The sequence below is a fragment of the Azolla caroliniana genome, unplaced genomic scaffold (genome assembly GCF_043228905.1).
Source record: "Azolla caroliniana isolate FFs.n. ecotype wild unplaced genomic scaffold, voAzoCaro1.0.p SCAF_22, whole genome shotgun sequence".
Lineage (NCBI taxonomy): Eukaryota > Viridiplantae > Streptophyta > Polypodiopsida > Salviniales > Salviniaceae > Azolla > Azolla caroliniana.
Genome location: NW_028230457.1, coordinates 3,036,527 through 3,108,180, shown reverse-complemented (window position 1 = coordinate 3,108,180; position 71,654 = coordinate 3,036,527). Strand labels below are relative to the sequence as shown.

The window sequence follows — 71,654 nt, the reverse complement described above, 5'->3', positions numbered from 1 at the left end:
CAACACAAGATTCCTTATTTTAATCGTTACTTCTCGCACAGACCACCAAATTTAACTTGCTATATCTCATTACGAAGCTCTAATCGAGGGTTTTCCAACACATGTCTTTCTGCTTGATTCCTCTCTCTCTCTCTCTCTCTCTATCACACACACACACACACACATTCTCTCTCTCTCTCTCTCTCTCTCTCTCTCTCTCTAAACGAAGGAAACACACAAATAAATTATAAGGAAGAATTTTTAGATGTCCTTAACCGTTTAGTTAAAATAGAAAAATGGGCAAAAGAGATTGAAGCTAAAAAACAAAAAGATAAGGAAGAAAAAGAAGTGATTATTGCTGAAATAACGAAAGTTAAAGTAGACAACACGAACCTTCAAAAACAAGTTAAGGACCTTGAGACATCTAGGGAAGATGGTGAAATATCTTCCCTAGAGGATATTAATGACGAGATCAAAAAGGTTAAGGAAGAGGTTAAAAGCGACATGGAATTAGCAAAAACTGGGTGGGTTTATGTAGTAAAACATAATATTAAAAAGGAACTAAAGGATGAAAATATTGTAAACACTACCCTTGAGGAGGAAAAAATGCGTCGAGCTCGATGCCTAAATGTACGAGTTACTGGGTTCAAGGAAGGGGCATCTCCCGACGAAGATGCACAAACATTAGGGAAAATGTTGGGGTACGAAGCCCTACCAATCACTAAAACTTGGAGGGTAGGACATGACACAACTAGGAAAAGAGCTTTGATCCTTTAGTTTAAGGACTAAGAATCTAGAATCACATTTTTTAAAAAGAGACCAATTATTCGAGGATTGGGTGGGAACCCTATCTACCTCGATGAAGACCTGACCAAGATGCAAATTGAGCATCGTAAAACTTGTAGTCATACAAGCTCGTAAAGAGGGGCATCATGCTTTTTACCGAGACAGGCGTGTGATAATAAATGATCGTGTTGCCAATTGACAACGTGTGGCCCATGTGATAGACAATAAACTTAGGATGACTTTATGGAACTGTAACAGTGCACTTTGGACACACCCTGACCGTCTAGAGGAGATTTTGAAGGTATTTGACATACTTTTTTAGTAGAAACACATCAGAGTCCAAATCAAGGCCTGCCACAAGTTGACGGTTTTCGTTGGGAATCTGTCTTTAGACAAACCTCTTGTCAACACACTACTAGAGGGTCTGGAGGGGTTGTGATACAATTTCGGAGAGAGATACATAATAGGATAGAAATACTAAAGACAGACCCAGAAGCCCGTTTTATGTGGGTGAAAGTCCTCACTAGCAAGGATCATGCGATATTTATCGTTGTTTGTTACTTCCCCCTGAAAGGATCCCGGTATAATATGGCTGGAGAGGCGAGTATAGTTGATGAAGGAACGCCACATGGGCCTTCTCCATACAAACCTGTATCGGATGACATAATCCGATATTCTTCTCAAGGTGAAGTCTTCCTTGTAGGAGATTTCAATACGAGAACCCAATCCCGACAATGCACAATATTTCAGATGGATAGAAACCTAGAAATGGTGAATGTTGACCCTTTAGACTTAGACATAACATGTACATCAAAGGATCAAGGTGCGGATGCCACAAGCTTTGGCCATCAGCTGCTTGAACTTGGAAGCCGACACCAGATGATCATATATAATGGCTTAGCCAAGTGGCCGGGCTCGGAAGAGCTCACATGTTTCCCACATGGAGGAGGGGAAAGCATAGTTGATTACCTAATAGGACGTCCTGAAGCTACCCACATGGTTAACTCCTTCCGGGTGGCCCCATGCCCCATTGGTGCAGACCATAGCTTCCTATACTTTGAGCTAAAATGCAACACCTCCAATCATAGTCACCAACTCTAGTCAAACAAACCATCACACCATAATACATTTCATGCATGAGCTTGCTGACATCTACTCCCAACATGTTCAAGCCCATCTCTCATCTTTTGATTCTTCATTGCCTTTAGAGAACCTCACTACAGAACTCGCACACATCCTTCACTGAGCAGCAATTTGTAGCTTCCCATACGCGAAACACTCCAATCATAGTAGAATAGGGTCTATGCCACAGAAGAAGTGGTATGATGAGGATTGTAGAGAGTTGTATAGACAACTTAAAGTGTCACGACTTAGTGGTACTATTTATACTCAGTACAGGCTCGCAAAGAGATGCGCAAGATGACACGTCGTAAAAAACGAGCTTGGGAAGCATCTCAATATTGGGAACTCTACCATATGCTCATGAGTAGGAACTCTACCATATGCCAAATTTGGCCTTAGAAGATGTTAATATATCTTTCTTTCTCTCTCTCTCTCTCTCTCTCACACACACACACACACACACTTTCTCTCACACACACGTCGTAAAAGACGAGCTTGGGAAACATCTCAATATTGGGAACTCTACCATATGCCAAATTTGGCCTTAGAAGACGTTAATATATATTTCTTTCTCTCTCTCTCTCTCTCACACACACACATTCTCTCTCTACCATATGCCAATTTTGGCCTTAGAAGACGTTTCTCTCTCACACACACACATTCTCTCTCTCTCTCTCTCTCTCTCTCACACACACACACACACACACACACACACACACTTTCTCTCATACACACACGTCGTAAAAGACGAGCTTGGGAAACATCTCAATATTGGGAACTCTACCATATCCTCATGAGTAGGGACTCTACCATATGCCAAATTTGGCCTTAGAAGACGTTAATATATCTTTCTCTCTCTCTCTCTCACACACACACACATTCTCTCTCTACTATATGCCAATTTTGGCCTTAGAAGACGTTTCTCTCTCTCACACACACACATTCTCTCTCTCTCTCTCACACACACACACACACACACACACACACACTCTCTCTCTCTCTCTCTCTTTCACACACACACACACACGTACACACACACACATTCTCTCTCTCTCTCTCTCTCTCATACACACACACACACACACTTTCTTCCCCTGTTCTTCTTCTTCTTCTTCTTCTTCTTCTCTGCAGCAGTAGCGTCTAGGGTTCCCGCCAACAAGCGCTCTGCACACGCAGGGGAGAGGCAGACGCAGACAGAGACAGAGACAGAGGCACAGAGACAGCTCTCGTGTTGTCGCTACATCGCAATGGTGAGCCTTCCTCTCCCCCCCCCCCCCACCCCCACCCCCAAACCCTTCTCTACCTCTATTCTTCATGCTTTGTCTAGATTACTACCGTTTTCTTGTGTTTTTTTTTCTTCTCCCCTTCGTTTTAATTCCAGTCGTTGTACGAAGGGTTTAGCTTTTGGTGGAGAACCTAATCCCGATTCCGAACGGAGCCTGTCGAAAATTGAAAGAACCATTTCTGCGTGGTTTTCTTGCAATAATTTATTTTTTTCCTTTTTCTTTTTGGGACCGACGAAGTCTAAATCTGTTGAAAACCATAGCTGTAGTGATAGATAGGTTTAGTGCATGTGATGAGATATTCCTGAATAGAGATGTGAATGTGAAGGCATGTATGTTAAGGATAGTATGTTTGCAGATAAAGAGCAGAAGGAAACTGAGGTTAATCTTTAGATAGATTCGGCACAAATCATATGCTGGGTAACAAGAATGTTGCTTGAATAGAGATTCGGCACGTGAATTTGTGCGAGTATTTATCTATCTATCCATCTATGTATATACATACATACGTACATACATACGTACATACATACATACATACATAATAGGATGATGAACCATGACATTCTTGTAAATTTAGTGCAGAAGGAAACATACGTTAATCATAAATAGATTTGGCCATATTATGTGATGGGTAAATCTCTTTTTGACCAAAGTGAATTTGAATTTTTCCCAATGTATATATATATATATATATATATTGGATGACGAAGCATTAGATGAAGTTATAGCTAACCAATATACCTGAACAGAGATGTAAATGTTAATTTCTGCTATATGTAATGATGAAGAAGTATCATGCGCTTGCATATTTAATGTAGAAGGGCATCATATGCCTTTTTGAAGTTTTATTACGTTATTTAAACTTTGTAAACCTTCTTCATCTTCTACATCCAGATGCAAAAAAAATTCACCCTATGCTAATTGCTCCTCTGGAATTATGTCTTAGAATTACTTAAGTTCTATTTGCTTCGTATGTATTTTTACATTCAGCTCCATATCATTGAATGCAATAATCTCCTTTTCTTTTAAATTTATGTTGGGATGTGCACATAGTTAAAATACAGATAGGGATATACACATAGTTAAAATAATCCATGTGACATGGGCAATGCATCTTATGTATAATCAGTTCAGTACTTATTTATTTGTGCCTACGAAGCATGTCAGAGAGGCAAATTTTCTTTTTGTTTTGTTCAACTCAGTTAGATACTGAAAAAGAGTTCATGGCTTGACATGATAGAATATGTCATACTAATGTATCTGTATTTTTTTTGATGCAGCTTCCACTAACACTACTTAAGACTGCACAAGGTCATCCTATGGTAAGTGATGTGAAATCAAAGTGCAAATATTTTACGTCGTAAGACGATTTGTGACCGGTTATTCCTATTTGCAGCTGGTGGAACTAAAGAACGGTGAGACATACAATGGCCATCTTGTCAATTGTGACACTTGGATGAACATACATTTACGAGAGGTCATATGCACATCCAAGGTGATCATTGGATGCCTGTTACTAGAACTTGTTTTTCTCTTTGATTCATGCTCTTATCTGATGTAGTATTGGCCTGAAATGAAGGTTTCTTCTGCAGGATGGAGATCGTTTCTGGAGGATGCCTGAATGCTATATTCGCGGTAATACTATAAAGTATTTGAGAGTGCCTGATGAGGTTTGTTCTTTCCACATCGTACTTAAGTTACACCGATTCAGTTCATGTGATCTTTTTGAAGTTTCTTATGTAGTTTTGGAATTGTTTGAAAGCATCATATTTAACCTAATAAATAAATAGGTTTCTTTGTAATTTTGTGTCATAAAATATATTCAAGAATGTTGATGTTTTTCAGTTAGACCACTTCATTCACTTCAGATTTTGCATCATGTGTTTCCAAATTACTTAGATTTGTGCTTGTTTTTCACTAAAAATAAATTGTTATCTTTCTTGTATTTTGTGATACTCGAGATTCAAGTCAACGCAAGTTTTATTTTTATAACTTTTTGATGGAATATGTTCTTTCTTATTTTCCCCCATAGGATTTTGTAAGGATTTGTTGCTTCTTTGCTTTTGAATTAACTTATATTTTGTATTTTAATGACAACTTGATAAATTATTCTTCATCTTATATTTATGCATTTGTGTTTGTGCATGCATTTTCTCTTTCAAATTGCGTTGTTCATACTTCTATAGTTCAAAAAAGAGTTGTATGCATATCCTAGAATGTCCAATCACAATAATAAAGAAGCTTATTGGACATAGTACTCTGTTCTTCCAAACAATAGAGGTTTGTTTGGGCTAGGAATGAGTAAATGTAAATAGGTAGACGAAAGAGGCTACTACCTTAGTGGATAAAGTCCTGAATGATGGCCTTCCACATCACAGAAATTTACCTAAATAAACAGCAGAAGAGAAGAGATTGATACAATTTTATAACATTGGAGAAGATACAAATGACAGCCAATTTGCTAGGGGGATACAGGATAACATGAGATGCTATGACATTCTCTTTCAATATCCTGCAAGGCATAGTAATAATGTGAGGCCATCTCTCCACCATTTAAAACCATGGGATTGAATTTGTCCATCTCATCACCCCTTCTCTACTGGGATGACGATTGGAAACTATATGAATTACCGAAGGAAAATGTGTTTGCTCGTTTGATACTAATTCATTCGTTAAGGAAGATATTGTGCCTTGGTTGCATGCAAAAGCACTTTTAACCCTTCTTTGGATGAATTTTCATGTGGTTATGCTGGAGTTAGATAAAGTTCTTCATCCTTGCAAACATTGGGTTTGTATGCTATGGGAATTTTTGACCAAGCTTGCAGTGTGTCCAATCCAGTCATATGTGACTCTTGATTTTATTCTTTAAACTACATCTACCATGCGTGGATGACATTAATTCTATGTTTGATGACTATTCTATTTGTATTATGTGTGCAAGGTCATGATATTATATGTGAAACATATTTTTGAGCCATTTCCACTTCCATTTTAGGTCATCGACAAGGTTCAAGAAGAGCCTGTGAGGAGAGCTGGTAAGTACGAGTTATAATGAAAGAAATGCAAGTATTGTTATTTATGTGTTTGGATGGATGATGAAAAGAGTTTGTGATATGGCATGTAAATGACTGTCAGATAGGAAACCACCTGTGGGAGGTCGTGGGCGTGGGAGAGGCAGAGGTGAAGAAGAAGGTGGGAGAGGTGGTGGTTTTCGCAATGAAACTGGAAGGGGTGGTGGTGGCAGAGGTGGCCGAGGTGCTGCAAGGGGTGGAGGAAGAGGTTTCTCTCTCTTTCTTTTGTATTTTTATATGCACTTTTTTGTCAAAATTGCCCTAAATATAAATGTATGAATTTGCTAACTTGAATGTATATATACGTTGTTCTGGTAGGTGGTGGAGGCAGAGGATTCGGGTAAATGTAATAATATATTCGGGTGGATTATTATATACACTTTGTATATCAAATGAGATGTAGTATGGAGTGGATTTTGAAGTAAAAGCTTTCATTCCTTGGAGAAAACAAAATGATAAGAGAGAGAAACAATCCCTATCTAGAGATGATTTTTCGAAGTTTTTTTCACAACTTTGTGGAATGGAAGGTAACATTTTTAATCAGCAATTTGAGCCATTGAAAAAGGCTGGAATGTATAATGACGACAGTTTCTTAGTTAAAATGTTAAGGAACAAGTTAATCATTGTTTTCTTTCTCCAGACCAAATGCTATCTGTCCTCCACACGTAGAACTGTTAAGGGATTAAGAAAAAATATATAGCGAAAAGAAAGGGTTGTTTTTCAGCATGGGTGTAATGTAAATATATTTTTGACTATGTTATTGCTTCAATTTATTTCCAGTGTGTAAGTTTTTTGTTATATTGCCCATAGAATGATTTAGAAGCTTGTTGTAGATTATATGGTGTCCCAACGAGAGGCTCTTGATCTTGAGGGTTCAATAGTTTGTACAAACCATTAGGTTTATGTATACTACGTCTGTATGTGCAAAAATTTTAGTTAAAAGAAATCTTAAAAGGCTTTGAAAAGAGAAGGGTGATGCCTCAGGGATGTTGATTGTGTGATGGAGTGGATATTATTATTATTATTTTCCCCCCTTGTCATTATTATTTGGCCTATTTGCCAAATCTCTTTCTTTCCAAATTAAACCAAAATCAAACATACTTGTACCCGAAAATAAATGTGGAAATCTGAGTAGTGGATAACAAAGAAATAGATAAAACCCATAGTTTGGACAGTGGAGAAAAAGGAAACCAATGATGGGTGAGGAATGATTCCCTCATGATTACATGGAAAGAGTTTTCTCTACAGGTTCCAGAAGGACACAACCATGTCTACTTAGTTGGAGACTAGAACCTAATCGAAAAGTCATGTATGAAGAGCCTTCTATCAAAACCTTCATTTCCATAACATTGAGGATGAGGTTTATACTGCACTCTAGATAAATGGATTTCCATCTATCTCATGGATTAAAGAGGCACTATTTAGTTGATATACACCTCAATGAGAGGAGATAGTAGGTATGGGAAGGTACATCTTGAGCAAAGAAAATGCATGTTTTGCCATACAGAGCCGCAGTTTGATGAGTATGTCATATGTTCCAGATCGATATTTTTCATGGATTTAGATGCACCATTTGGTTGATCCATGCAACTCAATAGGGGATGGCATCACCAATGTGTGAACTGTAGTGGACAATGAGTGGCCCACTTGGCATACACACAAAAGTGCATATCACAAGTTCCACAAGGAAACAAATGTTCTCCCTCCTAGTGAGCCATGCCAAAATACCTCATCAAGCTGAATGGTTCAACCTGGTGGAAATTTGTCTTTCCCTCCCCCCCTTGTTTCTTTCATCGAGCAAAAGACCACCCATGAATTAAAAGCCACCTTTGGAAATGATTTTGGCAAATAGATTATAGGGGAATGATGGTTATAAATCCCTTCATATTTACATTAGGTTTTGACAAAATGAGTCAAAATAGCCCATTGTGATATATGACCTCCGTTATAAGGATAAATCATAAAATAATACAGGGGGGATATCCTTAAGTTTTGGTGGGGCGAGTCTATAAATTGATGTCAATATCACCTTAGTCATTGTAGACCTCCCACATGTCCTCTTGATACGCGACCCTAAGATTTTGTTTGTTGTCTAATTGTTATTGATGACAATAAGGTTGTCTTACTTGGCGGCTACTGTTGGAGAGCCAACTAGTTGCAGGAAGCAAGTAGGATCTGTTAATGAGTTAGACAAACAACAACAAGAAGCAATAGGAGAAAAAGATCAGTTCATTATGCAACAAAGTGGAGAATAAGTTGAAGATTGTTACACAGAGATAGATAGATAGATAGATTATATTATATTATCGTCTTCGGAGGTCAAATATGACCTATGAGACCAAAAATGTTACATTTCACGTGATACGTGAAAGTTGTTACCGGCCGGCAAAGGAGTCCAGAGTGGGAAACGGAGAGCTAATTAAGTAGTAGGAATGTGGTTGTAATTAAGCTATGAGTGTGGACGGACGGACCGGAATCGGTATGCCGTTCCAGATCCGGACCGATCCCGAACAGGTGCGGATGGCACCGTTTTGTAAACCCTAAACCTATTTAAAGGCCCAAATACAATGTAATAGTTAGCGGTTAATTAATGAAAGCTTAAGCGTTGTTATATCTCTGTGTTAATTGTCGTTTTGTCTTAATTGTTATATCTTACGCGTGTTATGAAATACGATCCTAATAAGTAACTTAACTAAGTCGGATTAAGCGTTGAAGTCTAATCCGGTGGCCGTAACACCCTTTGGTGAAGTGTCTCCCGTAGACACCCTGTGTTAGGCCATTGTCCGGCCCGAAGAGTTAACACAGTTTTTGGCGACCACGATTCCTGTTTTTGCAGCGAACGACGGCACGGATGGATGTCTAGATCAACGCACGACCTGGTTACAGATCGAACTCGACGCCTTGCCGAAAGGCAAAGGAGACGCGAGGCTTTCCAGCAAGCGGTGCAGGAAATTAGAGCGGATCGCTCGTTTTCCAACGTAATCCGGAGAGTAGCGGAGGACTCCCACTGGTTACAACAAACATCGCACCCGGACGACGGCAGCAGCCTAAGCAGCCTCCGGGAAACCGAATCCCTTCTCCACGCGTTGGCAAACGGGGAAGGCGAAGCAGAGGCCTTTTCAGCATATGAATCAGACTCCGAAGGGGAATACAGCATGCACACGAACTACCGTAGCAGTAACGAAACCCCGGGCGAACCGGAGGACGAAGGATCGGATACCTTACCGACACCGGAACCGGAACCGGAAGTGCTAACGCTGGAACCCCCGGAACCAGCAGAGGAAGAACGACCTCCAACGCCGGAAGTCAAAGAGGAGAGGCCTCCGTCACCAAAGGAAGAGAAACAACTGACACCGGAGAAAATTCCGGAACGAGCACCAACACTACCAGCCCGCGCACCGTTACCGGACGACGACATGCCGTTCCAGTACTCCAAGTATAGAGATGATCTGGACGCGGAAGCTCATGTGCACGCCTTTGAACAGACATGGGAAGCCAACCATGTGTCCCAGCGACTGACACCGGAGGAAGAAGAACGCTCTAAGATAGCAGAGTTTGGCGTCAACGGCAAAGTTTCTATATGAGTACATCTGGTGCCGTTACGGATGCCCCATTGAATTGATAAGTGACCAAGGGGGGCACTTTCTCGGACAAGTAGTGGAAAGCCTAACGACCTTCTATGCCGTGGTCCACAAACGAAGCACACCTTACTATCCACAGGCGAACGGATTAGCGGAATCAACAAACAAGACGCTCCAGAACATCCTTCGGAAGATTGTCAACGAGAACCGAACGGATTGGGACACAAAGCTACATAGCGCGCTTTGGGCTTACCGGACGGCATACAAAACGAGCATCCGAACAACACCGTTCCGGTTGGCGTTCGGACTCGAGGCGGTCATGCCGGTAGAATTTCAAGTACCGAGCTTACGGATCCAACTACGAGAAGGAGTCGGAGACAATAAAGTTGACAGCACTGTGTGAGCTGGAGGAACAACGGTTGGCCAGCATCCTACATTTAGAATTGGAGCAACGACGACGGAAAGCATTCGTCGACCGGCACAGGAAAGGTAACGAAAAAATGTTCGCAATCGGCAAACCAGTGTTAGTATTCCAAACCCGGATGGGCAAAATGTCGGGTAAACTAAGGTTTAGATGGACCGGACCATATTGGCTAACACGGGAGTATAATGGGTCCTACCAATTGGGGACACTTGCCGGCGAAGTGCTGGGCAAATGGGTCAACGGATTCCGGTTACAGGCATATAGAGGACCGATGCCTAAGAACCCGTTTGAGCAAAGGACCGACGGCAACCACCAAGACGGCAGAGACGGCAAGCCGGGAACCGGAGAAAATGAGGCCGGTAAGGGTCCGGGAGGACCAACGGACATGTGACGTCACACTAATAATAATACTAACTGAAAAAAAAAAAAAAAAAAAACAATCATGCAAAAGCGAGGAATGAATGGATGAAAGAGCGTGGAGCGAAAAGGTACGTAGTGGGCATTTAAAGCGCCACCACAGGACATAATGCTATTTTAAGTACGCGACATGCACAAACTCAAAAAAGGCGCCAGAATGCACAGACAAAAACCATTGCGCGTAGAGACCCTCTATTTTCGCGAACCCAGGAGCACAGAAGCGCCGAAACGCTGCAAGATCATCAGACGAGAACCTACGCACAGAGAACCCCCGCCTTCTGAACTCTCTCTTTCTCAACCCCGCTCTCATCACCATCCATCCTCGCCACCGCAGTCCGACCCCGACACAGAAATGGACCCGCAAACGCTGTCGGAAGCCGCCAAGACATGGTTGAAGCAACACGGGCTCGAGGGCTTCCTGATGATGATGGAGGTACCGCCACACAAAGAAGCCGACAAAGTGATCAAGGAAATCGATACAGAGGTCATAACGGCAAAGGCGATTCGAGCATTAACAGGCCTTCCGGAGGGAGGCATACTCACGATCGACAATCCAACCCCGGAGCAACTCATCAGGTATTTTGGTGAGTACTCTCTAGCCAGCAAGGGCTACCGGACACAGGGCAGCGGAGATATGCTGTTCCGCGAAATTGCTTGTGTGCTCCATGAATACGGCCACGTATACCCTAGACCCCCTGTCATGCCGCAGAACCGGGCAGGGATGATCATCGCCACCTATGAAGGGATCAAGGTGGATTGGCCAGTATTGATTGCAGACGGGTTGTGTGCGGCGATCGAGATCGTCAGAGGCAAAGACGGCAAAGAAGGTCGAGACGGACGAAGGATATGGCATGTCGTAACGCAGTGGCTCACCTTGCTGGTGCCACCCGTTCAGACCGTCCAGCCCAAGAAGCGAGGAAGAGTGTCGGACAGCACCCCAAGGACGGCTTCCCAACGGCAACAACTGTTGGCCTCTAAGGCCAGTAAGGGAAAGGCGGTGGATGCAGAACAGGCGGTAGCAGGAAGCGGAAGCCGGAAGCGCCCAACGGAGGCGTAGGAGGAACCACCGGCACGGCCCGTAAAGGTCACACTCCGCCGACCGGTGAATCGAGAAGTGGACCCCTTGGCGGCAAAACTCAATGCCGGAGCTCAGGAGGAGGAAATAGAGGAGGAGCCTACGGAGCACCTCCAGCGACGGTCGTCGGCAAGGACCGTTGAGACCGCCGGGAAACGTTCGGACCCTCAGACGGAGGGAACACCGGCTCCCCATACTGAGACTCCTACGCCAAGGAAGGAACCGGAACCGGTGCAGATGGCACCGGAAGCAAAAGCCCCGACACCACCGGCAACACCGGCAAGTCCCATCCCGCCAGAGCCGGAAAGGTCACTGCAGCCTCCCTCGGTCAGCCAAGAAGTAGCGCAAGGGGACCAAGGACAGCAGGATGGTCCACGGGCAGAAACGGAACTGCAACTCGGCGCAACCAGGCGGGACCACCCCTCTACAAGTGAGCCCATCTATCAAACCTCCGTGCAAGCACAACAAGGCACCGGTAGCCTGTGGCTCCGGTGGATAGGCGAACAGATAGGCGGAGCAGTGGGGTATATAGAGGCGGAAGAAAGAGCACAAAGCGAACGGTTGCTCGTCACAACCGAACAACTAGAGACGGCTCGGTCCAGAATCCGGTGCCTTGAAAAAGATTTGGATCAGGTCACGACAGAGATGACCAAAATACGGATCCAATCACCGGTGACTCCGGTAAGTGTACAGAATAATGAAACGGAACGACCTGTACATAGGAATAAGACCCCGACAACGGAAACCGTTCCGGTGAGAGATGCAGCGCAAGCTCAGGAGCTTGCGGAATTGAGAGAGGAACTTGCCGCACAAGAAGCGCTAAGGAGCCGGGAACGAGAATTGAAGACGGCGGCCGAAGCCGAATTAAAGAAGACTGCTGAGAACCTCTGCCGGGCAGAGGAGAGCCTTCGGAAAGGCCATCAAGCGTACGACCGGCTAAAGAAGGAGAAAGACAAAGTGCTGCAGGAAAAGGACAAGCTGCGGAAAACGGCGGAAATAGAGATTGAACGGCTAAAGGAAGAGCTCCGCCAGCAAAAGGACCGCGAGGACCGGGCCCGTCGTCAGATCAACGCACAACTCAAACAAAAGATGGATGATTTTGAGCACCTGCACCGGGACTACAAACGGCTGGAAATAGAGCATAAAGAACGGATGGCCGAGCTCCAGCAGGCAGTTGATCGGGCCGCAGCGGCGATCGCCGACGAACGGGCGGAAAATACAAGACGCTTGGAAGAGGCGGAGAAGGTCCGGATGGAGCTCCAGAGGCAGCAGCAGGAAGACAAAGAGAGAGCGTCAACAGTATTGCAGAAATTACAAAGTACATATCAAAGGCAATTGACGCATTACAAGGCCCAGGCGGAGGACAACGCAAAAATCATCAAACAACTGAAGGAGGAACGACAAGCGGCAGAAACCAAATCGCAATTGGGAACGAGCCGGATTCAGTCCATCCTCCGGGCATGGCTGAATCAGACGAAGCACTTGATTGATGAAAGCTCCGTAAAATGGTGGACAAAGTGGGCACAAAACGCGGCGGAACTCCAGTTGCTACGGGCAGATGTGGCAAACCGGCGGAAGGAAGGAGATGACTGTTATACGTTGACTTCCGAGGACTTCACCGCCATACGGGACGAGCTGGCCGACGACTTCCAAGTCCTGGCAGATGAACAGCTGGCGCAGGTCAGGCAGCTCGTAGCTCAGCTGGACGATGATAGGTTGGACGCTCAAATCCAGTTTGAAAGCTACGAGCGGTCCCGGGTACAGGAAGAAAAAGCACGGGAAGCGACAACGGTTAACCTTAGTGATGAGGAACCGTCGCCGGCTGAGGGCCAGCCGGGAACCAGTCAACCGGAGACCACCACGACGCAGGGAGCAACGACGGAGACGCCGGTATCAGAGCCACAACCGGAGGAGCAGCCGCAACAACCAGCAACGGACCCGCTGCAGCAGACAGCAACAACAACAACCACTTCCAGATGAACCATTGGAGCCTCTCGAACAAAGCATTCTAGACATTTTGGACGAAGAATAGCAAGGGTCGATTGTGGATTCGACGTACAAGGTACTGTCCCACGGGCGTGCCATGTGTTACCGGCCGGCAAAGGAGTCCAGAGTGGGAAACGGAGAGCTAATTAAGTAGTAGGAATGTGGTTGTAATTAAGCTATGAGTGTGGACGGACGGACCGGAATCGGTATGCCGTTCCGGATCCGGACCGATCCCGAACAGGTGCGGATGGCACCGTTTTGTAAACCCTAAACCTATTTAAAGGCTCGGATACAATGTAATAGTTAGCGGTTAATTAATGAAAGCTTAAGCGTTGTTATATCTCTGTGTTAATTGCCGTTCTGTCTTAATTGTTATATCTTATGCGTGTTATGAAATACGATCCTAATAAGTAACTTAACTAAGTCGGATTAAGCGTTGAAGTCTAATCCGGTGGCCGTAACACCCTTTGGTGAAGTGTCTCCCGTAGACACCCTGTGTTAGGCCATTGTCCGGCCCGAAGAGTTAACAAAAGTGAGTAGCGACTCTTGATGTTCAAGAACTTTACCAATGAATGTTGCAATCAATAATGCACATTGTGGTTGTGAGAAATTCGTGCAAGGATTGGGCTTGGTCAAAGATGTGTGGAAAGCATGGTCGAATATGATCACAGGCCGAACATTGCATCAAAGTGTGATACTCGGACTCTTGAACTTGTTTAGGGCAAAGTGTACATAGTGGACCACTCTCATCACTTGTGCCCCAACACCCTGTCTCACATCACAATGCATGTGAGCTTAGTCGCATGGAAGCAATAGTTCGAATGGAAGCCAACAGAATGGGCGCTAACATGTATCGATGTGTACAATTTCATGGTTTCGGGAAGAATATGGTTTTGTAGTTAGGTGCAGCATGTGTAGTATAATGTATGAAGCGTGAGCTTCTACATTTTTCCCATGTCATGATACATTGGTGTTGCAAAAAGGCCTCGTTCATAGAGGAATCTAATGATGCCATGCTTCATGAAGCAAATATGTTGCATCCCATCTACCAAACCACTTTTTCATATCTTGCATCCAACCGGAACACAAAATTTTGCTTTTATGCATCTTTTGGATTTTTTTGCTTGCTTCCCATATGATCCTAGGAAGTCGATGTGAGGGACTTTTTTGAACCTTAGGCATGTATTCAACAACCCTTTCCATGGTTATGATCTCAATGGGAAGTAATCCCATCTCAAGGAGGAGGATGTATGGCGTTTGTTTTTGAACTTATAGAAACTTTTTAAGAAAATGTTTTTCGATATCTTCAAACTCTTTCCGAGTAGATTTAGGGATGCTATCACCCCATACTTCTACTCCATAAAGAAGCACTAGTGTCACCAAAGTGTTGAAAATGAATTTCTTGAGGACCCAACATTTCATATCTCCACGATTGCATGTGTTCTCAAATGCATAATATGCTCGCTCTCCCGCCTCTAAGCGGTGTGTAACACATTCCTTCCATCTATGATTTGAAGGAACTTCAAGGCCAAGATATTTGAAGCTTTGCACACATTCAAGTGGCTCATTATTGTACATAATGGATGACTTATCTCTTTTTTGGCTCTTTAGAAGTATAATCTTTGTTTTAGAGCTTTTAACACTTAATTCGTATGCATGCAAATTTTTTCCAATGCCTTCATAAGCTTTTGCGCATCTCCTAAAATATTTGCAAAAAGCACTACATCGTTCGCACATAGCAAAAGCTTAATGACAACATTTCCACTTAGAGGGACGTCTTCAATGTCATCGATGGTTTCGACGACCCCAGGTTGTTCTACTTCTCAAGATAGGAGAACCATTCTTCATGGGTCTTCATGTGGTTGGAAGCGCTGGAATCCACATCCTACACCTCCTTTGGTTTCGAGGTGGTCGTCACCATCGATTGGCCTTGTGCTTCATGACGAAGGAATGGCCCATTCCGGCTTGCCCCAAGTCTTTAGTGTAAAGTGATCACAACCGCTTTTTGTGTTGGCTCTGCTTGATTCGCCTTTGCTCGAATCGGCCTTCTTCTTCCATCTCACTTTCCTTGTGACCTTTCCGACCACAATACCAATAGTCGATGGCTTTGTTTTGTCGGCTTCCGGCTCCACCTTGACTCCTCCTGCTTGTGGAGGGTGTTAGGATTTTTTGTCCCTCATAATGGAAGAAGTCGGCAACCGAATTTTGGTTGGTTGGCCGGATCGATTAGCGAGTCGACGTGGGGGTCGACGGAATTGAGGGTCGGGTGAAGTAAAGATCTTTGGGATCGAAGAGTCGGATCGACCAGTTAGCCGACTTGAGAAGAGGTCAAAGATAGAGTCGACTTATCGGACTGACTGAGTGGTCGAAGACAAAGCCAACCAACCGGATCGACTGAATAGTCGACAATAGGAGTCAACTAGTCGGACCGACTAGACTGTTGACTTGTGGGTCGGACAATCTTGTCAAGTCGCCTAATTAATTATTATTATTATATTATAATAATATCTTATTCACACACACACATATGGAGCTAGGGCAAGGTTATTGTTGAGAGACAAGCTCAACATCGGCCAGATCGGCTGAAGAAGCCGAGGATCGGATCGGCTGGGACCGATCGGTTAGGCCGAGTGTGTAAACCGGGAGGTCGTTGGGAAAGATATTCCGTGAGGAATATATTTGGGAGTTAGTGTAGGAGCTCTTAATGAGCATTGAAGTACTGTCAGTACTTCGGTCAGTCCTTCCAGGACTTGTATAAAAGTGTTCACTGAGCACGTCTTATGTACAGACTGAGTATTATTGTTGAATAGAGTTGTTTCTGTGTTTCTCTCTTTGTCTCTCCCGCGTATACCGTGTAAGCCGAAGCTCTCCATTGAACCTTAGTTTCCTTCCTCTGTTCTGTCTTCATACCTGCTTCCGCACGCTATTCTTTACATGGTATCAGAGCGCGAGGGTTGAGAACCTCTCTGCAGCCGACACAACTTGACGAAGAAGAACAAGAAGAACGATGGATAGAGGCATGGCAAGCTCGCTTCCAACAGAGAAGCTCGACAGAACCAACTACGCGTCTTGGTCCTACAAGATGCACCAATACCTGCTCAGGCATGGCTACTGGAGTTATGTCGAAGGAGCTAATGACGCGGCACCCGAATCAACACACAGAGACTTCCCGTCGTGGGAGCAATCGGCAAGCAGGGTGTTGTACTGCTTCGCGTCGTGTGTGGGTGAACAACTATTGAGCTATGTTCGGGATGCAAAGACGCCGAAGGGTGCGTGGGAAAATCTGAAGAAGATTTTCGCCGCGAGCACCACAGCCAAGAAGCTTCAGCTCCGACAGGAGTTGAGCAACCTACGACAACGCGACTTGTCGGTGGCGGACTATACCTCGAAGATTAAGGATATCTGCGACTCCCTCGCCTCCATAGAGGTGAACATCGAGGAGAGCGAGATGGTCCAAATCTGTCTCGGAGGTTTGGCGTCGAAGTTCAGAGCGTTCCGAACGGCTGTGTGTACCCGGGAGAATACGCCATCCTTTTTCGACTTACAGTCGATGCTCCTGGTAGAGGAGAACCACGCGGGTGCGTCGACGAGCACGCACACCGACAACAGAATGTTGTACACGGAGGGAGATAGGCCTCATGGACGTGGAGGACGAGGCGAGCCGGCGCGCAATGGAGGTGGCTGACGAGATCAAGGAAGATGGCACCGAAGTGATGCCGACAGCAACTCTGGACCCTCCGGAAACAGGGGGAGTCGAAGCGATGAGAACCGGCAAGGGAAGGCCATCGCGGAGTGCTGGTACTGTGGCAAGAAAGGCCACAAGGAAAGCGAGTGCTGGAAGAAGTGCGCCGATTTGGAGAGAATCGGTTTCGAAAATAGCTCCAGACATACCGACAAGGGAAATCGGCAACGATCACACTACAGTAAAGACTCCGGGAGAGCTGGAGAAGGGTCTGTCTTCGTGACGAGACACGAAGCAAACTCAATGAAACAGAGCACCCCGAGATCGGACGAGGTGTGGTACGTAGACTCCGGCGCGTCAAACCACATGACGAGCCATAAAGAGTGGTTCTCGTACCTTGAAAAACCGATACAACCGGGAGTAGTCACAACAGGAGACGACACTCCGCATCCGATCGCGAATGTCGGAGAAGTTCCCCTTAGCCATGTCGGGCAGAAAGGGAAACTCAAGAACGTGATGCACGTTCCGACAATCACGAAGAACTTGGTCTCGGTCGGACAGATCGTCGACCAAGGGATGGAGGTTCGGTTTACACACCTCGGGTGCTTCATTGAGGAAGAAGGCCGTGTGATTGCGCAAGGGCGGAGAGACAGGAGGATGTTCATCCTCGATTCCACTGACGGCGGCACCGCAATGTTCGCAAAGGGACAAAAGACCGAGTTGGACATCGACTTGTGGCACAAGTGGATAGGCCACATCAACTACCAACGGCTTCAAGATCTGCAAACAAAACAAGTAGTGTTCGGATTGCCCAAGTTTAGTGGCCGAAAGGCACAAATTTGTGAAGCCTGCCAGCTCAGGAAGCAACACCGACTTCCTTTCCCCAACGAGCGAAACCGTAGCCGGAACAAGCTCGACCTTATACACTCGGATGTGTGGGGGCCGGCACAAAACGTTAGTCTTGGCGGGAGCCGATATTTCGTCTCCTTCATCGACGACCACACGCGGCACACGTGGATCTACCTCATTGAGAGGAAGAGCGAAGTCTTCGATTGTTTCCGTGACCTCAAAGGGTTCGTGGAAACAGAAACAGGATGGAAGATCAAGTGCCTGCGGTCGGATGGCGGGAAAGAGTACTTTTCCGGTCAATTCAACGGTTATCTACAACAAATGGGAATTTGGCGCAAATTTAGTTGTAGATACACGCCAGAGCAGAACGACGTGGCCGAGAGGAAGAATCGGTCGATTGTGGAAGCGGCACGAGCAATGCTAGAGGAGAAGAGCTTGCCCAAGTTCTACTGGGCCGAGGCGGTAAGGACCGCAATATACATCCAGAACCGGATCGGAGACAAAGTGTCGGCGCACGAGCTATATTTCAGAACGAAGCTGAACTTGCGAGACTTGAGGGTGTTCGGTAGCATTGCGTATGTGCATGTACCGAAGGAGAAAAGGAGGAAGCTGGACGCAAAGGCCGAGAAGTGCATCTTGGTCGGTTACTTGGACGAGCAGAAGGGTTATAAGTGCTATAACCCTCGCACCAAACAAGCGCGTGTCAGTCGTGACGTTGTGTTTGACGAGTCCGCGTCCTGGTACCTGTCCCCGACTCAGAACCCCGACTCCAATACGAGCTCTGACGATGAGGTCAGCGAGGCCGAGATGCCTCCGGATGAGCCCGAAATCGAGACCCGCGAAGAGAGTCCGATTTCACTCTGGTTAAGTGGACCAATTGGACGACTGAGTCGGTATGACCAGTCCGACGAAGAGCCGGCGAGTAGTGGAGACTCGGCCGTGCATTCCCCACGCAGGAAGCCGAGGAGACGGCTTACACGCAAAGAGAAAGGGAAGAAGAAGGTGTCGGATTCTGGCACGGAAAGGAACGAGTCAGACCGACGCGAGTCCGACTCCAAGGGAACCGGTGACAGGTCTTTAAAGGTGAAGACCGCGTCGACCGAGAAGGCCTCGACATCGGCTAATGTGAGATTACGCTGATCTACCCGCCAAAAGAACCCAGTTGTGCGGTTCGGATACAATGAGTACATGGCGCATCATTATGCGTACATGACCCGTGTAGCGGAAGTGCGTGAGCCAGAGAGCTACGCAGAAGCGGCGAAGGACGCGAATTGGCATGCCACGATGGAGGAAGAGATGCACGCATTGGCGGAGAACGAGACCTGGGACCTGGTTGACGCACCGAAGGGTGTGAAGCCAATCGGGTGTAGGTGGGTGTACAAGGTCAAGTACAACACCGATGGCTCAGTCAACCGATACAAGGCTCGGCTAGTGGCAAAGGGCTACGCGCAAAAACACGGCATCGACTACGATGAGACGTTTGCGCCAGTCGCGAAAATGACGACCGTCCGTGTTTTGCTCGCAGTAGCCGCGGCCAAGGGGTGGCACTTACATCAGATGGATGTAAAGAATGCGTTCCTGCAAGGTGACCTTGAGGAACAGGTGTACATGGTACAACCCCCCAGATTTTACTCCGGAACGAACTCCTCGGTAGTCTGTCGATTGAAGAAGTCCCTTTACGGACTGAAGCAAGCCCCGCGTGCCTGGAACGCGAAGATCACGCAACAACTGCGTCGGATGGGTTTCGTCACATCAAAATCGGACTCTTCCCTATTCATCCGGAAAGGTCGACTTGGACCGGTTAGTATTTTACTATATGTTGATGACTTGGTCATCACCGACGCCGACCTAAGTGAAATCGACCGTGTGAAGCTCCAGCTTGCGGCATCGTTCGACATGAAGGATCTGGGGGACCTTCATTACTTCCTCAGCATCGAAGTGATCCGTACCCCCGAAGGCATATTGATCAGCTAACGTCACTATGTGTTGAGTATGCTCTTCAAATTCGGGATGGCCGACTGTAAAACCGTCTCGACTCCTCTGGACAGAACCGTCAAGCTTCGTCCCGATACGGGAAAGGTATGCGACCCGATTCGGTTCCGACAAATTGTCGGAAGCCTCATATACTTGACCATCACCCGACCCGACCTCAGTTACCCGGTCGGGGTGATTAGTCAGTTCATGGCGTGACCTACTGAGGAGCACCTTCAATGTGCGCAACACGTACTGCGGTACATAAGTGGCACTAAGGACCGAGGACTGCTATATCGGACCGGTGCAGCCGTGCAGCTAGTCGACTACACCGATGTTGATTGGGCTGGCAACGCCGCCGATCGCCGATCCACGTCTGGATACGTGTTCTCCTTCGGGAGTGCCGCGATCGCGTGGACAATAAGAAGCAGCCGACAGTTGCACTATCGAGCACCGAAGCGGAGTACCGAGGAGCGGCTGTCGCGACATGCGAAGCCATATGGTTGAAGCGGCTACTTAAGGACCTGCAAGAGGAGGTGTCCGATCCAACGACGATCTACTGCGACAACCTCAGCAGCATCCAACTCGCGAAGAACCCCGTCTTTCCACGCACGGACCAAGCACATTGAGGTGCACTACCATTTCGTCCGTGAGCGTGTCCTTTCCGGTGAAGTCGAACTTCAGTACGTTCTGACGGATCGGCAGGCTGCCGACATCTTCACCAAGCCTCTTGGTCTGGACAAGTTGCGGCAATTCTCAGGTGCGCTCGTATTGCGTCACCTTGACGTGCCAAACTTGAGGGGGAGAACAGTCCCGAACGACCAAGCAAGGCAGCAGGAAAGGAGCGGAGACCGCGACACCGAGTCGGTTGACAAGTTCGACTTCGGATCGGCTGAAGAAGCCGAGGGCGGACCCGCGGAAAAGTTCGGAAGCGGACAAAAGGGGAGCAGCCGAAGGAGAGAGCCGAAGCCAACCACGCATAGGGGAGATGACGCCATCGAGGGCGAGAAGACCGAAGACGAGTTGGAGACAGCCAACTCGGACGAGAGCGAAAACCGATCGGAGGTAGCCGAGTCGGTTCGGATGTTTGACTCAGACACGCTGAATCAACCGAGGCCTAAGCGGAAGAAAAGGCAACAGGAGAAGCGTCAACACCGCAATAGCAGAAGAGCTGATAAGGGCCGCATGAGCAGACAAGCCGACCGGAAGGGTCGAAGCGCGCGGAGTCGAACAGGTCAAGGAGCGCGAGCGAGGCATGAAGCCAAGAGGAACCGAAGCCGTGAGCCCGAGTATCCCAAAGAGCCCCGAGTTGAGCTTGAGGGGGAATGTGGAGAGACAAGCTCAACATCGGCCAGATCGGCTGGGACCGATCGGTTAGGCCGAGTGCGTAAACCGGGAGGTCATTAGGAAAGATATTCCGTGAGGAATATATTTGGGAGTTAGTGTAGGAGCTCTTAATGAGCATTGAAGTACTGTCAGTACTTCGGTCAGTCCTTCCAGGACTTGTATAAAAGTGTTCACTGAGCACGTCTTATGTACAGACTGAGTATTATTGTTGAATAGAGTTGTTTCTGTGTTTCTCTCTCTGTCTCTCCCGCGTATACCGTGTAAGCCGAAGCTCTCCATTGAACCTGAGTTTCCTTCCTCTATTTTGTCTTCATACCTGCTTCCGCACGACATTCTTTACAGTTATTAAGTAGTTGTAGCAGTAGTATTAAGTGAGATAAGAGATACATAGAGTAGGAGAGAAGAAAAAGAGTGTGAGGTTGAGGGAATGAAGTTTTTTAGTGAACTTGCCCAAACCCTAAGAAGTAGTTATTCTGTAATTTGTGTCTTTATTCTTTGAAAAGCTTTGTAACCTATCTTTGAAATCTTGTCTCATAGTGAAATCTGTTGCCCCGTGGTTTTCCCAGTTTTAGGGTTTCCACGTATATCTTGTGCATCGTGTACTTTAAGTTTCTATTTTGTGTGTTTCAACCAATCTTTCTTGTTCATCTTTGGTCCTAAGTGCAACAAACTGGTATCAGAGCTTGAGGTGCTAGATGGAAGGAGGTGTGAGGGGCTTTCCAGGAATGATAGTCCTGAATTCACATAACTGTTAGACGACAGTGCTCGGCCACAACCGAGAAATGGGATCAACTCACAGAAAAACCAGGAAATAGGAAATGCACAAAACAATAGAGAGAGAAAGGTACACTGGATGTTTTACGTGGAAAACCCTAACTGGGAAAAACCACGGGAGTTCTCAAACTCCAACTATCACTATGAACAGAGATGTACAATGGTGAAGCTTCAAGGCAACAACCTTGAGCTCATGTCTTCGCCACAGGCGGCGGTAATACACAGAGGCAACGACCTCTTCGTCTCTCTCTCTCTCTCACTCTCGGCTGCTCTCACTTCTCATGAAAAATTGAGCAACAACATAAAACTGTTTGCCCTAAGTCATATTTATACATATATGACTTTCGGGCTATTTACAAATATAGCCTCAAGGGCTCTTAGCAAACATATTCACAAATATGTCCCTGCATCCGGATCTCTCTCCGGGTACATTCGTCATCCGGCTCCGTAGCCGGGGTCTTCATCATCCGGATCCGTATCCGGGTACTCTTCATCCGGCTTCATGCCGGGTACTCTTCATCATCCGGATCCGCATCCGGGTACTCTTCATCCGGCTTCGTGCCGGGTACTCTTCATCATCCGGTTCCGTAACCGCAACCGGGCTTGCCGTCATTCATCTCCGGACATCCCATCCGGAGGGACCGTAATCCCAACAAACTCCCCCTTCACTTCGGCATGGGATGTCTCTCCAATCCGATCCTCTTCCGGCATGCTTCCAGCTTGTCGGGTGTAAGCACCTTGGTCAGCATATCCGACCCGTTCTCGTCCGTGTGGACCTTCGTCAGCACGAACTCCTTGTCTTCTATCCTTTCCCGGATCCAGTGGTATCTTCGTTGGATGTGCTTCGTCCGGGAGTGATAGGCCGCGTTCTTCGCAAGGTGGATGGCACTCTGACTGTCGCAGTAGAGTCGGTACTCCTCCTGCCGGATACCGAGCTCTCTAATGAAGTCCTTCATCCATATTATTTCCTTGCCGGCTTCAACAGCCGCCATGTACTCCGCCTCCGTGGTTGACAACGCAACCGTCTTCTGCAGCCTCGACTGCCACGAAACGGCTCCCCCTGCATAGGTCATCACATACCCTGATGTGGACCGGCTGGTATCTGCATCAGCCGACATATCCGAATCGGTGAAGCCGTCGAGCTCGGGCTTACCGGAGCCGAATCGGAGGCACACGTTTGCAGTGCCCTTCAGGTATCGGAGTATCCACTTGACCGCGTTCCAGTGCTCTTTGCCAGGGTTGCTCATGTACCGACTCACCACTCCGACTGCATATCCTATGTCCGGTCTCGTACACACCATGGCGTACATCAAGCTCCCGACGGCTGAGGCATATGGCACTTTCATCATATCCTCCTTTTCAGCCTTTGTCTTGGGACTTTGCTTGTTGGACAGCTTGCAGTTTGCCGGGAGGGTCGATCCGACCGGTCTTGCTTCCGACATGTTGAACCGGTGAAGCACCTTTGTCACGTACTTCTCCTGTGACAACCACAACTGCTTCTTCTTCCGGTCCCGGATGATATGCATCCCTAGTATTTGCCTCGCCGGACCCAGGTCCTTCATTGAGAAGGTTCGGTGAAGCGCTTTCTTCAGCATCCGTATCTTGACCTGATCCCGTCCGACGATCAACATGTCGTCCACGTACAGGAGGAGTATTAGAGAGTCTCCTCCTTCGAACTTCTTCACAAACACGCAGTGATCAGACTGCGTTTTGTGGTACCCTTCGTCGGTCATGAAGGAGTCGAACTTCCGGTACCATTGCCGGGGAGCCTGCTTCAGTCCGTAAAGGCTCTTCTTCAACCGGCATACCAGGTGCTCCTTCCCTTTCTTCTCGAATCCTTCCGGCTGCTGCATGTAGATCTCTTCTTCGAGGTCACCGTGAAGGAATGCCGTCTTCACGTCCATCTGTTCTACCTCGAGGTCCATGCTTGCCGCAATGCTCAGCACCGTCCGGATGGAGGTCATCTTCACTACCGGGGCAAATATCTCGTCGAAGTCGACGCCCTTCTTCTGCTGGAACCCCTTCACCACGATCCTGGCTTTGTATCTCGGGGGGTTTCCGGCATCTCCCGGTTTCAGCTTGAACACCCACTTGTTACGGAGTGCCCGTTTTCCTTTCGGCAACTCCACAAGTTCATATGTGTGGTTCTCATGCAGGGAATCCATCTCGTCCTGCATGGCACTTAACCACCTGCGGCTCTGGGTGTCATGTTTTGCTTCTTCAAAGCTCTCCGGCTCCCCCTCGTCGGTTAGCAGCACGTGCTCTGGTTCCGGAAATCTCCGGGGGGCCCTTCTCTCTCTTAGAGGATATCTCCGTTCCGGAGCTTCGGTAACCGGTTCTTCCGATTCTTCTTCATCCGAATCCATTTCGGGATCGGGGCCGGTTCCGGTATCATTTTCATCTTCTTCGGCCGGTTCTGTTTCTTCACCATCTTCGGCCGGGTCCTCGAGTGCTAACCGGTCCCTTGCCGGTTGGGACTGCTCCTCGTAGAGTTGATCCTCACCGGTCGACTTGGAGCTCTTCATCTTCTTCTCCGACTCCCAGTCGGCGAGTGTCTTGTTCTCCATGAAGATGATATCTCGACTCCTGAATATCTTCTTGTCGACCGGGTCCCATACTCGGTAGCCGAACTCGTCGTCGCCGTAACCGAGGAATATGCATGGCCGGGTCTTTGGATCTAACTTTCCTCTCTGGTCCTTTGCCACATGCACGTATGCGAGACACCCGAACACCTTCAGATGCCGGTAGGACACTTCCCTACCGGTCCACACTCTCTGCGGCGTGTCTCCGTCCAAAGGTACTGAGGGTGATCTGTTTATCACGTATGTCGCCGTCGACATCGCCTCAGCCCAAAACCCCTTGGGTAATTTCGCATGCGCCAGCATACTCCGGACCCTCTCCATTATGGTCCGGTTCATCCTCTCGGCCAGCCCGTTCAGTTCCGGCGTCTTCGGCACAGTAAACTCGAGCCGGATTCCCTTCGAGCGACAGTACTCCTGGAACTGCCCCCGGTATTCCCCTCCGTTATCCGCTCGTATCGCTTTCAGCTTCTTGCCGGATTCCCTTTCCACTCTCGCGTGGAGTTCTTTGAAGACGGACAACACTTGGTCCTTTGTCTTCAACGGTGCCGTCCACAGCTTCCGGCTGTGGTCATCAATGAATGTCACGAAGTACTGGGCTCCGCCATGTGACTTCGTTTCTACCTGACACACATCAGTGTGCACCAGCTCCAATGGTGCGCTACGTCTCGTCGGTGGCCTTGAGTGGAAGGAGGTCCGGTTTTGCTTACCGGCCAGGCAGTCGGTGCACTTCTCCAGGTGCACATGCTTCACTGGAATAAGGTTGTCTTCTGCAAGCCTCTTCATCCCCTTCTCACTCATGTGGCACAGTCTTTTGTGCCACAGCTCACCGGCAGTGTCGGCTGCCACATTCAGCTCTTCCGGACATAACCGGGCATTCATCAGGTATAGTGTGTTGACCTTCCGGGCCCGAGCCACTATCAGGCTCCCCTTGCTGAACTTCATTACGCCGTTCCGGATGCTACCTGTGTAGCCTTCATCGTCTAGCCTCCCGGCCGAAATCAGGTTCAATCGAACCTCCGGAACGTGTCTGACATCCTTCAGCAGCATTTTGCATCCGGTCGGGGTTGTTAACCACACGTCTCCTATGCCGGCAATCCGGCATGTACCTTCATTTCCCATCCGGACACAGCCGTGCTCACCGGCTGTGTAGGATGAGAAGTATTTCTTCTCCGGGGTCAGGTGGAACGACACTCCGGAATCGACCACCCAGGTCATCTCTACTCCGGCAAAGTTCAGCTCCCTCTCTTCGGTAATGAGCATGATTTCTTCTTCACTTGCCGCGAGTGCCGTCGTTCCTTTCCGGTCCTGCCCTCGCCGATCCGGACCTCTCCGGTCTGTGGCTCCCCGGTATGCACCGTTTCTCTCCGGTGACTTCTTCGAATCGGTGTCGTCGGCTCCGTTGTCTTTTCGGTAATGCCGACAATTCTTCCGGAAGTGCCCCGTCTTCCCACAGTGGAAGCATGTGGGCCTTCCTCTTGACTGCGACCGGGTCCCCGACTTCTCCCGTCTTTGCGGACTCCGGTTCCGATGTCTTCCCCATTCCGATTCGGTAAGCAGCGCCTTCGAGTCGGAGGCCGGTTCTTTATCTCTCCGACGCGCTTCTTCGTTCAAAATGCTTGTCTTTACCGTTTGTAGAGACAAGTTATCTTCGGTGCAGGAGGTGCTGAGAGTCACCACCAAGTTCTCCCAGCTGTCCGGCAAAGTACACATCAGGATGATGGCTTGCATTGCATCCTCCAACGGGAACTTGATCGCCGCAAGCTGGTTCACGAATCCCATGAACGTGCTTACGTGTTCCACCATACTCTCGCCGTCCCGGTACTTGAGGTTCACTATCTTTCTCATCAGGGAGGTCCGGTTCAACGCATTCTTCCTCTCGTAGAGGCCCGACAGCTTCCTCCACATCTCATATGCGTTGGTGTCGTTCGCCACGTGTTGTAGAACGCTCACGTCGACGTATTGCCGAATGGTTGCAACGGCTTTCCGGTTCAGAAGCCTCCACTCCGTCTCAAGTACCCCCTTGGGTATTTCCGACCTGTCGATCGGTTCATACAGGTCCCGAACAATGAGCAGATCCTCCATCTTTATCTTCCAGTCGGCGTAGTTCTGCGCGTTCAGCACCATCATGCCCGGAGGCCCACTACCGCCGCCTTCCATTTTCTGTGTTACCGTCGCTCTGATACCAATTTGTTAGACGACAGTGCTCGGCCACAACCGAGAAATGGGATCAACTCACAGAAAAACCAGGAAATAGGAAATGCACAAAACAATAGAGAGAGAAAGGTACACTGGATGTTTTACGTGGAAAACCCTAACTGGGAAAAACCACGGGAGTTCTCAAACTCCAACTATCACTATGAACAGAGATGTACAATGGTGAAGCTTCAAGGCAACAACCTTGAGCTCATGTCTTCGCCACAGGCGGCGGTAATACACAGAGGCAACGACCTCTTCGTCTCTCTCTCTCTCTCACTCTCGGCTGCTCTCACTTCTCATGAAAAATTGAGCAACAACATAAAACTGTTTGCCCTAAGTCATATTTATACATATATGACTTTCGGGCTATTTACAAATATAGCCTCAAGGGCTCTTAGCAAACATATTCACAAATATGTCCCTGCATCCGGATCTCTCTCCGGGTACATTCGTCATCCGGCTCCGTAGCCGGGGTCTTCATCATCCGGATCCGTATCCGGGTACTCTTCATCCGGCTTCATGCCGGGTACTCTTCATCATCCGGATCCGCATCCGGGTACTCTTCATCCGGCTTCGTGCCGGGTACTCTTCATCATCCGGTTCCGTAACCGCAACCGGGCTTGCCGTCATTCATCTCCGGACATCCCATCCGGAGGGACCGTAATCCCAACAATAACTACTCAGACTGGAAGATCAAGTTGGAGGATCTTCTGATAGTGAGAGACCTGTATGAGCCTATAGATAGGAACGAAATACCCATAGGGGTGTCGACTTGCAACACATCAACATGAACCTACAGACGACTAACATCTTCACCAAGGCCATGGGAGTCGACAAGCTACGACAGTTCACGACAATCCTGGGTCTTTCGATTGTCGACCGGCCGAGCTTGAGGGGGGGGAGTAAGGAGCAGTAGGAGTGAACCGACCATTCAAAGTTGAAGCCGAAATCGACTCAAAGCCATCCCGAAGACCAGTCCGAACCAACCATCCGACGACCGGAAGTTGTGTTTGAAGGGGAGTGTTGAGAATCAAACTCAACTTCCCGTGTGTGGGGACACACTCTAGGATACTCAAGTGTGTGACCACCCCACCTCTTTGTATAACAACTAGTGTGTCATAGAATATTAACTTCTATGACACATCCTTTAAGTGGTTAAGAATCGACCTCTTTCCCAAGAGGCGACTCTAGTGAGAGAACCTAGAGAGAAGGTGACTACATAAGCACCTCCTCCTTCTCTTTAAATTGTTGGCTCGTTCTTGCTCCTTGTTAATACAACCTTACTACTTTTCGGTAACTCTTGAGTTCTCTCTCTCTCTCTACACACACACACACACACACAGTTCTTCCGCTGCACAAAATCATCACCAACTCTTTACAAGAGGCAACTAGGTCGTCTCGCTAGTATGGTACAAAAAACTCAAGGATAACCCGCTGAACCTCTACTTGCAAATCCTACATCTCTATTTTCATTATCTCTCTCTCTTTCAAGCCACTATATTTAACGAAGTTGAGATAATCTCGTTTGTAATCTCACTTGTATCTATTCAATTCATGAACTTTAATGTAATTTGTAATTTTGATATCTATATTCAATTATTTCTTGTAAAGGTTCTATCTAATACTAATCATGATTGAACGAGGAATGCACCGGACTTTTCGACTCAAAATTTTGAGCTCAAAGCGCAAAATTTATATTATTTGGAGCAAATTTGGCAAAAAAAATGAGTCGTGAAATCATAATATCAAGAAACTCACATTGTCATCATGAAGAATTTGTTGTGAGATTTGTGCCATACTTTTTAGATCGTCATCCTGACCACCGAATGAAAGTTGGAACTTTCTCCTCCTTGATTATTCACTTCGAACCTTCACCTCGTCCCATCTTCTCCTGCTCAAACCTTCAATGATTGTGTGGGAGAAGGTGTCAGTTTGAATCTTGGCACATGTGTTTGGGTTTGAGGGTTTTGTGACGCATTTGCTTCTTAGTCTTTTCCTTTCTTTTCTTAAGTTTTAGGGTTTCTTGTTTGTGGAGTGAGAGTGGATAGTGGGCCACTTCTCTTTCTTCTTCTTCTTCTCTTCTTACTTGGGTTATGTTAGGGCTAGTGGGGTACACTTGTTCTACTCCATCTTGGTTGTTTGTTGGAGTTCTTCTTGCTTGAACAAGGAAAGGAGTAGATGAAGAAAGTGGGATATTGAAAAGGAGGAAAACAAGAAAGGTGTGATGACCATTACTCATGAGCTTCAAGCTCTAAGGATACCAATTTGATTGAAGATGAGCACATATACAATGTGGATTATACAAGCTATCTATGAAGTGGGCTTTCCAAGTCATGCAACAAGTAATTACACTTAATATCAAATGCCTCAATGAGTATATTTAGTCCAATCATGTGCAACCATGTGTCATGAACCTTTGGTTTTTTAGTTTGTGGACTCTACAAAACTTCAACGAGCAACTAAGGAGCCTTGTTTTATGGTATAGGTCATTGGCAAAGTAGATTGATTTTAAGCAAAGTACAAAGGCTCACGTGCAACCATACATCATGAACCTTGAATTATGGACGCTCAATTATGATCAACGGAAAGAGATCTTCAACCACAGAAGTATTCTCAGATTGAAGTTTTGAAGTGAGTCTCATAATTAACAAGCCACCATCTCCAAAATCCTCTACCAACAATAGCATTAATACCTTGTGATTTGATGTTAGTTGATCAATTAAATTAGCAGCTTTTATAGACCATTATTTCATCAATCCATAGAACATGCCCCTTTGAGATTTATCATTTGATGCTCGATAGGCTAAACCATACAAATACACTTTCTTCCCCATATAGCTTCTTTCTATGTAAGCCGCTCCAAGGATTAGAGAATGCGATGTTGAATCGTGGACGAGAAAATGTTTGATCTATTCCTACATCCCCGATTGTATCTTTCATGTTTGGGCAAGCTTTTTATTAACCTTTAGTAGCCTTTACTCGTTGTTTGGATCTTCCACTCAAAAATATATTTTAGATAGGCCAAATTTCCTTCCTATACAACTTTGTGGACATTAGATTGATTACGAGCCATGATCGAGCAAAGAACGATGGCAGCCCAAACATTCACTCATGTTTTCATGGTAGTCGGAACCTGCAAAGGAAGAGCCACATCGACGTCGTCCGTCTCTGCAACCCACCAAATCCTGTGGGCCGTGGTTCTCACACAATCTACGTCTCCGAAGCTCGCTCGAAGGTACTCAAGAGGGGCCTTCGAAAGATCTCCGGGCACGCACGAGACCTCTTCTTCCGTAGCGGGCGGTTCGCACAGTGCAAAAGCCATGTGATGGGTGCATCCATACTCAAGTCTCGTCGACAATGTTCCGGCCGACGCAACGTGAGTTGCATGAGCTGGGAATTTACAAGGAGGAGAGACAAAGAGACAGAGACAGAGACAAAAAGAGATGGGCGGCTCGAGCCGAATACTCTGGAGTCTGGTCCATCAATTGGGTCACTCTTCTTCATCCACTTGGTTTGGGTTTAGGGTTTTTAAGGGCCTTTGAATGAGTGGGAATGTATCTGGTCAAGAACATGACCACATACAGACCCCCCTTCAAATGTATGACCAGATACAGAGTATCTCCCCTCCCTCCCTCTCCTCCACTCCTCCTCCTCCTCTCTGCTCTCTGATTCTGATTCTGAATCCTCTTCTGGCTCTTCCAGCGTCGACCAAGAATCAATCAGACCCCCCGATCTTCACACCAAATTACCATGGCTTCACTGTATGATCCTCTCTCTCTCTCTCTCTCTCTCTCTCTCTCTCTCAATCTCTCTCTCTCTCAATCTCTGTCTCTGTGTCAGTGTTTGATTGTTTCTGTGCTCCTGCTTTCCCTCCCCTCTTTGAAGGAGAGAACCGTGTGTTTTGGGCGTCTCGTATGGCCTTCCCAAAAGGGCCGTGGCTTTCATCAGAAGGGAAGTGAAAAGGATGGATGAGAAAAGAGAGAAAAAGAAGAAGAAGGGCGTGCGATGAAGCTGGGAATGCTGGTTCTCTGCTTGTTTTCTTTGTCTTAGTGTGTGAGTGAGTAGGCGGAAGAAAACAAAAGACCGTTTTGAAGCAGGATGTTCTGTTTGAAGGAAATTAGAGCAAAGAAAGATTTCAGGAAGGAAAAAACCATTTGAAGGAAATGTAGTAACAAAGAGAAAAGGATGGAAGAGTTAAGCAAAGAAAGCAGTTTAAAGGATTATGACGGGTCCTAGGGTTTGAATCAGAACAATATGACGGGTCTGATGCATACCTATTACAGTTGTCTCTATGATGGGCTCTAGCTGCACTCTATCAAATACAAATCTTTAACTTCCAATAGGTGCTATCCCTGGCAATGTTATCTGTGTTTCATACTCTTTGACAAACATGAAGTGCTATGGGAAGCTTCTTGAGTGGTGATGCTAAGGGGAAACCACCACTCTTGGAAGGAAGGGGGACCTTCATTAATCCTCTCTCCTCCCTGAGCCAGTAACAATGACGCCAATTGAGGGGGGATTCACTCACACAATAAATCCCAATGGAGTCAAGAATCGAAATCTCATAACTTAATATGATCACTACTTGAGATTAAAGAAAATATTAAGATAAGAGTCTTCAAGAGAAGAAGAGATTTAAGACAACACTTTCAATCATCAAAAGGTTCTCAACTTTGATTTAAGGGAATGAAGCTTTTATGCACCCTGGACCTTAGAATACCTTATTCTCACACTGCATGCCGGAGAAACACAAGGTCTTTGTCATGTCCATGGAGAAATACAAAGCATCTCTCCTCTGTGATCTAGCTGCTACTAGAGAAATATAGACAATAGCTAACAATCAATGGAAATGAACAATGGTGATTTTTGTATAAGTACAAAACATATTCACCATTTAAATAGCTATGTGATCAACATTTATGTATACCATATTTGGACAACTCAATAGTATATAAGTTGCAATAAAATTGATAGAAGGGGATATTCCATCAAAGAAAGATGGATTTGTTGATGTAGTTGAAGTAATCGAGGAACAATTGGTCTAAGATTGGAGAATCCAGTGATTTCGTCATGTATACAAGTATGAGATGTATATTTCAAGGGCAACATTGTCATGGCTTTCATGAACCTGCCTATGTACTCATCATATACCTCAAATGAAAAGGCTATGCTTTGCTCAATTATGGGATATAAAAGATTTGGGGAAGTTGACATTTTATGTAATGTCTTGTTGCATGAACATCTGTGTGACCACAGTATATAATGGCTTTCTTAATCAATTGTTTGTGGACTCAAGAAGTGGATGATCATTATTTTGATCTTCAATCTTCTTTGCAGATTTCAGCCAGCAATAACTGTGTATGACTCTTCCTCGAGTCCACCTAATCTATTTGATGGGACAACAAGGTAGACAAATAAATCAATATGTTATGTCAAGTTTTTTCACTCTTCTCATTGTGAAGAGTATTTAATGCAGGCTATACATTAGTGTGACTTGCCCCTATGCTCAAAGAACTTGGATTGCTAGAAACTTTAAGGTAAATATAATCCTTGGTTTAATAACTTCCAAGAGATCCTCTTTATCGTAAGTGTAGGATTTCGCTAGGTATTGAATGTGTAAAGAATTAACGTATAATTCTATCCAGGATCAAATATATATGCAGTGGAAATAAGTTTGATTGTGTGCGTGTGGGTGTGAGGGAGGGCGATACTCAATGTTACCAAAGACAAGGTATTAGCAAAATGGGGGAGAATTTTACACTGATAAGCAACTAATCAACTATATAGCTCAACTAATAATCAAAGCCTTAATAACGCTAAATACATGATTGGTGCCTAGTTTATATGGAAAATGGTATGCGTACGTTGCACAGATGACTAGCTTAATAATAATGCATACTATATATCAATCATGAACATGAGTGGGATCTCATATGACATATCCGCTACATTCATTACATAGAGTATCATTGATATATTTATTAGGAAGGTGGACACTCACATGCCCATGCCCCAATGAGTGTTGTTTGAGCTTGATAACTCAACAAAATGATCTATTTGTTTGTCTATCATCAATGTTTTTTTTGAAAGGTAGCTTTCTTCAAATGTTTGTAATAGCTCCAAGAATGTTTAGAATATGATAAGAAACTCAAATATTCGTTTTGATTTCGGTAAGAAAATGCTACCATGAAATTAATCAAGATACATGTGGGCTGGGGGAACCAATTGGGTTCTAGACTGGGTGAAGATAAAGGGACAAAGAAAATGATGATTGTGGGATTAGATTGAGATAGAGCATTGAACATGTATATTAAAGAGATTAAATGCTGATTATAATGTAGATAGACCAATTAGGAAGAAATTAACTCAACATTGATTAACTAGATCTCTTGATTATAGTGTTGAAAAAGAGTTTAGAATTAAGTAGACACAAATTAACTAGATCCCTTGATTATAGGGTCGAGAAAGACATTAAAGATGTCCTTCACACCTTATAGGTTTCCTCTGATAGTGAGGTGGTTTATACCATGTGACTTTATCCGAACAACCCTAATAATTATGCCCCAAATAAGGTTACCCTTAACCCCCCTTCCATTCAATACATGACCCTTTAATATTAACCTACCGCTTTTTTCCCACCATCTCTTTTAGCGAAGTCTAAATTAACCTTTTCACACATATATACCCAGCTCCAGCTAAACTTACCCCAAGTTACCCTTTAGCCTTATTTTTCCTTGTTAAGCACACCTGTACCAAATATAGATATGGATTGGTCCAAAGGGCACATCATGTGCGAAAAGCATCATGGCAACATTAAAGGATGTTGCGATTATTGATAATATGATTTTTCCTCTTCTTGTTCCTTGTAGGGTTTAAATCAAATCGAACTTCTTGGAATCAATCTTTCTGACAAACCGAAATGGTACCTCGAAAAGGTTTACCCTGTTGGCAAGGTATACGCAAAGATTTGAATAAATGCATTCTAAACCATATTATGCTGAGATCAGTAACTCACTAAATATAATTGTTGTATACTTAACTTGGTACCATTCTAGGTTCCATCACTCGAACACAATGGTAAAGTTACGGGAGAAAGTCTGGATTTGCTTGAATATATCGATCAAAATTTTGGAGAACCTCGCCTTTTCCCAGAGGTATATTTTATGATTAGAAAATGTCTAAACATCAGAGTTCCCAAGACATTTTGGGCATTTACCAGAATACCTTCATGTAATACAAGAGTAGTTATTAATTGGGGTATTTTGGTAATGTTTAAAAATGTAAGGATATTCTGTTGAATATCCAACAAGCTCGGGATATTTTTGTATTTGGCATTTTGCATTTGCATTTTGGAAGTTGATTAGTTTATCGGGTATGTCCCTTTCTCACATGTATGATGAAAATCTTTGCTCCGTGTTCAATTGTTTTCTACAGGGAACTGCAAAGGAGGAAGCAAGAAAAGAGCTATGGACTTTCTCAGATAAATTCAATGGGGAGTTTTTCAAAACCTTGAGGAATAAAGAGGCTGATAAAGCTTATGCTGAGGAAAATCTTGGTATGTGAATATTTGTTCTGTGGGTAATTTACCAACAAGGACACTAAGCACCTATATTTTTCAAAATTCCCTTATACCCTTAAGTTTTCAAAATTCAGGAAGTATAATTCCATCTCAAAATACTGTAAATTTAGCTGATTCAGATCTGTGACTAGCGTTCTCATGGTTTGTTATGGTAGACTGAAATTTCATTATACTGATGTATTTTGCAACAAAATGTGGTAGGCCCCCTGTTAGATAAACTGGAAGATGCCCTTGGCAAGTTTGACGAAGGCCCATACTTCCTCGGAGAAATTAGCGCGGTATATATGCCTTTTAATTGACATTTAAAGACGTCAAATTCATTGTTATTGAAGAATCGAGGTATAACTAGTTTCAATGTGTATGCTTTTTATAACAGGTTGACCTTGCATATGCACCTTTTATTGAAAGATTCGACTTATTATCCCTTGATCTTCTTGATTATAATATCTTTGAAGGCAGACCGAAACTCTCAAAATGGTTTGAGGTAAGTTTGTGGTGTATTGTTAATGTTATTCATAGTGAATTGTCGGAATGGAGGTATGATGTTTGTTTACTTTCTAATGCCAGGCTTTTAACACCGTGGATGCCTACACAAGTACTAAACAGGAACCAAAGGGTTTAGTTGAGAGCCTGAAAAAACACTTAGTGAGTTTGTACATTCATGGAAAGAGTCTACGTATTTGAATTGTTGATGTTCTTTGAGGGGGTATTTGACAGCCTTTATATGTTCTTTGTGCAGGGGAGATAAATTGGGTGGATTTGACTCTTAGCAGCATATCTATATATATACATGTGTATGTGTCTGAAGTAGAACCCAAATGAAAAATACTAGACAGAATGTCTAATAAGAATATTTGACAGTCATCTTGATGTGGATTGTTCCACATTGGTAAGCTTACTGTTTGTATGTATTTAAAACGGATGAATATTAAATACACTTTTTATATATTAAAAAAGATATGAATGATTTGCAATGTATATGGCAAGGGGGTGTGATTAATGCTTGTTTCAGAGAATCTCCTTGTGATTAGTGGCAATGACAGTGATAACTGGATAATGTACAAATCTCTTTGTAAATCTTTTGAAAATTAGTATTGCTATTTTAAATTTTTCGCATTTTAGGAACTCAAGTGAATTACAAAAAGTTTGAAGCTAATTTTTATGATTCTTCAAAGGTGCTACTAAACTATCTTCTTTGATCCTTAATTTAACTGGCTAACTTTTCTGATGTAAGCATATCCTACATACATAACACACGTATCAAAGTTTGTTAAAAGTTTTATGGAACAGATAGAGAAGAATGTGATTGGTTACCTCACATTACATCTGATGGGGAAATCATGTCAAAAGTTATGGTCATAGTTAGTACCCAAATGCATGCATACATTTGGTTAGCATATTTATAGAGTCTGAAATGTTGCCATTAAGGATGTGTTGGTTTCTTATTTTGAATCCCCAAAAAACTTCACCACTTTAGGGTTATCAGAGGTTTTATGGACTAGGGGAAAAAATGCCCTTGTAGTCCTAAATGTGTTCACACACATCACTATCCTAAGTGTGTTCACACAGTGTGTTCACACACATCACTACCAAAATATCTCAATAAATCCCCCTTGGGAGTGATGCGGTGAACAAGGAGCTGACACTCGGTTAAACAAGTGCCAAGGTATGTGGATAGAGATGAATCCACAAATGGGATTAGGCCTAAAGCTTTGCGGAAAGCTTCAAACTTCTCCCTAGGTAGAGCCTTTATGAAGAGGTCTGCAATGTTCTCTTGCGTCGGCACATAAGCCAAACTGATCTCTCAAGCGGAGAACCTTTCCTTGACATAGTGATAATGGACCTCAATGTGCTTAATGCGAGCATGGAACACAGGGTTCCTCGCAACTGCCCTTGCGCTTAGACTGTCAGTGAAGATGGTGGTGGCAGAAGACTGACCAACACCCAAATCAGCTAAAAGGCGTCTGAGCCACAAACACTCAATTGTAGTTGTGAAAGTTGCCCTATACTCAACCTCAGAACTAGAAGTGGCCACAATAAGTTGTTTCTTGCTCAACCAAGATATGCATGAGCTACCAAGCATGAAGCAAAAACCACTTGTGGACACACGGGTGTCATAACAACCAGCCCAATCAGAGTCAGAAAAAGCATGCAGGTCTGGCGGTAGTGATCCCCCCTTGGGATAAAACAACCCAAGTGATCGGGTACCACTCAAGTAGCGAAAGATGCGCTTAACTGCCTACCAATGCTTAACTCCTAGGCAATGCATAAACCTGCTCATCTGAGAGACAACAAACTGAATGTCAAGTCGAGTTATGCATAAGTAAATCAAGCATCCAAGTGCCTGCTGATAAAGAACAACATCAAATGCATCTCTAGCATCATGAAGGCTCAAACGTAAACCTGTCTCCATGGGAGTGGCAATAGGTTTACAGTCTTCAAGGCCAAAACGTTGTAATAATGTGTCAATGTATTTCGATTGACACAAAGCTATTCCACCATCAACTTGCATGAATTGAATGCCCAAATAATGATGCAAATGCCCCAAATCTGACATCTCAAAAGAGGCATGCAAATCAGCCATAAAGTCAGCAATATGCTTCTCATTGGGACCAGTGAGCAACATATCATCGACATACACAACCATGATAAAAAATACATCATCAACACGCTTAACATATAAGGTGCTTTCAGTTGGACTATTCTCAAACCCAAATGCAATCAAATAGGCATGTATCTTTTCCTACCAAGAACGTGGTGCTTGCTTCAAGCCATATAATGCCTTTCTCAACCTGCACACTTTGTGTTCATGCCCTTCACAAAACCACAGGGATGGGATACATACACTTCCTCACGAAGATCACCATTTAGAAATGTTGTTTTAATGTCCAACTGATGTACATTCCAACCACGATGAGCTACAATTGCACAGATGCTACGAACAGTAGTCATACGACAAGTGGGAGCAAAGGTCTCATCAAAATCAATGGCTTTTTCTTGGGCATAATCTTTCGCAACAAGCCTAGCCTTATACCTGTCAATTGTTCCATCAAGTTTACACGTTACCTTATATACCCACTTAGTGCCAATAGCCTTCTTGCTAGGAGGCAAGTCACATAAAGACCATGTACCAGTCTTCATAATAGCATCATATTCTGATTGCATAGCAGTCGTCCAATTTTCTGAATTTTGTGCTTCATCAAAAGAATTAGGCTCATTCTTGTCACAAAGACTAGAGGCAGCCATAGCATAACAATCTGATGCAAAAGAAGCACTATGATAACCTGATCGAGTATGGTATGACAAAGGAAAATCCAATTTGCTATCTTGCAAAGTCTGCAATAGCCATTTAGGCACAGTCTTTGCCTACTCTATATCAGCCCTCTCATTAGTAAGTGCATCATGTAAGTGTGCATCAGAAATAGAATGATCTACATCAGAAATGGAATGATCTGCATCATTATGAGTAGCTTCCAAAGGCTGAGAAGGTGCCTCAAGTGAGCCAACACTTAATTGTCCATTTCCATGAGTGACTTGTTCTTTCTTTCAGCAACTCCATTTTGTTGAGGTGTATACGACACTGTACACTGATGTTTTATCCCACGTTCAACAAAAAATGCATTAAACTCTAAAGACATATACTCCCCCCCTCGATCATAACGGAGGGTGCCCATTTTACATGCTGGCAAATTCTCAGCCAAAGCTAGAAATTGTTTGAATCAAAGAAACACTTCGAACTTTGCCTTCAATGGATATACCCATGCATGCCTAGAAAAGTCATCAATGAAAGTCACGAAGTAAAGATAGTTCCCAAGAGAATGTGTTTGCATAGGACCACAGACATCCCTATGAACAAGCTACAATTTCTACGTAGCTCTAACTAAACCATCTTTTGGAAAGGATGAACGTTGCATTTTGCCCAAATACAACCTTCACAAACATGCTTCCGATGTGCCTCAAGTTTGGACAAGGAGGACACCATTTCAGATTTCTGCAGGCAAAGCAAACTTGCAAAATTCAGATGACCAAAGCATGCATGCCAAATCTTTGCATCTAAAATGGCCTAAGAATGTGAATCGTTTATAGATCTTTCATAATCTACGAGCTTATACATCCCATGACATAAAATGCCAGAAGCAATAATAACATCCCCATTGGACAAATCATGAATTGTACACCTGTCATCAACAAATTTAACAACCGAGCCAATCTTGGCTAATGTTAAAATTGACAACTGATTTTTCTTGATCCCTGGCACAAACAAAGCATTTGACAAGATGAAAGGACTACCATCAATAGTAGTCAAAATGATCTTACCAACACCCATAACTGGATAAGATGAGTTGTTGGCGCATGTCACAATATTCCCTGTAGGGGCATGCTCCAATGAAGTGAAGAAATTGCACTGCGAGGTAATATGTTTTGTTGCCCCACTATCGAAGTACCAAACATCTTATTGTACAACAAATGTATACATTGTTCAAGTGAAGATGGGTCAAAATTGCAAACAATAGTAAATGCCCATTCTTCATTCTGCACAAGTTTCCAGACTCTGTTTTTGGTGCAGAGACTTCTGCAACAACGAGACTACCTCCTTTTTCTTTGCCTCTTTTGCAGCCAATTTTGGATAGTTCTTCATAATATGATCAATTCCTTTACAATATTTACAAAACAGTTTTTGTTTTTGGTCTTGTTTTTTTTCATTCACTTGTGAATTATTAGCAAATCTCTGCTTGCTAGCAGAAGAGTTCCATTTACCTTTGCCCTTCTAACCAGCTAGGAAAGCTCGATCTACAACACGCATAATAGACCTGTTTTGCCTACACTGATCTTCCTGTAACAAAACGGAGACTAGCTCCTCGAATGATAAGGCATTGGGATTAGCTTTCATCATTAAACGAAGAGTAGAAGCAAAACTCTTATATGAATCAGGAAGACCATTTAAAACGGTCTGCACAAGTGAACTATCTAGTATCATTTCATCATCAGAAATTAATTGTTCCTTTAAATCTTTGATTTTTGTAAGAAAATTGTCCATAGAATCACCTTCATTCATGTGCTCGCTCTCCAATTGTTTTCAGACATAAGCAACACAAGCCTCATTTCTTGCTTGGTACAAAGTGGTAAGAGTATCCCAAGCATCCTTTGTTGTCTTGCAAGAGCGAATATGGGGAATGATGGCACATTTCATAGACAAAGCTATCAAAGCATGTGCTTGAGCATCTCTGCCATCCCAACGAAGTTGCTCTGCAGTTGGTACAACAGAAACTGTAGCATGGGCATGAGCAAGATGATCAACATCCTCGACAGAATAAATATCATCAGCATTTGTGTTCTCAACAACAAGACGTTTTTCAGCCCCTTGAACCACATTCCACAACCCCTTTGCTACTAATACACGACGCATCATATAAGACCAGAGAGGGTTATTTGTTCCATCCAGTTTATCCTCAACAGCAAGCATCCGAAATACATCATTGCTCTCAGCCATGGCCGTGGACTGAACACGTTTTGATGTAAAAAATGGACTGTTGAATGAATAAAAGGGAATAACGTACCTCTTTGACTTCAAAGATGAACAAGCAAAGAGAAAAGGGAAGCAAATTTGATTTCTAAGGGTTATAGGAATGTCTTGGAAGACTCAAGGAGGCTTTTTCTAGGATTGAATCAACTTGGAAGCAGAAAAAAAAACACAACTGAAACTGCACAGAGGAAGAAAACACGCAGAAATTTGTTTTTTCAACAGCAAAAAAATGACACCATAGATGGCACAAACGGACTATGTATGAGAGTCATTGCATTGCTGCTCAAATGTCGCTTTGTAGCTTCGATACCACTGTTGGGTTCTTATTTTGAATCCCCAAAAAACTTCACCACTTTAGGGTTATCAAAGTTTTTATGGACAGGGAGAAAAGACCTCCTAAAGAGGGAAACAATGCCCCTATAGTCCTAAGTGTGTTCACACACATCATTGTCCTAAGTGTGATCACTGTCCTAAGTGTGTTCACACACATCACTACCAAAATATGTCAATAGGATGTACCCATTATGAATTACAGAAAGTTTACCAATCAATCATCTCACATCATTGGAGAGGTGAATGTCATTATGACTTTGTAATTAGAAAGATTTCATTGGTTTCGTTTCCCCAAATTAGCTCGAATTAGGCATGACTCATAATAACAAGGGATATTATCATCACAAGAACTGTCTAACCACGTCTACTTACCTCCCCATGTTGAATTTAGTATACATATGGGTCACAATATCTACCAAATCGACTAATCAAAGTTTAAGAGTTGTTAAAGATCATCACTTCAGTCTTTCTAATGTTTGATGTCAATTATTGATCATAACCAAATGGTTGAAATGCATCAAGTGGCATTAGAGTCATTTTGGTGGGTCAAATGCACAAAATGCCATCTAAATATATTACAATAAATATCAATGTGTCCATCATTCCCCACCTCATGCATTGGTGAAGTCCACAAAGCAACAATCAATTTCAAGCTAGAATGGCTAGAATGTAAAGATTTGTTATTTTGGAAAATATCTAGCCTCTACCATTCACTCTATGTTGCTCAACCCATTTGTTGAGCTCTTTCTCTAAGATTGACTTGCAAAACTTGGTACAAACACATCTAACTATTATAGTTTTGTAGTTCCCTACCACCTAGCACTATGGGGTTCCCCATTTGAAGGATGGTATTGGAGAACCACCTCAATGCCTCAAAAAAGTGTTCCAAAAACTATTTATAAATGTTTGTTTTGTGCATCTAATAAATGCACTATTCTTCGTTTGTACTAATGATATTATGTGTGCCTCTCCAAGGAGAGGGTGTTGCAAGCAACCTCTTGGATGAGACACTTTTTTGTTTCCAATACTCCTCATCGTTGAGATTATATATGACTCCTTGCAAGGCAATAAGAGCATCCACAAAATCATGGGAATATCCGATGTCAAGCTATGACGATAGATGTCAGATAAATATTAACTAGGTGAAGTGATAGAGTGGGTGGTATATACCAAAGGAGAGGTGTAAACTTCTAGGTCAGAGTGAGGAAACACTGAATTTAAGTGGGAAGCAAGTGAAGTCACATGATGGTAGTCATCACCTTAGACCATTATTCCATGCACTCCGCCCACCTGACGATATAGTAAATGGCCACCCACATGGCATAGAAGATCGTAATACATCAAGAGATGTATGTCCATGAAACTTGCATGATAGATAGATAGATAGATAGATAGTTTCTTAAACACAGGCTCGATCGATTGTATCAACAAACAAAGGGCTTTTTTAACATCAAGACATGTCCATGAAACTTTCGTGATAGATAGATAGTTTCTTAAACATGTGCTGGATCGACGACTATATCAACAGACAAAGGGCTTTTATGTGTCAGGTTGTGAGTTCTCACATCAAACATCTCCTCAGGTGGGCAACACAACACGACCGAATCTTTCGACATATGTATGCGATGAACTAACTAACTAACTTAACTCCTTAATGGATCTTTCCGGAGAGAGTCTCGAGTTTCTGTAGGACAAGAAATCGTGTATGTGATGAAGTAACGAACTAACTAACTTAACTTAACTTAAATCCCCAAAGGATCTTTCCGGAAAGAGTCTCGAGTTTCATTAGGAGACGAAATCGTGAATGTGATGAAGTAACTAACTAACTTAACTTAAATCCCCAATGGATCTTTCCAGAGAGAGTCTCGAGTTTCATTAGGAGACAAAATCGTGAATGTGATGAAGTAACTAACTAGCTTAACTTAACTCCCCAATGGATCTTTCCGGAGAGAGCCTCGAGGGTGTATAGGACACGAAATCGTGTATGTGATGAACTAACTTAACTTAACTCCCCAACGGATCTTTCCGGAAAGAGTCTTGAGTTTCTATAGGACACGAAATCATCAAGCATATACAGTATGTGAATGTATGGCCTGGTGAGAGGCTTGTGGTTTTCAGAGGTTTCCCAAAAGGGGTAGTTTTGGGAATTAAGAGAAAGTGTGAGGGCATTTTTGTGAGATTTGGTTTGGGGGGGTGCCTCTGCCTCTGCCTCTGCCTCTGCCTCATGTGGGCGATTTTGTGACACAGACACAGACACAGAGAAGGAAGGAAGGAAAGGAACAGAAGAAGGAGAGATATGAGTTCTGCCCAATTCCACTCTCTAACGCCCAATTCCATCTCTGCCATCATCAATGGATGCGTGGATCTCAGACCCCTCCTTCAAGTTCTAGATGTCAAGGAGATCTCTATCCAACCGAAGAATCAGCATCAGAGGAATCCGAATCCGAATCCGAATCGTTATCGCCTCCTCCTCTCTGATGGCACCTCTGTTCAACAGAGCATCCTCGCATCTCAGCTCATCCCCACCATCCGATCTGGTCGCCTCCTTAAAGGATCTGTCATACAACTGGTTGATTACGTCCTCAGTAGCATCAATCCTAATGGCCTCAAGTAAATATATCTCTTCTTCTTCTTCTTCTTCTTCTTCTTCTTTTGTTATTCTCCTTCTTGTTATTTCCATTTATGGATTCGCATGTTTTTTCTCACTACTACCATTGTTATCGGCATGTTTATTCATGGAAAAGTAGGTTTTTCCCTCTCTCTCTTTTTCAGGAGTTTCTCTCAATATAGAATAAGTTTAGGGATGTCAGGCTTATATATTCTCGTGGTTGAATGTCTACTTTTAGATTCCCTGTGTCAGAATCTATTGATGGAGGTGGGAGATTTTGGAGTTAGAATAGGTTAAGATGTTTTTGTGGTTTTGTTCAATAAGAGTCATTTGTGGATAGGCATGTGCTTTAGCCATTGGAGTTTGTCATGAAATGCCATAATAATGATATGATTCTAACAGATTCAGAGCCAGAGCCAACAAAGCCCATGCCATTCAAATCATTAGAAACATGCGATAATTATGAGAATTTATTAGAATTTCAACTTGGTTTTGATTTCATTAGAATCATGCAATAGGTATGAGAATTCATTAGAATTATGGAATAGGTACGGTAATTTACTAGAGTGATGCATAGAGGAGGTATTTTTAATTCTGAATTCATTAGAATCGTGCCATACAAATGGTTTTCTTCATTTCAAATCCACTACAATCATGCCATAGAGATGGTATTTTTTATTGCGAGTTAATTACCATCATGCTATTGAGATGGCTCGCTTGGTTCTCAATTTGTTAGATTCATTTGTGTGTATCACCTTCACCCTTAACATATCTTTTTGTTTCCACTCGTTTTTTCTTCTTTGTTCTAAATTCAGAATTCTATGCATTAACTTCAGAAGAATCTTTTCCCATTCTATTTGTTAACCTTTTTTGACAGTGCAGGGTAATCATGGTTCTTAACATGGAAATTATGGGTTTCTCGGCTGAAACGATAGGAAATCCGAAACAGCTTCTTTTAGATGGAAATAAATCACCATCAAAAAAGCAAAGTGATATATGCCATAATGAAGAAACAAATAGTGGACCATCTACACCTGAACCAAGAAGAGAAATGTGTGGGGGTAATGATGCATCCACACATACTATTAGTAATAGAGATAAGAGTCAAAACGATTTTTCTTATAGAAAGCCAGTGGTCTCAATAGCCTATGAACCTACCCCTATTTACTCTCAAAAAGGATCTATTTCTCGGAATCAAGCACCAGCCAAGATAATGCCAATATCAGCATTGAATCCTTACCAAGGTCGATGGGCCATCAAGGCACGTGTTACTGCAAAAGGTGAGGTTCGGAGGTTTAACACTGCAAAAAGCAGCGGGAAAGTTTTTAGCTTTGATCTCTTGGACGCCGATGGTGGTGAAATACGAGCTACTTGTTTTAACTCTGCGGCCGACCAATTCTTGGATCGAATTGAAGTGGGAAAAATTTACATGATCTCTAAAGGAAACCTGAAACCAGTGCAAAGGAACTTCAATCATTTGAAGAATGATTGGGAAATATTTCTAGAAGCTTCATCAATCATTGAGGTGTGTAACGAAGAAGAAGAGAATTTAATAAACATACCTCAACAAAGGTTTGAATTTCTTCCAATAAAAGACCTTGAAAACATGGAAGGGAATGTGATAGTAGATGTAATTGGGGTTGTGCTCAGGGTCAGTCCTATCACTACAATTCTGCGAAAGAATGGTACCGAAACACAGAAGCTAACAGCTGAGTTGTGGGATAGCTCTGGTCGAACTATAGAGATTACATTATGGGGTGCATTTTGTGGAAGAGAAGGGAAGGTTCTGAAAGAGATTTGCGACTCCGATTCCAAAGAACCACCCATTTTGGCTGTTAAGGCCGGTCGGATTAGTGACTTTAGTGGAAAATCGATCGGAACAATCTCGACCACACAGTTACTTGTTGACCCCGACCTTCCCGAAGCAAAACAATTGAAACTCTCTTTCGAGAGCATTAAAGGAAAGGAAGATAAGACATTGACTCATCGATCTTTGTCACAAGAAGGGGGCTCATGTACACATCCTGAGATGAGGAAAGTGATATCCCAAATCAAAGGTGAAGGGCTCGGTAGGTCCGGAAGGCCTGATTGGATCGTAATTAAAGGTACCATTTCCTTTATAAAGACTGATAAGTTTTGCTACCCGGCATGTCCTATTCTCGTGGGCGGAAAGCAGTGTAACCGAAAAGTTTTAAAAGATAGTGATGGTACCTGGCATTGTGATCGGTGTGGGCAATCAGTGGCCGAGTGTGAACGTAGATATCTTCTTTCATTGCAAATACAAGATCAATCAGGGGTCACATGGGTGACTGCTTTCCAAGAGGCGGGTGAAGAGATCATGGGTATCTCGGCTAAGGAGCTTTATTTCCTTAAGGAGGAAGATAATCTACGATTTAATGATACCATCCGTAAGCTTCTTTTTGTGCCAAAATTGTTCAAATTGAAGGTTAAAGAAGAGACTTACAATGACGAGATATCAGTGAAGTGCACTGTTATCAAGGCAGAAGACCTCATGTTTGAGGAGGAAATGAAGGTTTTGGTAGAGATGATTCAAAGGTTATCAAAAGAACTATAGTTATGATGGTTGGATGGCCTTGTCTAAAGGGGTTCAGGCAATGATGCCTCCAAACCCTTAAAAGAAATGTTTTGCTTCACTTCGAGAAATTCTTCGAATGTCCAACATTCGATATCTAAGGCTTAACATGTACAAGCATTTCATGTTCAAGCAACTGTGGAGACAACATTTATTTACCCAGGCCATAGGGGCAAGAGAGGGTCGATTTTTATTTGAAGATAACTTTCAGATGATTTAGGTTACTCTTCATTATCGTATATAATTGGGTAGGAGTAAAATGCTATCACTTCCAGGTGGTCTACTAAGAATCCCTTCTTGTGCCATCCCCTACTGGTGTTCAAAGGCACTTAGAAAATACTCAATTCTTTATCAATGGTTATTCTTTTTTATCATTCAAAAAAGGGTATAAATTGATGGATGAATATTTAATCTCACAACTTGTGATGTATATTTAATCCCAAGACCCTAAGTGATACTACCAAATACAAATGCTTAAATTTTAAGATACATAACTTTTATGTGCCCTATAAAAAAAAGGCACTTTGTGTATTTTTCAGTGTCCCCTAACCCCCGTTACCCATTGACAGTGAATAGAGGATGAATTGGCCATTTTTTATATTACCTTTGACTGAGAGAAGGGGATGAATTGGCTATTTGATGCCTGGAATCACAGTTATGTGGTACATTGGAAGCCACTTCTACCTAGAAACAATGTGTAGGCTTGGCTTATGTTTGGATCCCATAGAATAGCACCACACTGCATGTACAAAAATATTGTAACAATTGTTCCTCATCGGTGCACATGCAGCAATAAATTGAATACATTGTGATACCCGTACATTTGAAAAGGGAAAGACACCTGATGCTTGTTGGGAACCATGCAAATCCAGTCCTTATACAATCCAATATACATAAGCAAACAAATTTTGCAACATCAAAGATTTTGATGCTTCATTTGGCAACATACTTGTCAATTTCTATTCTGCTCTCCAGATTGCGACAACTTAACAGTAACCTTCTTAGAATAAAGTTAACATAATTTTTTCTGACTTCAGAAACTGCCAAGAAATTCATTCTCTTTTTGGATTGCAATGACGCCAAATATAGAGTACTGTGGTAATTCTTGCAATTCATTCTCTTTTTGGATTCTTACTTATGGTAGTTCTTGCTCAAGGTACTAGCCTGTTTTAACACTTCAGCAATTCAAAATCACAATTGTTCTCATTTGGGCATGTCCTTTTGGTGTCCAAAACCAATGGGATAACATAATCAATTTATACAGGTTTATCGATATCAACAGATTTATATTCTAAAATTACTATTCTTGCTCAATACACCAAATTGTTTTAACACTATGGCAAATCAGTCACAGTCACTTGTTCTGATTTGGGTGTATCCTTATTTCGTTGCAAGAAACCAATGGTTTATTATTATACGGCTTTATAAATATAAACAGATTTATATTCTAAATTAGCTACACAACATTTTTTGTTTCACACAAGTTGACCAGTGAAAATAATAGTTACACACAAATGTAGCATCAACAATTCAATCAGGCAAAACCTTGCCAACATGAGCATTGCTGTCTTACAGTCAAGAGGAATTGGGTGATCAAATCAATCTAACAGAAGCACACATCTATAATATACATAAAAGGTTACACCTTTGGCCCACATAGTTTGCAGTGAAAACATTACATGTAACCATGTAAAGTTACACTCACAACTTGGATTGAATTAAAAACATAAATATCATACAGAACATATTATGGAAAATGGCAATGTGAATTAAGCTAGCTAAAATTCTTGTTCATTAAGTACATTATTTTGATTCATGATCACCGCTTACTAATAACACTCACTAATAACAAACCCGTCACATAAAAAACAAAATCCTAAATAACTAAATCTCCATGATGCCACGAGATATCACACAATCACATCATTGACAGAAAATAACATTTGCTCAAAGCACTGTGTTCCCTTCTGGGTTTGTTCTGTCACATCCATAATGAAAACTTAACAGGTTAATTACATCATTGACGGAAAACAACATTTACACAAGGCAATGTGTGCCCTTCTGGGTTTGTTCTGCCATGTCCGTAATGAAAACTTAACAGGTTAATTACAGCATTGAAGGAAAACGAACATTTACACAACGCAATGTGTGCCCTTTCTGGGTTTGTTCTGCCGCATCCCTAATCAAAACTTTACGCGTTTTTCCAGTTCTCTCACTTTCAATACAAATATTCCAAGTTCATAGAAAGAATGCATGCCATCGGCTTCCACTTATTTTATTATTTCATAAAAAGAAAAGAATGTGTGCCACATCAGGACACCTTTTACAAGAAATATGATCCTCACAACAAATCATAATACACATCCGGTCGCTTCATCTCTGATGCATAGAGTCTCTGCAAGGGCAGAAAATAGTTATAATACAAATTTCAAGATATAATTTAACATCATGTTTCAATTTTGATATTTTGAAAATGTTTCATAAATCCCAACTGGATTTTCTAAAATATTCTCATATGTAAGTCTTAATATTTAGTCCTGGTTCTTTTACATTTACCTCTATGGCTGATGCAACCATCAATAATGTAGCCTCTGACCATGGGCGTCCAAGTAACTGAAGCCCAATTGGCATCCCATCATCATCATAGCCAACCTGGAAAGAAAAAATATTGGCTCCAAGATTGACTCAATGTAACACAACAAACATCAGTTAATGCTATATTTTCACAAGAAATGCAAAAAAACAATGGTGGAAGAAATCGTACCGGTATTGTTATTGCTGGAAGCCCAAGAAAGTTTCCTGCAATCTGGTACCGTATTATCTTGGCTGCAAAAGGTGAAGGAGAAAAAGGGTACGGATGAAATTTATATAGTCTAAATAACTTCAAATGGAAAGAAACTACATGACATAGGCCTACTCTATAGCCTTGATTAACAAGATCCTAATAATGAAAATGATATTATCACATGATTTTAAATATATAAGTTAGTTTATTACCTCCATCAACATAGTTTAATTCTCCGTATTTAAGTGCGGCTTCATTTACATTTTGTGCAGTACACCTGTTGGCGAGTATGTTAGGAAGAGAGTACGGGAAATCCTTGCAAGAGAAAAGAGATTGAAATTACCCTGTCGTTGGCGTTACTATAATATCAGCCTTCTCAAATATCTCCATGTGATAGTGCATCTGCCGAGACCTGAAAATTTTATCAACAACGTTGATTTATATTTTCCTGGAACTAGCTAATATTGATAAACTACCCCATGTATGTTTTGTCTTCATATGTGTGTATGTGAGTTGTCTAACCTCATCCTTTGTGCCGCAAGATATTCCTTACTTTGAAAAGAGGAGTACACAGCAAAACCTGCACGAGTATCTAGACCAGACGTCTTTTGTCCACTAAAAAACACCCATGTAAAAGGTTACGCATTCATAGCCTTTTAACATTTATCTGGTTATTAAGCAGGGGAAAACCACCCAAAATATTCCTAACAAAATACTTTTTCAGAAATCACCAGATTTACCTCTGCAGTCCTTGTCATGAAAATTTAGTACTGCAGAGAGGTATCCAGGTAAATAACAAAAAAGGTAGGGGGGTTATATTTTGGTGTGCTTCCCCTATGATGATATATCCATACCGGTTCAAGTAATCAAGCCCAAGAGATGTGTAGGCTTCGGATGCAATTGTAACATAATGTGCAAGTCGCATTTCCTCAACCTCTGGCAGCGTGACTTCTATAATCTGTAAAAAAAAATGAGAAACAGGACCGACCTGTCATAAACTATAAACAATGTTTCTATTCCACACATTTGAAAAATAAACAAATAATCTCAGTGCATACACCTCACATCCATACTGATGCTGTATTTTGTCCAATGCTTTGAGACAATTGTTAAGTACTGAAGGATCACAGTCTTCAAACCACTGCATGAAAGTTTTGTACACATACATGAGAGCGTGAGAGAGAATTAAAGTGAAAACTACCAAAGTAATACATATAGTGAGATTTGAACTAAGGGGTGCATGGACTAGTAAAACTTGCCTTACCACAAGGGTACAGCTCTGATATAAAAACAACAATGAATCGTACTATGTAATGTTAACATCTACAAAGACCTAGATAACGGATAAACCTGAATTTTATAAACACCATCTGATACAATGTTACAAAAATATCCTATAGAAACCAGCATTAAGAACTCTAGCACGCTGGAAGAATAAGTGTGTCCAAGCAATAAAATGTACATTTTTCAACCTTTTATATACATACCCTGGTATACTTTGCAAATCTGATGCTTTTAATCAACTTGTTACATTCTGGTTTACCAATTTTGTTTAGCAAGGGCAGGTTCAATGAAGGCTGTAAATTAACAGAACACAAGCCAATAGCCACTTTTAGATTAGTCAGAGCATCACGCAACATCACCCTGTGGAGAGATCTACTAAGCCCACCATACAAAAATGCAAGTAGACAATGTCTGAGAGGAAGTATAATACCGGATTTGAACTTAGACCATCAGTCGAAAGAGGTGCATGTATTACAGTGTAACTGTCATGAGCCGATATGGGGAAAATTTAAGTTTAGAATGTAGAAAACACAAGCACACAGGACAAAAAACTTGATATATACTCTCTTTCTCACAGTATAAAAGAATCCTCCACTGTTGCCGCATGAATCCCGACCATGCCAACACTCCAGTTCAGCGGCAAGACACTGTTGAAAATAGGGTTGCTTTCTGGTCACATGTGTAATCAACGAAATTCTAAAAGAAAACTAATCTCAATTAGGAAAGTTAAATTGTACCCACCCAGATGGGGAAACCCGTCCAAATGTGGCCTTAAACCCAACTATTCCACAAAGAGCTGATGGCATACGAACGGATCCTGGGGAAAAATCTTCCAATGATTTACTTCTCTTTATACAAATTCATAGAGAGCACAATATCATTATTGTGATGTTAACAATAATATCATTCTCGTAATGTTTGTAAAACAACCAAAAAAGGAAGCAAAATGGTGGTATACCTCCACCATCAACCCCAAGGGCAGCTGGGCAGAGACCAGCGGCAACAACACCAGCTGAACCCCCGGAAGAACCTCCTGAAAATTTAGTCTTATCGTAGGGATTTCTTGAGGCACTGAAATTAAAATAGCCAGCTGCATCACCAATGATGAAATCACGTACTCATAATAACCATATTAAAGACCAAAAACACCAAACTACCATGTTTAGGAACTATATCCTCTTTAAAATCAGACAATTCAGTTGCATCATATAGAAAGACAACGCCATAATGGTTCATATACATCCTCCGACAATCATGAAAAGTATATATAAAATTTTAAATCTACTACATCTATGAACTGCATCACCTTCAAAACCAACTATTCATTGAACACGTAAGGAAACACCCCTTCATCATAACTAGTCATCAATGACATCAAGTTGACTTACTTAAACACGTCTTAGAATGGCACGAAATTTTGCATATTAAGAAGGAAAGGGGCTGCACCCATAATGTGGATTAATGCCGGTTGTACCCATGCCTAGCTCGTGCATATTAGTCTTCCCAACAAGAACAGCACCACATTCACGCAACCGTTTCACACAATCCGCATCATCATTTACCTCTCTTACCATGCCTAGCCATTTTGTGCCTCCTGTAAAAAGAGATGAAAAGATCAGGGAAAAAATAAAAATAAAAATTCTCAAAAATCCTTTGTATAATTTTCATCTCCAAGTCTAACCGAGTGGGGAATGGAAACACATTCAGCTAACACCCAGTCTAGAATGCACATAAGCATGGATTGGGCATTATAAATCATCCCTAAACAATCTTTTTTATGCTTACCTGTAGTCGGATAAGGTACGCAATCAATCTCATCTTTCACTGCTATGGGTACTCCATCGAGGATTGACAACTGCATTCCTGCATGAGTAAAGAACAAGTTTTCCATTCAAACTTGTCAGAAACTTTAGGAGCAGCTTATATATGAGTTGAAAAACAAAAAATAATAATAACACCAATGCTATGCTTTTAAGCAGGTGAGATCTTCCCCTCACCAAATGGTCATATGTTTTTACTGCACAAAGGAAAAAAGAGAAATTAAAGTCAAGAGCAAAGGAACAACCTTCCTTATACCGATTTGTTGACAAGTTGGCTTGGTTGATAACATCTTCTTCAAAGCAATTAATGAAGAAACTCATGCCTGGTGCTGGATGCAACGATTGTTTCAGAGCTTGAAGGAAACGCTCCGCAACCTATATAAGACACTTTTAAGGAAATAAATGAAAGTATATGCATAATTTCACACCATTATATACACAAACAGGTTGTATATGTTTTGACCATTATCCTTTTGAGAGTTTATGGCCATACCATGGTAGGTGTGATGGTTCCAGTGACATATGCTTTATGGTAATCCATAATGGTCCATCGATGAAACCCATGAAGAGTATCATGATGCAATAAAAACTCTTTGGCACATGCAATGCGGTCACAAGAAGAGGTTTTGATATCTAGGGATTCAACCAAACGCTCTTCTACAGCTGGCCAACATTTCACAACAATTCAGTGCATTACCAGTACATATAGCACATACAATAATTCTTAGGATTGCTTTATACAAGCCTTAAGGTAATGTATTATCATTCATATTAGTTGGGCATATACAAGTTTTTCATGCATATATTCACAGGAATTATGTGCGTTCTATTAAAAAAAACATATCAGATGTGTATTTTGCAAGAATTTATTTGAGTACACCACCATTATTTGTGGCATATTGCATGTGTTCATTGCCACTATATGTGGGATATCAGATGTGTATTTACGTAAATTAACTTAACACGCAATAACTACGTATGCCATAATAGATGTGTCTAGAGAAGAATTTGAGGCATTGCATTATATATGTGATATATGAGAATTTGAAGCCTTACATTGCCATTGTTATCTACAAGAACTTCAAGCATTATATTATACATATCATTTCAGATTTGTAAATAGAAGAAGTTACTGCATAGCCACTATACAAAGTCATATTAAAAGTATATATACTTGAACGTTAGTGCATTGCTATTATTAGATGTGTACATAAATCAATTATCTCCTAGATTACATCCATATACATATCTAACTTCGCCAATATAATGTAGACAAAAGAATTTAGAGTCATTAGACCTCAATTAGATGCGAATTTAATGAATTGCCATCAAATATTGCATCAATTCATGTGTGTACATACAAAACTGTGCTGTGTCATCAATTGGAGACATGAAAACTCACATGTTATAGGGTACTTAGGAGTGTACATTGGAGGCTCATGGTATCGAGACTTCACAAACGTCTGCAGATGAAATCATCGTAGTTAAGTTTAAAAGTAAGAGAGTAATACCAAAAATCAAGTTAGGCCTTCGTTTCATTTGTACCTGTGTTAATAAATTCGCATCTTTCAAGTATTGAAGTACAAAGGGTCCAAAAATGCGCGATTCAAGGAACCAAACAAATAGTTTAAGAATCTGACCTGACATAATGGGTGCTGAAAAATATCACAAACATTAGAATCAGACAGACAAAAACGATACTGAATTAAAAACCCTGCTATAATACTAAACTAGAAAACACATTTTTCCTGAACTAAAAAAACCCAAGTAAAACCTGTAAAAGAAACCATTAAGTAACATTAAACATTAACAGACAACTTTAAATAAATAAATTCCTTGATAAAACTTTCCAACGAAAAAGGCCTAATAAAATAAAATAAAAAATTCCTAAAAGAATATCCTAGATTCTTAAAACCCTGACAAAACTATTATGATTAGAGAAACTTAAAACAGCAAATAAAAAGAATTCCTAATAAGAAAAGAAAATCCAGTAATAAAAAATCCAAATGAAACAAACCCTAATAATATAATAAAACATCCTTACTAGTTTTAAAAAAGCCTACAACAATCCAAGTTCCTCAATAAAACTTCCTAATAACAATTATTATAATAAACTAATTTTCGAAATTCTGCAAAACCAAGAAATGTATATATGCAAAAGGGAGTTTTTTTTTTCTAAAACTCCGCATAAACCCTAGAATAAAGAGAACAGAAGAAGAGAAAAAGGAAGTAGAAGATCAAAAAAAGGGGGGGAGGGGAGCGCGAGAGAAGGGTACCTTTGACGTTGGCATGGAGATAGCGAGCATCGCTATCAGGACCTGTGCTGATGAGTCGCGCAGGTTGGAAAGGGGGTCCTTGTTCCATGCCGATATTCTCTAAACTGAAGAAGGAAGGATGGAAAGAGAATGAATAAAAGCGTGGAAAAAAGGAAATGAGGAAGACCAATGAATGAATGAATGAATGAATGAATGAATGAAGAAAAAAACAGAGTAGGATTCAGTAGGAACAAAAGAAGAAGAAGAAGAAGAAGAAGAAAAAAACAAAAAAGGAATGCAGGAATGGAGAAAAAAGGTGGGGGAAACAGAATATGTATGTATAGGAAGAAGAAGAAAAAGAGAATGAAAGAAGAGAAAATGCAGATAAGAAGAAAGAAATAAAATTAAATTACTGTGTAGAGTGAGGGCTAAAACAGAGGATTGAGAGAGAGAGAGAGAGACAGAAAGAGAGCAAAAGAAGATTGAGTAAAAGAAACAGAGGATTGAGAGAGAGAGACAGAAAGAGAGCAAAAGCAGATTGAGTAAAAGAAACAGAGGATTGAGAGAGAGAGAGAGAGAGAAAATGTGTGTGTAAAAGAAACAGAGGATTGAGAGAGAGAATGTGTGTGTGTGTTCTGTTTTTAACTTCTTTCTTTTTTGAGATGTTTTGGACAAACTGAGAATTGAATTGAGAAAGAGACAGACAGACAGACAGACAGAGAAAGAAGTCAATTGCATGTTATTATTTCTCAGTTGCAATGCCAAAGTTATCGTTATTGCGAAGATTCGATAACTAAGGGATGGGATGGGGCTCATAGCTAATCAATGTCAATCTCATTTGTTTTTCCAAGCATTTACCATCCTCTACTTATGCTCGGATCTAATGTGGTACATGTGAAACAAGGGGATGAATGGATTGTGGATCCTACTACAATCATTGACATTATGTGTTCATTACTTTTAAGGAGTTGATTGGTCCCATTATTTTTAATGACAAATGAGGTGAGTAGCGCACGTCATGAGTTTTATGATGTGGTTAGGATGTATTGTGCAGGATCTCATTAGTCATGAATTGGATGCGGGATTTCACTGAGGATGAGGTGGCCACAGTTTTAAGGCATCTTCCTAATGGTAAGAGCCCTCCCTGGTTGGGATGGCTTGACAAATGAAGTTTTTAAGCGATATTCAAACATTTTAAAGGGGGCCTTTAACTTTGATGTTTCAACATTCTTGGGATTCTGGTCGTATGCCTCAAGCTTGGATGGTTGGTCTCATTAAATTAGTTCCAAAGGTGGCATCTCTCGAGTCATTTCATCAATGGAGATCTATTTCTTTGATGAGGGGAGGTTGTATAAGATATTTACAAAGGTCTTGGCAAATAGGTTACAAAAGTATTTGCCAAAGTTGATACATCCCGCCCAATATGGTTTTATTGCAGGTAGGAATATATTGCATAATGTGTTGAATGTTCAAATGGTCATGGATTATATGCTCGAAACACTCATCAAGATTTGATTATGGTGCAATTAGATTTGGAGAAAGCTTATGATCATGTTAATTGGTCTTTTTGTTTCTAGGTTAAGGCATACAATGGGCTTTGGACCTCGTATGTCTCGCCTCATATTTTTATTAGGACAAGATGCGGTGTCTCGAGTAATGCTTAATGGGGGAGTTACATGAGATATTGCCCTCACAAGATCCGTTCGTCAAGTATGCCCTCTTAGCCCATTGTTGTTTGCTATTGTTACTCATCCCTTGTTAGTGATTATCAAGGCTTGCAACAAATGGTGACATTATGGGTCTACACCTTCCGTCTGGAGGGCAATTGGTAGCACAAGCTTTGGCTGATGATCCTTTCATGTTTTTAAAAGCCTCATGAGAGAATCTTGAGAAGGGGATGCTTGTATGGAACCAATTTGCATTGGCTTCCGGATTACATATTAATTGGAGGAAGTCAAGTCTAGTCTCATTGTTTAGGATGGCAAGGATCTATGGTGAAGAAAGGCTCTTAGTTTTTCGACACTTGGGCTATCCATTAGGAGTGAATGTTCCAAATGGTCAATTTATTGAATGGATGTCTAGTAAGCTGAGGGATAAGTTCATGTATTGGAAGTCACTATCTTGGCCATTTCATGTACACTTGAAGGTTGTACAATGTATTATGGAACTCATGATACTATATTACTTGCCATTGTTGCCATGGACAAAGAAGGCTTTGCATTCTATTTCGTAACCTCTTCGATATTTGTTGTGGATAAGATGGGAATCACTTGGGTTGCATGGAATCATCTAGCAACCCCTAAGTGCTTGGGGGACGTTGGAATATTGAACTTATCTAAGCATATGATGGCTCGTAGATTTTCATTATTACAAGACATGTGTTCAAACTCACAACCATGGATATCTATTGTTCAATATTTCATTGAGAACAAGGGTTTAACACATGGGAGGACAACGATTAAGGCTTCATGGTGGCAATTACTAAATGGATGTATTTCACTTAGGATTCCGGGCTCTATATGTGTTCAACACTTGGTTACCTCATGGCAAGAAGCACTCTTGTTATGTGTATGGAAACCATCACCTAGTAGAGAGCATTGTAATTCTTTGCAAAAAGAGTTGATTGTGTCTTCTCGATTATTATGTTGGCCAAGAAAGGAGAGATTGCGCTCTCAATTTAATCGTTTGTTTCGTTTGGGGGTTAAAGAGCTGGGAGATATAGTTGAGGCTCCATCTCAAAGAATTTTGGAGTTTGTTGAAGTGCACAATTATTACGCATTCTACCTAATGATGGGTTTATTTGGCAACAACTACAAAATATTCCATTGATGCAAGCTTCCTTACCTCTACAAACAGGAGAACAATCGTGGATTGATTGGTGTTTAAAGGGTCAAACGTCGTTGTTACAAGTGACTACTAATCTTTTGTATCATTTCTCTGTCGAGTCTCTTGGATGGTTATCATCTAAGGCTGAAGAAGAACGGGGAATACACAAATCCAATCATGGGTGGTGGCAGATCTTACAACATAGTTGGCATTCTAAATTGCCACTTGTAGCAAATGTCTTCATTTGGAGAGTTTTGATTGGAGGATTGCTTTGGGATTAGCTCTAAAGCGTCGTGGACTAGCAACGGGTAATTACTTCTTTTGCACTGTTCAATGGAAGATAGTACTCATTGATTTATACAATGTCTGATTGCTTGTCAGGTTTGGAATAACATTTCTCAAAATTGGCAAGTCTTATCACGGTGTTATTTGACACCTAGACATTGGGTGTTTGCACAATTTACACAGGTTGACCCAAGACCAGAGATGGAGATCATTTTTCTATTTCTAAGATATGGGGGCTTGCGTCATAATTGGAATATGCGCAACGCTTTTGTATTCGATGGTAGACATGGAGTGAAAGCATATCTACGAAAGTTGAAGGGAATACTAATGTGGCAATTTTCTTTATTGGAGCAAGTGGAAATTCTTTCCTTGGTGGAGTGTTCGTCTTGCCTATTGGCAATTCAACATGTTCCACTACCCATGTAGTATACTTAGTGGGTGACCATACTCCATTGTCACACTCATTGTAAGTAGTGTTTTTTACACACATTTATTATATATAATTGTGTGTTTTCACTGAGAGAGAAAGAGAGAGAGTAAAGAAACAGAGGACTGAGAGAGAGTAAAGAGAGAGAGAGAGAGAGAAACTATTTGTGTGTGAGAGAGAGAGAGTAAAGAAACATTTTATGCATGATGGATGTCCTCTCAATCTCTATTCTCCTTCCTATACATATCATCATGGAACTAGTGGGGTTTCTTTTACTATGTATGTATATGTATATGTATATGTATAGCTATATGTATATGTATAGTTGTGTGTATGTGTATATATGTATATGTATATGTATATATATATGCATGTAGGTATCTGGCCCCATGGACCATGATCTCACCGCCCTTTGTCATCGACAAGTAAAGGCAATTAATTATCTCCCGGCCCATCGCGAGTTGCTTCCCTCGGCTTCGGAAATCCTCTCCATTTTGGATCAACTTGTGCCACTGATCTTTTTCGAAGACAAAATGAGAGTTTTTTTTTTTTTTTTTTAACTTGAGAATTTGACATGTACCAATAACAAGGTTCTTCAGCCTCTTCCCTTTATCTTATTTACTTTATTTTACTCGGTGACATTTATTTATTTTGATTTGTTCTTCTCGAAGACAAGACAAACACTTTATATGTAATCGCTTGTTTGTTCTTATAGGCCATTTTGGCCTCTTAAAGGACAGTGTTAATATTTCTTTCTTTCTCACTCTGTTGTGTATGTATGTATGTATGTCTACATGTGTGTGTTGGGTTTGTATGTATGCATGTGTATGTCCATTGAGGAGGTTACCCTCACCTCTAGCTTGTTATTCAGATTGTGTGTGTGTGTGTGTGGGCACGTGTATGTATGTCAATGTGCTAATGTATATGTAGGTATGTGTATGTATATGTACATTAATCTCACCTTTGTTTTGGTGTTTTTTAATACATTGTCTTTGTCATCCCACCACTCTTGATCAACAACATGATAGTATGTATGTGTATGTCACTTGTTTACCCTCTCCCTTTGCTCCTTGTTTTTCCATCCTAGCACCTAGGGGATCTTATCTAGACATACAATAGTGTCTCCTCTAAGTGACGATGAGTCGCACCATATTGTGCGAGCCATTAGGCAATCAAGAGGTATGTTTGTATGTGCTTGTTTGTGCATGTGTGCGTCAAGAGAGACAAACTTGACAATGTACTTGACTAACCTAATACAAGATGTGGATAACACTGGGCTATCAAAGTGCACGAGCACAGATCTTCGATGGTGAGAAACTATAACAAAACATGTTGCAAAGATGTATGGATAAGGATCCAAAGAAACACAACAAATGGACCTCGTAAGTAAGGACTTTGGACCTTGTAAATTGGCCTCCTCATGTATTGTTTTTATTGTCATTTTTCACGATAATGAATGGGACGAGAGTGAGAATCTTAATTTTGATTACATTGAGCTAATTTTAACACATTCAATCCATCTTATAAACTCACATAAAGTTATTACATCCGAAAGTTGAGTAAAATGTAGTATTGAGATTAATGAAGTTTTGTTAAGTTTTGAAGCATCTATAAATCCTAAAACTATTGATGTCGCAAATGATGTGTCATTGTAGTTTCCCTTGAACAAGAGTTAAAACTCAAATTTATTGATGCAGGAATGTGTTGCTATTTTCATCTTATTTTGTTCCGAAGAAAATAAGTTAAATCATGTATTTACTCGCGTAGCAAGGTGCAACTTCTTGTTTTTTTGTTTAAGTTATTTCGTCATTGTCTACACAAATTGGGGATGTAGACTTATATATCTATGGCAATATAGTAGGTAAGAGTATTATGTGCCTTTTGCCATAGCTTTCATTACATCTCTCTTATATACTTTTTTTCGCCTAGAGGTCTTATGACAAGCAATTGTCAAGTAGCATTGCAAAGTGACATGGTGATAATGTGCTTCTCATGACAATGTCGTCGAGGTTTCACAAGAGAGGGGAGGGGCATCAAGAATAGAAGCTTAATAATTCCACCTAAAACTTGTTCCTCCTACTCTCATTGAAAACATAGGAGGAGACCATCAATAAACCAGTTTTGTCGTCGTTTCTTGATGTCAAACAATATGACATTGTTTACTGTTTCCCCTTTCCTTTTTCGATCATAGTTGCAAAAGAGGCCTCATCAACAAAGTTGAACTCTTTCGTGAGCTTCTACAATTTTTGCACGTACTAAGTAAGTATTCTTTAGAGCATTTTCAGCATGTGCATAGACATATATTTAAAGGTAAAGGAATTTATTGAATAATATGTCGCCTTTGTCCATCAAAACATACATTGATGCATTCATACCACTATCATAATGTAGGTTCCACATTTGATAATATCAATAAGGCAAAGTGATGGGAGAATGCCCCCTTTGAAAAGGCGGGGACTCACATTGGCTCGTGGTAATGCCTACCTTTCAAGAAATTTAATTTGTGTTGGGTCCACCCTAAATATGTCGAGGTGTTGGTAATAATTACTAACATCGTTGCAAACTCATTTACGGCACCATGTCAACATGACGGCCCAAAATCTATCCTTTCCCCATGTGCACACAACTGACAATTGCTCATCTACAACACTTTGCAAAACTCTTTGTTCTACTCCAATTATGTCCATGGAAACAACTACGAACTATTTGACCTCAACAAAGAAGAATGCAATGATAACATAAAAGTAACTTGAATTACCATGTGTATACTTTTCATGGATATATATATATATATATATAATGTTTAGATGCTATTAAGCTTGCTTGTTCCAACGAGCATTAAAACGTTGACATGGAAAGTTTTAACTACCGTGTAGCTTATTAAATGTCATAATGAGCTCAGAGACAATATTAGTATAGTATGAAACGCATGTTGGTTTCCATACCAACTAAGGCATTGAAGAGTATGGTCATATAGACATTGGTCCACCTACTCATCATATATATATATATATATTGTGGATCCTTCGGTAAAAAAATGTTTTGGCAACTTATGTTACTGCCAACAAGGGGGGATGTTTCTAAAAGTTCTAAGTTTGCATGGCGAGGAACACATGTGACCAATTTTGATGCTTAACTAACTGAAATTTGTTGTGCCAAAAGAGAGAGCATGAGATTCCATTACATTGTTTTGTGACATCCCAAATAATTAAAACAACAAACATCCCGCCAAACGTTAGGCCTCCCAAAGTGCCATTAAGTATAGTTGTTTTATTGTTTTTTTTTTTTTTTTTTTGTCTTGCTTGTTTGAATACTCATAATATGATATCATCAACTATTTAAGGCCATGTACCTTTTTGTCTCCTCATATGTATCATATGTCCACTTCTTTCGTACGTGATGACTTGTAGTCTTTATTGCTATCTCTATTCATTTCTTATTGATTATGAATCCTCGGTCATGTGGTGGTTGGTTTCACATTGGAGATATTTCTTCTCACCTACTAATCCTTGGGCATGTAGTGTTGTGATTGGTTTCACCTTGCAGATATTTCCTCTTGCTCGCTCACCCTTAGGCATGCAATTTTATGATTGATTTCATCTCGTTCATGTTGTTTGAGATATTTTGTTTTCTGTTGTAAGAAAATTTACGATCTCTCAAGCTAGATATTGTCAAGCCACAATCAAATCAATTGCTCCCATAAATGCACTTATGACAATGTACATTGGAAACCAACCATAATCTTCAACAGGCAAAAAAATGAAATGCTCAACCAACGTGTTATCAAGCATTTCTTTGATTTGCTCGTAAACACATCGCTAGATATTATTTGCAATATTAATGATGTGCCCAAAAGAACAAGTACGCAAAGTCAAACACGTCAAGATTGTGTGAAATTTCGATGTGTTGTGAGAAGCCTATGTACAATAATTATTTGATGGTGATAAGTTGAAGGTTTTATATATTCACTGACTCCTACGAATTGCTAAGCAATAGTCATATTGGCATGTAAAAGCGAACTCTCCAATTTGCATATTCATCCCTACTTTGGCACTAGTGATAAAATTTGGGAGAGGTTTGCTATTGATCTCTCTCTTTCACACACACACACATGATCTCTTGTTGTTTATTTCTAAATGCAAAATCTATTATCTTTTAGTAAATATAGTATACAATGTACATAAACTATTGTTGTTCGAAAATCAATATGTTATTATTGTATTCATGTTATGATACTTGAGGAATATCTATTACTACAATAGGTTACGTTGTGGTAAGCATATGTCTAGCTTATGGTGGAATTAGCCTCATTGTTTTGTAATTTATTACACAAGCATATACTTGTTCTACGTTTTTAATATGTGAATGGAGGTCTAAAATATAAGGGCTAAAGATGGATGGAAATATACAAATAAGATGGATTATCTACAAGATTGCACGTGTAAATATCAAAGGAATGTGTAGCCGGATCGAGTTGCTCAAGGCCTAGTAGCGCATGTTGCTCCAACAATGCAACAAGTAAAACTAATCATTTAGATAACTTCTCCTCTTCTTCTAGGTGTATATGTGTATGCAACTATTTAGTGTAACCTTTTTTTATAGCATTAGACGAAAAGGTTAATGTTTCATGCATTATTCCTTCATTGATAAATAGTTGTAAATGTAGATGATTGTTTTGTGTTGAGCATCGTTCATGGCCATCACATTAAAGTCTCATTTATGGACAAGCTTTTGTTGCATTCTACACTAAGTCTTTGTACAAAAACTATTTGGCCACCGATTGTCTTGGTCAATCAATGACAAAAGGGTGAATTATAAATTTGTGTTTTTTCATATGGTTTCATAATATAAATGAGTGCTTTGTGATTCCCAAACTCTTGCTTGGTCATCGCTTAATCGCTTTATTTCATGCAAAATAAAATGAAACTGGTTATGGATATCTTTTGCTTTTGCATTGAACATATGATGTTCGGACATTCACTCATAGTTTTCCGTACCCATCAATCCATCATCCTCTACGTTTTAGTGACAAGTTATATATTAGGAAAAAGGCATGATAGTTGGAAACACAACATTATTCTCATGGACTATCACACATAAGAGAATACTAGAGAAAAGGTGTTACAACTCGAGAATGTAAATCGAACCATATAATAACATGCATTGAGAACATAAATCAAACCATGTTTATTGTGACCGGAAATTCGAACACGGTCCAATGAATGACTTACTTATGATGATTATTGTGGCATTGCCTCGATGAGTAGTTGTGCCTAATATCCATCCCCAAACATTTTGTATGTTGATTCTACCTTGTATTCGTGAATCAAAAGCAAATCCTTCTGATACAGGGGCATAATGTGTGTACCCATGGTATTTTTGGCCAATAAATTACCTTTAATCAACACATGTACGTTTGAGATGAGAATATTTAATATGTTTTTATGCATATAATTCCTTTTGTCCCAGTTCTCCAAGACTACTATTATAATGTCTATAGTATTGGCTCCTAGTCTTGGTAACAAGGGATCGATTGCTCAACTATCTCTTATTGATACTATGGTTTCGATGTAGATGAGTCTCTTTAGCAAGACGAATTTATGAAAATTGTTTATAGGTAAGGGAAAGCATTCATACATTACTTGTTGTCAACATCCATGAAATCATGATGTGTTTAGCACACGATGTCCAAAATGGCTAAACCTAGAATTATGTGTTGATTGTAAGGATTAACATAAAAAGGAGAGGAAGTAAATCATCATCACAATATAGCTTTACCTTCACAAACAACAGGAAAGAGTAGTGTTAAAGAGAGTGAGTCAAGAAAGGGGTAAAGATGGATGTTACCCATATATAAGGTTATTGATTAAGGTTTTATTGTTCATGCATGTACATCGATGATATCTTTCTTGCTCCTAATAGGATTCGAATATCCAATATATGAAATTAGTATTGACGTCCCATGTTCTTTATTTGTTGGCACTTTTCATTCCTTCGTTTTTACTTTCTTTGATATATTCCATTTTATATAATATAGTTACCAACTACACTTAGAAACTCTTTTGTATAAAGTCAGATATTGCCTTTTTCTAAATATATTTCGATTACCGTCACACTTCAATAACTGTGTCTCTTATATTCTTGCATAAACCCAATCTATATTTTTACATTGCACTCTAGATACAAGTATTGTTACACATAACGTTTGGTCAAAATATATTTGTATGCTAGCTATGTATTCACTTGGAGGCAAGTAGTTTAATTTTTATTTATTTATTTATTTATTTATTTATTTATTTTTAAACAAAACTACACCATAGTTTCCATTACCAATCAAATAAGCCTATACAAAGCATATAATGATATAATATAGAGGAGGGTAAGATAGCAAAGAAAAGGTGCATCCCCCACTAAGTCATAAGTGAAACCAAACTCCAGTTATGGAAGAAACAACTATCGAGGGGGTACATATTGCCAAACTATTTTGTCATTTCTCTCCACAAAGACGAACAAATCCTTCCACTTGCCTTTAAATGATTGTTGTTTCTGAAAGACGGTATCTTCATTACCAATGAAGGGGTCATAGTGACCTTTTAAAATTGAAATAAGCATTGACCAGCTTTCCTTCACACAATGAACAAGGTTTTGCTTTATTTGTTGAAACACTTTTTTGCATATACTTTTACTTTGAGTGATTATGCATATACAATGCAATGAGCCCTGCCTCCTCATGGATGTAGAGAGGAGAACACCCAAAATATATATATATCAACCAATCATGATCACCTTCCAAGTTGCCTTAAGATGACTACAATGCAACTTGAAATTTAGAGGAATTTTAGTTGGGCTTCCAATGTATTATAGATTTGATTGTTCTTCCTAAACATGCTTCTCCACCAATGGAATCCTCTCTCCAAACCAAATTGTTAGACCAACCTAGCCTAACTCTACCCTAATGTTAGTGGTGCAGATAGGTACAAGTAGACAATGTAACACTTGGTTATTATTGACACAACCAACTTCATACAAGCCAAACATGCCCAAGTAAATGTCATACACTTCATTTCCCTTTCCCTTTTGCTAAACTCGCCACTTGGGTATTGGTGCCTATGACCATTGTTGTTGGAAGGTGTGGGAATGAAGTGTACGACAATTACTTATCAATATACCAACTTCATATGAGTTGTGCTCATCAATGTTTTGTATGCAAAATTGGAAAATGATATTAATATATACAAAATTGGAAAAGAATATTAAATGAATGTACATGAGATTAATGTAACACATAGCATTCATGCTAGATCACTCAACATTGTATATAAAGGACTTGTACATAAATTATATTTGTTAATAGATGAATAATAATAATTCGTTATTCAATAATGGAGGTTCTTGGACTTTCACATGGAAACCACTTGGCCAAATGCAAGTACTACTTTTAGAATTACACATTCCATTTGCCTAGGTTCGAGGGTATTGTTCTCATCCCCGATATCCTTATATGTTGAATGTGCGCATTACTGAGTTCTTAGGATTTCCCCGCGTTTTCTCATAAATTAGAACATGCAATGGTCTTTGCATCCAAGAGCATTTCCATTTATGAATACATTGTATCTTTTTGGGTGGGCCATAGGCCAAAATATAGGGATTTGTTTTTTTGTGAGAAACTATTCTCCTTAGCGTAAAATTGTGCTTACATCCCATCACATGGAACTCCATGAAAAGGATGAATCATAACTGGTATCTATCTGTTAGAAAGTGCTTCCTATGGGGCTGAACGGGAAATAAGCATGGAAACAACGTGAACACACTTATTGGAGAATGTGTGCTACAACACTTTTTTGTAGTAAGTGTGTGGGAGTGTATTCTTGAAATTAAATGCTAACATATAGATTCTCCATATTCTCTTTGTCATTGTGCATTGATTTATCTTGTCTATAAACGAAGTCATCTACAGTGTCAATGTTGTTGGCTATCATCCCCTTCTTCGATTACACCACTAAATTGGGTCGGACTTTGCAGCTGCAACTAGGCAGCCCCCCTTCGCAATGGCTAGCGAACATTGGGCATCCCCGATGAGGTGCTCATTACCTTTTGGAAGGGTCTTTGGCGTCTCCACATGCCTAAAAAGATCAAGCTCTTTTGGTGGCAGATCGGTCATAATGTGGTGCCCGTTGGTGAATGGCTAGATAAATGTGACGGCCCGTTAGGCTGCCCACTGTGCTCTCAACCTATTGAGACTCTGAGACATTGTCTGTGGGATTGCCCTCAAGCTCAAAAGGTATGGGATAGAGTGACTTGCCTCCTTGCGGCACGTGTAGTTGAAGGAACAACCTCGTGGAGCGCTGCGGCATGGATTGATCACTCGGTCGAAGGGTGGACGGACACCGTCAATGTGGATAGTTGGTGCTATGTATGCACGAGAGGCAAAATCGTCAAGATCCGTTTTGAAAGAGGCTTGCAGCCCGCATCCCCTAGGTTTCCAGAAATCTGGATGTTGATTGTAGGTTTCACCTTGTGGTATATATGGAAAGCGCGTTGCCTCAAGGTTTTCCAAGGTACGGTACGACCCCTGGAGGAAGTGATCATGGACATATGGTTCGCGCTTATCAGCTGCCTACGAGGGCAACTGGAAGAGGTTTGCAGCCACTCCAACGACGTGGTCTTTGCCCGTTTGTGCTTTTGGCAGAAATGGCGGAACACACCTATGGTGATGCAAGGCGGGAGTGGCCTGAGGTGGAACTACCAGCCCCCACGTTGGTTGTTTCCTACTCACTTGCCACCCTCTCTTCGTTGTAGGCCCCAAGAGTTGACTCGTACTAGGCAACATTGAAGGGCATCTCCTTGGATATAGGTAGCTTCTTACATTAAGTTAGGCCGCAAGGCATTGTAAGTAGGCTCATCTTCTTTTACTTGATCGGAGGAAGACTCCCCGATGTGTGTATAAGTCTCCTTGTAGACTCTCTATGTAATAATCCTTCCTAACTAATGGGAAAGTAGCTTCATTTTGAAAAAAGAAAAAGAAAAAAGTTGTTGATTAAAGGTCACTTTATGTATTATTTCTCTCCTTCTCCACGCGTGTGGACACACAACACACACACAACTTCTTATTGTCTCCACTACTTTGTATTAAGATCTTCAAAAATAAAATTTCTTTTAGTTCTTTCAATGGTATTAGAGCATTCGAGTTAATATTTGTTAGAATGTGTTTGCCCATTTGTGTGTCGCCTTCAAGCTTGTTTGTTATGATGAGGTCATCCAATTTTTGTTGCAAAGAGTGTCTTGTGTTATGAAGAAAAGGATCTGATGAAGAGTAGAAATTGTATAATACAACAAAATTATTATGCGAATGGGTAGTAATCTCGCTTGTGAAAAGTTGTTCAAATATAATAACTTAACCAATTGAAATACAAGATTAAACAATTATTGGCCAATCAAGCACACTTGAGGTATATCATAGAAATTCGACAAAAGTGCCAAATCAAATAGACAATGATTACACAAGTTAGAAACAAGTGATCATATGTCTCATGCATGCAAGATCACAAATCTATCCAATATACAATACATCCAAATGGTTTTTTTTTTTGCCCAAAAACATCCAAATGTTAAGATGCGTTCAACAACCTCAGAAAAAATGTTTCTCATTAATAAGCTTTAGTGCAAAGGGAGAAATTTGTGGAAAAGTCAAGTTTAAGAATACGTCTTTGGTTGTATCAAAATGTATAAGAGTAGAATTAGTATAAAAAAAGGGAGGGTTTAAAACTTGCAAAAGGGAAGTAAGGGGAAATGCATGGGTGATTTATAGTAAATAACTTGCTAGTCGGTAAACGTGGCGGCCCGTTAGGCTGCCCACTTTGCCATTCACCTATTGAGACTCTGAGGCATTGTCTGTGGGATTGCCCTCAAGCTCAAAAGGTATGGGATAGAGTGACTCGTCTCCTTGCGGCATGTGAAGTGGAAGGAACAACATCGTGGAGTGCAGCGACATGGATTGATCACTCCATTGATAGGTGGACGGACTCCTTCAATGTGGATAGTTGGTGCTACGTATGCATGAGAGGCAAAATCGCCAATATTCCTGGGCATTTGGATGTTGATCGCAGGCTTCACCCTGTGGTATGTATGGAAAGTGCGTTGCCTAAAGGTCTTTCAGGATCTGATGCGGCCCCCGGAGGAAGTGATCATGGACATATTGTTTGCACTTATGAACTGCCTACGAGGGCAATGGGACGAGGTTTGCAGCCATTCCAATGATGTGGTCATTGCCCGTTTGCGCTTTTGACAGAAATGGCGGAACACGCCTATGGTGACACAAGGAGGAAGTGGCCTGAGGTGGAACAACTAGCCCACACTGGTTGTTTCTGACTCACTTACCACCCTCCCTTCGCTGTCGGCCCCAAGAGTTGTCTCGTACTAGCCATCACTAAAGGGCACCGTTTTTAGCTATAGGTACTTACATTAAGTAGTCAGTCCGAAAGGCGATGGAACTAGTCTCATTTTCTTGAACTTGATCGGAGGGAGATTCCCCGATCTATGTATAAGCCTCCTTGTACAGTCTCTTTGTAATAACCCTTCCTAACTAATGGGAAAGTAGCTTCATTTTGGAAAAAAAAAAAAAAAACTTGCTAGTCAAGGATAATCTTGGATCCCTTTCTTACCCAAATATCTTCTCACCCTGTATAAAAGGGTCCAAACTTTAAATCTTGTGTAATTTTGATTCATTTTCTGAAAACTTATTGTAATTTGTTAGGTTTATAAACACTTTGCAAAGATTTAAAAATTCTCTTTTGGGTTTACTTGTTTTTTTTCCCTTTCATTAAGAATTACATGTTTCGGTGTGAATTTAAGTGATTGAGTGAACATTTCAAAATGCTTAAGATTCTCCCTTTGTTGGAAAATTTCAAGGTCACTTATTGAATATCTAGTTAGAGTAGGGATTCAAAACCCACGCTTTTGAGTGTTGACTCTTCTACCACTAGCCAACGATATTATAGTAGATTAATAGGGATTTTCAGGCCTAAAAATGAAGTTACGGAAGGTTTATTTTCCTCGTTCATATGGAGAAAGTCTTAGATTGAGGGTTTTCCTTTGATGAAACATCCATGAAGTGTCGACAAAAATTGCTGCAACAATCAAATGAGAGCTGACTTCAAACATAAGCCTAATTTTGGTGAAAATTGTAACCAAGGTAAACTTTATATTAGGCAAAGATTTATAGAAAAAGGAAGAAGCAAGAACTAATTCCACCCTACCCTAGGGCCAAAGCTAAATTACCCATAGCTAAGGTCGACCTCTGGGAGTCGCGGGAAGGGGTAAAAGAAAAATGACGAGTAGATCTAATGCTCATCATGAATGAGAGATTGTCAAGCAACCAACAAGGGAATTGGGGGAGAGTAGATGGTAAGGTTACTATTGTTGCAACTATCGTTATGTTGATGACAACGCGCTGAACCACAATACCAACCTTGCACTTGATCAACCAAACCTAGGCTCGACCTCGAGCATAGGTTCTACACTACTTATCTCCCCACTTGGTGGACTCTCTCTTGCAGATAGTTGAATGATTGCCCAACAACGCCTTGTGTGTGAGGACACTTGTTAGAGAACATATATGATAATCCTTTTTGTAATGAGTATATGGGAATATATTCTCTACATTAAATGTATTAAATGCTAAACTGTATTCCATCATTGTCTCATCATGAGTGCTTGATTTATTTATCTTTGTTTTTACATAAAGAATATCGAATACAAACCAAGTTTTCAAATGCAAATTTTGTCAGTGAAACTTGCAAGCATGCTATTTTCAACTACAGTGACAATTCTTTCATGACTAGTGCAACTCTTATATTTACAATGTGTAGCTATACATATGTCATTCTCCTTGCACATTTTTCTTGGATATCCAATGTAGAGTTTATCATACTCACATCACTCTTCCAAAATAGGCGGGAGTCTAATTCCTCATATAGAGAGGCCACAAGATGATTGAATTATTATTTTTCATGGACCTTGGTATTTGCATATTTGTTCAATGATTATAGGATCTCTAGAAAATGCATAAAGATCCCTCGTTAAAACCAATGGAGTCACAAGACAATTGATGTTGTCTTCCTTGATGTGAATATCACCTAGATGATGATGGATTGTTTGCCTTCTATTGTGATTTGTGGCCATGGACTCACATTCATATATGCACACGGTACCATTTTGCTTGGTGGAATAAAGGAGATGTGGTCCTAACAATCTTATGGCAAGGGTGTTGAAATTGTATAGTTTTTACACATTTTTGCGCATTCTTTTAATTCTGTCATCAACGCACCACTTACTAGAGTGGGTTCTTCACCAAAAGAATGGAAGCCCCAACATTGAAGAGAAGGGGTTGTAGTTTGTAGAGTTGGTTCACGGTGAGAATATATCGATCACCTACATTGGAGAGTTCCCAAAAATGATAAACGTATATTATATATGCCACAACAAGAAAGGGAAGCAATTGTGACACACTAGATGTGAATATCAATAGGATTCCTACAAGTAGGATTTGAACTTGTTTTTTTATCATGTTTAATCTCACCATGTTTGTTGTCTATGTGTTCTGATACATGTTTATGATGGTGATGGCCCAAATGGGTTTTAGCATCAATAGGAACCCAAGACTTAATTATAACACACATATCAAAGCTATAACTAGGAATATGGACAATTGATCACGCAAACTCTTAATAATTGACTTAAGTAGAGGCAACGATACCCAATTAAAATTTAGATAACTTAATTTAACACCTTTCTTGTTAGGAGATAATGAATAACTGAATAGCTCATCTCTTAATGATCTTAATAGGTAAGATAATGAGAGTGTAATACTTGAAGAGTTGGAAGTGACCAATAATTGGATTACAAGGGTGGAGAGGCAAGACTAACGTTGGTTGGATTTGATGATTGGCCTTTGAAAATGTCATGTGACATGTAAAAATGGTTTGAACGCGTCATAAGACCGGAATGGAAAACATTTACCTATCAACGTGGACAAGGTGAAAATATGTTTCTCATCCACATAGACAAGTAGCTTTATAAACTGCCCGTCCAAAACATACGCGGACACAAATTTATGTGGTATGTATATGTAAAATTGTGCAAAGATCATAATCTATAATGTGAGTTTCTAGATAATGGCAACAAGTAAGGATGATTCACACAATTGAAAAATAAATAGCACATAAAGAAACATATGGAATCCAAACATTTTATCTTTAATTAGCTCCTAATTCCAACTCAATCCCGTTGTTGTATATAGTTATGTTAAATTTCTATTTAAATTTGCAATGTATAAATGTATCGTATGTAAAAAAAAAAGTTTGTTTTTGGAAGAAGAAGAAGAAGTTAGCATTAATATCAATTCATTATAAGGTGCCACTTTTTTTTGTTTTTTTTGCTAATGTAAATCACTAGAAGGGCACACAAATTATAATTAAGATTACAGGATATCTTGAATCAATTATCAAAACTTTCCATTTGCCATTCCTTTGCAATGCATGTGCTAATGCATTTCATATTGCATCTCTCATATGAGGTACTTCCTGAGAATAAATTAATGAGTACCTCTTAATATGGGTGTTTACTTCAACTTTCTATAAAGCTTATGTGCTGTAGCCAATTATGAAAAAAAAACTTGACATTTTGTATACATAATAATATGCGGATTATGAGAATATCTCACATTTATGCTTTTGGACAATTAATAAAAATGGTAGAATGTCAATCGATTGCCAAGTTAGAAAACTTTTCTTTCTAATAAGATTGACACGACATCCCATGAAATTATAGGTTGTATGTCAAATCCAAATGTTGGTGGAGAGAGTAAAAGGGATGGATATAAATTATAATAATGCTAGCTTCCAATCCCTCTCGCAATTAACGTGGCCACAAAAAGTTATTACACCAACAATTGTTTCCATGGGAAGGTGTGCATTGAATGCAATCTCGCCTTTAATTCTCTTGGACTTCAAGGATCCCTGTTCTCTTCCATTCTTGGAACCCATTAGTCGGCTAAATGACTATCTTAGATAAAGATTTAGAATCTAACCATCGAATTGATTTTGGTATCCACCTTCTTTGATTGCTAAACAACGTTTTAACAATAGTGCAATCATTAGAATGCAAGCATTGATTACATTGGTAGTGCGAGGGCCCAATGGCAATGTGTT

At 41.4% G+C, this 71,654-nt stretch overlaps 5 protein-coding genes across 6 annotated transcripts; 3 read left to right on the top strand and 2 right to left on the bottom strand.

Annotated features, from left to right (window-relative positions):
- The first annotated feature begins 2,988 nt into the window (after positions 1-2,988).
- Positions 2,989-6,867, top strand: EMB1644 (Small nuclear ribonucleoprotein family protein). Its single transcript, XM_087337249.1, has 7 exons — positions 2,989-3,137; positions 4,454-4,495; positions 4,570-4,668; positions 4,766-4,843; positions 6,169-6,208; positions 6,309-6,452; positions 6,563-6,867. Exons 1-7 carry the CDS (start codon positions 3,135-3,137, stop codon positions 6,586-6,588), a joined length of 432 nt encoding a protein of 143 aa, XP_087193375.1. The 5' UTR covers positions 2,989-3,134; the 3' UTR covers positions 6,589-6,867.
- Positions 6,868-30,773: 23,906 nt separating this feature from the next.
- On the top strand, positions 30,774-35,663 carry LOC147849801 (glutathione S-transferase L3-like). Its single transcript, XM_087337215.1, has 10 exons — positions 30,774-30,889; positions 32,466-32,534; positions 32,605-32,665; positions 33,998-34,081; positions 34,184-34,282; positions 34,563-34,683; positions 34,909-34,985; positions 35,084-35,191; positions 35,275-35,352; positions 35,447-35,663. Exons 1-10 carry the CDS (start codon positions 30,879-30,881, stop codon positions 35,453-35,455), a joined length of 717 nt encoding a protein of 238 aa, XP_087193341.1. The 5' UTR covers positions 30,774-30,878; the 3' UTR covers positions 35,456-35,663.
- A 3,959-nt stretch (positions 35,664-39,622) lies between these two features.
- LOC147849800 (uncharacterized) lies at positions 39,623-40,304 on the bottom strand. Its single transcript, XM_087336922.1, has one exon. The coding sequence runs from the start codon at positions 40,196-40,198 to the stop codon at positions 39,785-39,787; it is 414 nt and encodes a 137-aa protein (XP_087193048.1). The 5' UTR covers positions 40,199-40,304; the 3' UTR covers positions 39,623-39,784.
- A 2,515-nt stretch (positions 40,305-42,819) lies between these two features.
- Positions 42,820-46,267, top strand: LOC147849799 (replication protein A 70 kDa DNA-binding subunit A-like). 2 transcript variants are annotated; one of them, XM_087337167.1, is made up of 2 exons: positions 42,820-43,174; positions 44,055-46,267. In XM_087337167.1, exons 1-2 carry the CDS (start codon positions 42,861-42,863, stop codon positions 45,745-45,747), a joined length of 2,007 nt encoding a protein of 668 aa, XP_087193293.1. In that variant the 5' UTR covers positions 42,820-42,860; the 3' UTR covers positions 45,748-46,267. The 2 variants fall into 2 exon arrangements, with proteins under 2 accessions (XP_087193293.1, XP_087193294.1); XM_087337168.1 differs by having other exon boundaries at positions 43,037-43,174; positions 44,050-46,267.
- Positions 46,268-48,002: 1,735 nt separating this feature from the next.
- LOC147849798 (fatty acid amide hydrolase-like) lies at positions 48,003-54,064 on the bottom strand. Its single transcript, XM_087337142.1, has 20 exons — positions 53,931-54,064; positions 53,200-53,309; positions 53,057-53,117; positions 52,148-52,317; positions 51,900-52,029; positions 51,620-51,697; positions 51,281-51,428; positions 50,793-50,905; positions 50,576-50,651; positions 50,410-50,481; positions 50,265-50,316; positions 50,038-50,127; positions 49,611-49,691; positions 49,405-49,508; positions 49,073-49,165; positions 48,894-48,962; positions 48,763-48,827; positions 48,530-48,591; positions 48,322-48,417; positions 48,003-48,160 (listed from the first exon to the last, which is right to left on the bottom strand). Exons 1-20 carry the CDS (start codon positions 54,016-54,018, stop codon positions 48,107-48,109), a joined length of 1,812 nt encoding a protein of 603 aa, XP_087193268.1. The 5' UTR covers positions 54,019-54,064; the 3' UTR covers positions 48,003-48,106.
- Between the last annotated feature and the right edge of the window lie 17,590 nt (positions 54,065-71,654).

Coding starts and splice junctions, on each gene's coding strand:
- LOC147849800 (XM_087336922.1), bottom strand. CDS start 40,198: ATGGCTGAGAGCAATGATGTATTTCGGATGCTTGCTGTTGAGGATAAA.
- LOC147849798 (XM_087337142.1), bottom strand. CDS start 54,018: ATGGAACAAGGACCCCCTTTCCAACCTGCGCGACTCATCAGCACAGGT. Junction 50,906..51,280: donor GGCATTAATCCACATTATGG/GTGCAGCCCCTT, acceptor TTTTAATTTCAG/TGCCTCAAGAAATCCCTACG. Junction 48,592..48,762: donor ATTAAACTATGTTGATGGAG/GTAATAAACTAA, acceptor CACCTTTTGCAG/CCAAGATAATACGGTACCAG.
- LOC147849801 (XM_087337215.1), top strand. Junction 32,666..33,997: donor GGATTGCTAGAAACTTTAAG/GTAAATATAATC, acceptor TGTTCCTTGTAG/GGTTTAAATCAAATCGAACT. Junction 34,684..34,908: donor TTATGCTGAGGAAAATCTTG/GTATGTGAATAT, acceptor AAAATGTGGTAG/GCCCCCTGTTAGATAAACTG.
- LOC147849799 (XM_087337167.1), top strand. CDS start 42,861: ATGAGTTCTGCCCAATTCCACTCTCTAACGCCCAATTCCATCTCTGCC. Junction 43,175..44,054: donor ATCAATCCTAATGGCCTCAA/GTAAATATATCT, acceptor TTGACAGTGCAG/GGTAATCATGGTTCTTAACA.
- EMB1644 (XM_087337249.1), top strand. Junction 6,209..6,308: donor AGAGCCTGTGAGGAGAGCTG/GTAAGTACGAGT, acceptor AATGACTGTCAG/ATAGGAAACCACCTGTGGGA. Junction 6,453..6,562: donor TGCAAGGGGTGGAGGAAGAG/GTTTCTCTCTCT, acceptor TTGTTCTGGTAG/GTGGTGGAGGCAGAGGATTC.